The sequence below is a fragment of the Xiphophorus hellerii genome, chromosome 17, assembly GCF_003331165.1.
Source record: "Xiphophorus hellerii strain 12219 chromosome 17, Xiphophorus_hellerii-4.1, whole genome shotgun sequence".
Taxonomy (NCBI): Eukaryota; Metazoa; Chordata; class Actinopteri; order Cyprinodontiformes; family Poeciliidae; genus Xiphophorus; species Xiphophorus hellerii.
Genome location: NC_045688.1, coordinates 3,631,611 through 3,692,498, shown reverse-complemented (window position 1 = coordinate 3,692,498; position 60,888 = coordinate 3,631,611). Strand labels below are relative to the sequence as shown.

The window sequence follows — 60,888 nt, the reverse complement described above, 5'->3', positions numbered from 1 at the left end:
CTGAGCCAGACGTGCGGCTGCAGCCGCACTGCGAAAACGTTCAAGTTTCCAGTTCTCTCAACTCACAGCCTGATAAACAGACGACACCCAGGGTCAAAACGACCAGAACTATTATTCTTTTAAAGTAAAATGAACTTAAGCCTCTCTAACTATGTTATTTTTTTAAACATAGTTGTAGATTCACACTGAAGGCATCAAAACTATGAATAACACATGGAAATATGCACTAAACAAAAAAGTGTAAAACAACTGAAAATACCCCTTATATTCTAGTTTCTTCAAAGTAGCAACCTTTTGCTGTGATTACTGCTTTGCACACACTCTGCATTTTCTTGATGAGCTTCAAGAAATTGATTGAAAAAGAAAAAAATTGCTAAAAAAAAATATGAAAAGGGTTAAAATTTTAAAAGAAAGAAATTCTTTTAAAATTTTAGATGTGGCTCATCTATTCGGTCTATTTCACATTGATTTTCAGTCAACTCAAAGTTTTCTATTTTACCCCGCTGTATAAGAGATTTTGTTTAACAGCTAAAATATCAAATTTATGAGAATAGAATTTCCATATCTTCCTTTTTTCCTGAGGACCCAAACGCATCATTGTTCTTGGAGTTGTTAATAAAGTTGTTTCAAAGTCGTGACGTCATTTATTCCGCGTTGGCCTGGACGTGGCACCAAGGAGGAGCAGCGCCCACAGTTCTATCTGAATCCGGTTCTTCTACGCCTGTGTTTCGGTTCTGACAGCAGCCTCAGCGGGCTAAGCGCCTAAAAGCTCCCACCTTCGGCTTGTCATCTACCCAGGCTGCCTCTCTGGAAGACGTTGTTTATTAAAAAATGGGTCTGACCATCTCGTCTCTGTTCTCCAGGCTGTTCGGGAAGAAACAGATGAGGATACTGATGGGTAAGCGCTGCGGCTAGGCTAACTAGCTCCGAGCTGATCGGGCCAGTACCGGCGGCTGGCTGAAAGCGAGCTCTACAGCCGAACTGCTGCTTTTCAACGGTCACACTTTACGCTACCACCCGGTTTACGTTAGTGCTGATCTATGTTTTACTGCGACTTTTAAAGAAAACGGATCAAATCGAATCTAAGTTAGTTAGCAGACGCTAACGGTCAGAGCTAAACGGAAGGAGTGGTAGATCTGTTAAAACTGTCAGATTCAGTTAATCTTTTTCCATTAAGCTTCTGATCCAGTCAGAAATAATCAGAATCAAGCCTCTGTCAGTTTAGAGACAGTTCTCTTAGTTTCTGTGTAGTTTTTTGCTTTCAGAAATAGTAATCTACTTTATCTTTATGACTTCATATCAGTTTTTCTCTTCTATTGTTGCTATTAATCCAGTTTTGTCATTGATCCACTCCTTAGTCTGTTGATCCAGTTGTGTTGGACTGGATCCACTTCGGGTAGCTTGTGTCCATTTGTTTGAGACTGGTTCCAGTTTTGAATTGATCTCCAATAGTCAGGATCCCCTGATATTACGACATAATATCAGGGGATCCTGACTAAACGGAAGGATATTATGACTGATATGATGTCATAATGTCAGTGGATCCTAACTATTGGTCTGTAGTGTTTTCTTGATCCACTTGCATTACGATCTATATTTATTTTATTGCTAGTTATGTGAGTCGAAGATCTGGACAATATCTGTAAATATATATTGTTTAACCATAATAAAGTTGTGGATTGGTTTTGTTTTTATGTGGTGTATTTATTGTTTTTAGGAAACTGAGTCCAGTTTTCAGGCACAGCAAGGCAAGCTGTTGCGTTTCTAGTAAAAAGGTTTAGTTCTGGGTGAATTGTTGTTTCTGGATGCTTTTCTATTATTCTGGATTTGTGTCTCTGTTGTTCACAAACTGTTGGATTTAAAGAAAAGAAAAGTAAAGAATTAGTTGCAAATATTTGAAAAATATTGAGTTTTTAGGGTGAAAAGTTACATAAGATGAAATAGATCTGATCATCAATATGTTTGTGCATTTCCTGTGGTGTCCAACAGGAGTCAGTGTTTGGTCTAAATTATTCTGGTTACATAAATGGCCATTTTAAGTTGGCTAAAATAATATAGTTGTTTTTGTAGAAGGGTGTGGGTGATTACTTAACATATGTACCTTTTAAACACCAGTAAATATCAGCCAAATGATCAGTGTCAGTAATCAGAAATCTTCTGCCTTTGCTTGTTTCAGTGGGTCTGGATGCAGCTGGAAAAACAACAATCCTGTACAAACTGAAACTCGGAGAGATCGTCACCACCATCCCAACTATCGGTGAGCTCAGATCGTTCTGCCAGCAGCTAAATGCTCAAAGGTCAAAGGAGAAGGGGTGATGAGATGAAATATTGATTATTGGAAGAAATTGTTGTTACTGCATTGTACCTTCATGAACTTCAGGGTTTATTTTTGTCCGTTAGGATAGAATTGGATCAGGAGTATCAGCAACCAACCAATTCCTGACTTCAGTTACTCTATTGGTTCATACTCTGGAACATTAATTTCCAAATCAGCCCTGCTTTGTATTCACTTTTATCTTCCACTAAACTTTCCATTGATATGAGTGGATCCACCTCGTTTGCTTTTGCTCTTGCCGTTCCTCTTTAAATTTGCGTCTGACTGACTTCTCACTGCTCTGCGTTCATGAAGCCTCATTTTCAACTCCTCTGGGTTTTGGGTTGCCGATCGGGTATTGTTTGAGTTTTTCAGATGCTAATCAGCTACTCCCAATGGTAAAAAAACAATACCTTGTTGCCATGGTTACGCATCATAACTCCCCAAACCAGAGGGGCTAGTCGTCCAAACCAAGAGCAGGGCCTTGCAGAAAAGCCTTAAATGTAGAAATTTTAGCGAACCAAACAAAATGTTTCCAACTTATTGTGACCTTTTAGAAAAATGTGGATTCTTTTCTGGATTTAATATCTGGAGGAATAAATAGAACGTCATCTGCGTAAATGGAAACTCTTTTTCTCAAGCTGGTCTTTTAAAAACCATTTCACTGCATGCGCTCAGTGAGAGACTAGCTCTGTTTTTATTACAAATTTTATTGACCTGACCTGGCGCTCGCTAACGGCTGCTGCGTGTTTCAGGTTTTAACGTGGAGACGGTGGAGTACAAGAACATCTGCTTCACGGTGTGGGACGTCGGCGGCCAGGACAAGATCCGACCTCTGTGGAGGCACTACTTCCAGAACACGCAGGTACGCCCCCCGCAGGCGCAACCTCAAACTGCGGCTACCGACGTTCTGACCCGGTTCTTCTCCTGCAGGGTCTGATTTTCGTGGTGGACAGCAACGACAGAGAGAGAGTGGCCGAGTCGGCGGAGGAACTCTCTAAGATGGTGAGTGATCAGTGGATCTGGACATGATCTGTCATCAATGACATCATGGGTCACATGACTCCGTCTCCCTCAGATCCAGGAAGACGAGCTGAAGGACGCCGTCCTTCTGGTGTTTGCAAACAAACAGGATCTTCCCAACGCCATGGGTGTCAGCGAACTCACCGACAAACTGGGCCTGCACAGCCTGCGCAGCAGAACTGTAAGGATGGATTTACAATCACCACCTGCAGAACAGGAGCTGTGGGAAGCTTAGCATAGGATGGTATCGAGAATAATCGATTATTGCAATAATCGTCAACTATTTTACGATTAATCAGACTCAAAAAGTTCCATCTGCTGAAACAACACATTCAGAGCAGCCAAAACTAAAAAATTAAACATTTTTACTTAAAAGTTTCATTTTGTTTATAATCTGTAAACAAAAACTCAAATTAGCACATTTTGCTATCCAATTATTAATCAGGTAATCCATAAAATAATTCCTACACTGTATTGGCAGTAAGATGCAGATGCATCCTTTGCTACAAATGATCGATCGTTCACTAAAGGAATGCTCTGCTGCATTTTAGGCAATAAAATTTTGACTGGAATTATTTGTATCTTTTAATGCATTTCTAATATTGTGCAGAAAAAGTTTAAATTAAAAATCTGCAGAATCTGACAATTGTCAGTATAATCGAGATTGATCTATTAACTGAAATAACTCAGCTCAGCTCAGATGAATTAGATTTTTTTTCCTGTCGTCTGAAACAATTTTCTCACATTATTTCAAAGAAAATGTTATAAATAATCACTTTTTGTCTTATTGCCACAAACCCAGAGCTGGAATTAGGTCTAGACTTTTGATATAGTTAAAATATCTTCCAGTCCTGATGAAAATTAAAGTTCATTATTCATTTGGAGGGCGAGATTGAATTATTATGTCATTATTAATATATTACTTAAAAATGGTCTCAAAATAATAATATAATTTATTACAAGAATTTCTGGGACAGTTTATTGTCCAGTAAAATTTGTCATTGTGACATTTAAACATTATTTCATTTCTTCAGCTCTAGTTGCTGCCTCCTGGTGGCTGTGATGTGCATTACACACCTGGTAAAATGTGAAAAGGACACAAATCTCTCCAGTTCATGTCTCCTATGATTATTTGAAGCTTTGGCAGTTATTATTCCCTAATTCAGAGTGTTAGAAATTTGGTTGTTTTTCAATTAAACTGTTTTCCTTCCCTTTGACAGAAATGATGCAACCAACATTTCACATCTTTCCTTTCTCTTGCGTCAGGACTTTTTGAAACACTTCCTATTGAAGTGTTACAAAAAGTCACTTTTTTTCTAACACTTTTTATATGTTCTGCTGTAATAGTTTTGCAAGTTCTGTTAGCGCTTCAGTAGTGAGAATTGTCCTTATTTGTATTTCCTGTTAGAAATTTATAGTATGCTGTGTTTCTTAAAACTGCAGTATGTAACTTTAAGTTGTTTTTTTTTTTTTTTACATATTTGTTGAAACGGTTTGTTATGAGACAGATAATCTGTGAAAAAATGGAGTTCCTCAGCCTTCTCCCAGTGCTCCCAGTTCTAACTACAAACAACCAATCAGAGCCAGGAGGCGGGTCTTAATGCTGTCAATCACTCTTTGTGCACTGCTCTGCTACTAGAGGTGCAGGTCCTGGGAATTCTGAATTGATTCATAAACCATAATGGAGCAGCGTGTACATGATGCTGGTTGACAGCGCTAAGACCCACCCTCTGGCTCTGATTTTCTTAGGTAATAGTAGCTCAGGGAGGAAGTGAAGATGAATCATTTCACATTCCTTCCTCATTTTAAACCGTCACAATTTTAACAAATAAGTAAAAATCAGATTTTAATAAAAGGCGCAAACTGCAGCTTTAATGCTGAATGGATTCTGGTTCTGATGGGTTTGTTTCTGGTTCCAGTGGCACGTCCAGGCCACCTGCGCCACTCAGGGGACGGGTCTCTACGAGGGTCTGGACTGGCTGTCCAACGAGCTGTCGAAACGCTAGACGCCTACAGGAAGCAGCAGGATGATGTCACCGTGTACAAACCGAGGAGGGAGGATGAGGAGCATTTCACAGGACTGTTTCTGGGTTGTTTTTTTGTTTTTTTTAAATTATAAATGTATCTGTAGGAGGAAGTGATGTCATGGACTCTGAGCTCACCTGGTTTCCCATCATCCTCTTCTTCTATTGTTTGTTAGGTCGGTTTGTTTTCTTTTAATCTGTTTTAACTCCAGATCATGTGACAGGATGTTGTAGGGAAAGGGGGGCGGGGCTTACGACAGGTGACAGTTACCTGGTCATGTGACTCATTCCACAGAGCCGACCTGACGGCCTCCTCATTCCTTATCAGTGTGAAGAGGAAGAAACACAGACGCAACAACGATGCAATAAAGGTTTTTTTTTCTTCTCATGTCTCCTTAAGTGCGCACTTTTTCACTAAAAGTTCACCTTGACCTTTGACCTACTTTTGATTAAAAAACAGCACAAAAAAATTCCAAGAATGAAGCAATACACACTGGTCGTTTTAGCATCTGTGGACTAAAATTAGTCAAGAGTTTAATGCATTTAATGAACAGAAAAAATAGGATTTTTCAGTATTTAACCTGCTGATCAATAATCAGAACCAACTTTGATTTGCAAATGATCCCATATGTGGTTTTAACTAAAAGCAGCTCATTTAGGGAGAGTTTGAACAAATCCTACATAGGATCGGTTCATCAAAAGATTATGATGTAATCTAAGAACCAAGGAATCAGTTCACACTTTCAATATTAGGAATTAGTTGATCAAGAATCTGACCAATATCATTAATTCACTTGGAGTTATGTTTGTTCAGGTTATGGAGTGAGTTCAGGAGGAAGAATTGGGAGTAGAAAAACAGGAATTGGTTCAAAGGAAGCATCTGTTCAAAAATAAAGATAAGTTTAGAGGGAAGAAACATTCAGCTCAAAAGAATCTTCAAAAAGAGGAACTGGCTCAAAGGAAAATGTCCAAACCCAGGAATTGGTTCAAAGAATATTTTAAAAAATGGGAATCAGTCTTGAGGGAACAATATGTAAAAAAAAAAAAAAAAAAAAAAGGAATAAGTTCAAAGGAAGAGTCAGTTTTAAAAGAATCAGTTCAAAATGAAGAATCTTCAAAAACAGGAACTGGTTCAAGCAAGAATCTGTTCAAAAACAGGAATGAGTTCTGCTTTGATGTGTCTGTTCAGTTTATGCTAAGCTATAAGGACTTTATGAAAAGCAACCAAGATAAACTAAAATCCCTACAAAACTATTGAGAACTGATTAAGACATTTCTTAAAGATGGAACAGTCTGGCTCACCAGAGGGGAAATAAATATAAAAAATGAGCTATTTTTCCATCATTAGGCGACAGTCAGTCCCTGAGAGTCATTCTGTAACTTCATGAATTTCATCAGTAACTCGATTCAGGATCTCATTTAAATTTCCACAGAAAACTGGCAGTAAAATCAGAAGATCAAGTTTCAAACTGTTTATTTTACAGACAACGTAAACAAAAATAAAATAAATCACAAAATGACGCCATCGCCTTCGTCCCGTTCGCTCCGGCTGACGTTCTACACGTTGATTGGTTCATGCTGGATGTTCTGACGTTTGACCACAAACACTTTCTGACCTGAAATCGTCACTACGTACACAAAATCCTCCAGAATTACTGCAAACATGAAGCATGCAGGCTGGTTAGCTGCTGAGCCAATCAGATCTCTCTCTGGTGAAACGAGCGTCTTTGTTACCTGACATGCGTTTGAACGGCGCGTCGGTTGACCCGGATAACCGGAAGCGGCAGGCCGTCCGGACCATCTGCATCATCACACCTGCAGTGTGCTCATCGTTCTCCAGCTCACCTGCAGACTGAACAGGTGAGGAGTTCTGTCAGAACCAGTCCGTGTTGGTTTCAAACCAAGATGAATGGCAAAAGCAAATGAGGTGGATTAGCATTGCTTTCCAACAGCCGATGCTGTCAATGAAGTATGGGAGTGCGATATTGAAAAAAAAAAAATCTCACTATAGTAAATTGTTTTAAATAAAGATATGAGACACTTTTTAAAAAAAAAAAATATGTAACTTCAAACTATTCCTTTATAAAACAGTCACCAGAAAAGAAATGATATATACACAAAACACAAAATGAAAAGAAATCAAAGCTTGAAATATGTCTGTTTAATAAATAGATACGATTTAAGAACAAATATAATTATGAAAAGTTGTATTTGAATAAACTAATATTACAAAAAGGAAGTTACTTTATTTTCCTAATTTTATTTTTATTTTCTCAGGGTGACTGCAATACTCTATTAACTTTCTGAAATTAGCTAGATTTTTTCTTTTTTTACTTTTTGCATAATATTTTAATCATTTTTGAGCTGTGCTCATGTGGGAACATCTGTCCTGGATCTCCTCAACACATCAGTAAGTTTAAACATTAATGATGTGACTTAAACTTTGAAGTAATTGACGTTTCCCAAATTATGCAACACTGTAAAAAATGTGAACGTTTTGTAACAAACACCTAAAATTTTAATTCAATTTTAAGTCTAAGTCTACCTGATTGGGTTGCAAGTTTTCAGAATCATATTGCCACAAAACGTTGCTTGATTTTCAACCATGTTTCGATCAGCTTGCTGTAGAATACGTCGATAGACAAATGTGGCACTTTTAGTTTTCCATACACTGTGTTCTGTACTTTGAATACGTGGTTAAACGTGGAGAAACTCGTGTTTTTGCCCAAACTCACAGCCAGAACTCCGTCCTCACTGATGACCAGGTACCCGAGCTGGTCCGGAATCCGCTCCAGACCCGCAGTCAGAGCCGCCGTCGTCTGGAAAACAAACAAACAAACAAAAAACAGGCTTCTGTGAACGTCTCATCAGCTTCCGAAGAAACAAAACTCAGAAAATATTAAGTTTAAACCCTCACCATACTGAACGTTCTCTGTTACGGTTTGTTGTCCAAACTGCAGCTTCACTTCCGCCTGCTGCCGCTGCGTGACCGTCACGTGACCACTGACGCAGCGACTCACATGATCAAGCCTGCTGATCCGAACCGTCTCTCCGTGGTGCTACTGGACCAAAGCAGCTGGCTATGGCGGGTCGAGGCAAACTGATCGCCGTGATCGGGGACGAAGACACGGTGACGGGCTTTCTGCTCGGTGGAATCGGGGAGCTGAACAAGAACCGAAAGCCGAACTTCCTGGTGGTGGAGAAGGACACGAGCATCACGGAGATCGAGGAGACGTTCAAGTGAGGCCCGATACACTGTTATACTCACATCTACACACCAGAAACTTCTCATTTTAAATTTATACAAAATTAAAATAGACCTCGGGTGTAATCAACAATAATCAGACAACATTATTGATGAGAATATTAAATTTGTAAAATTCTGAATGGAATCTGGTGTGGCTTGTGGTTCGGGCCCACAAGCTCCTCCCCAACTCATGCACTTCATGTTTAATGATTTTAGTTTCTGTAATCTGTTTTTTGGTGTATTTTGGAAGAGAGTCTATAATTATATTAATCACGACACATAAATGAAAACTGTAAATTTAACCAAAATTTTAACATGTTTGTTATTTATACCAGACTCTCTTCAAAATGAAACAGTTTTTAAGATTAATTGATTGTTGATCGCATATAAAGCTTTATGTTCAATCAGAATGACCTCATTATATGTATTGATAGTATTGTAAATATTCGTCTGATATTGCATTGTTCTGATTATATATTTTTTCATTTGGTTGTCAAAGTAAAATGATTTCCTAAGGATTTTGGTGCTACATGGGTATGGAATACCCACAGAGCCAAAAATAACAGTGCAATGGAAGTATTTTATTATTTCAATGATTTATTTTAAACATTCAATGTACCTTATTATAGATTTTAAAAAATCTTGAATGTATTCCAACTTCCTGAGCAGATTCCTGTCTTTGATCCAATTCATGATTGTGAATCTGTTATTTTTGAGCAGATTACCTACTCTGAACTGATTCTTGAACAAATTCCTAATTCTGCATACAATCTTGAACAGATTCCTGACTCTGGTGTGAAATCTGATTCTGAATATTAGGAGGTTTTTTTATATTCTTGAACAAATGACTGATTCTTGAATGGATTCCTAATTCTGAACTTAGTCTTGAACAGATTCCCGACTTAAATCTGATTCTTGGCTCTGAACAGATTTCTACATTTGAACAGATTCATTGATCTGAACTAGTTCCTGTTAAGATTCCCCTGTTATTTTAACTGTTTGGACATTTGTTTCCTCCTGCAGGAGCTTCCTGGCGCGGAACGACATCGCCATCATTCTGATCAACCAGTTCATCGCCGAGATGATCCGGCACGCCATCGACGCTCACATGCAGTCGATCCCGGCGGTGCTGGAGATCCCGTCCAAAGAGCATCCGTATGACGCGTCCAAGGACTCCATCCTGCGCCGGGCCAAGGGCATGTTTTCCGCAGAGGATTTCCGATAAACAGCTGATAAACGAGCTGAGTGTGTTGATCCGCTGGTTATTTACACGGCATGTCGTCTGAGATTTCCAGGAACTGGATGCTCAGTTTTCATGTGACTGAGTGTCGTCTTGTTTTTTTGTGTGTATTTCTGCAGTTGTTCTCCTCCCATCAGTGTTTGTGCAGATGTGTTAACTTATAAAATTGTAACAGATGTTGGAATTAATAAAATATATTTGTGATTGTGGAGTTCATTGTTTATATTTAGTGAGAGAGAGAGGGTAACATCAACTGGGTTTAAAAATTCTTTTCTACACAAACTCATTTATTTTAATTAGTACATATAATGTTATTATTAACTCCTTTAAAGCTGCAGTATTTAACTTTTACAAAAATACATTTTTTTCCATATTTGTTAAAACTGTCACCATGTGAAGGCAGTATGTTACGGGACAGATAATCTGTGAAAGGATCGCTCTCGTCCACCTCCTCTGTTATTTCTGTCTGAAGTAATGAACCGTTCTCAACCAGCAACAACCAATCAGAGCCAGAAGGCGGGTCTTAGTGCTGTCAATCATTCTGATGTACTGGTGATAAAAATGTGCTAATTGTGGAGAAACAAGCCACTGTTACAGGAAAACCATTTATTCACTGCCTTTGGTAGCTATGCTAACTAACCTTAGCATTCACAGCAATCACTTAGAGTGATTAACAGCACTAAGACCTGCCTCCTGGCTCTGATTGGCTGTTTCTCCTTGGCACTGGGATTAGACAGAGGATATCTATTCACAGATAGTTTGTCTCATACTGTCATTACATTCTGTCACTTTTAACAAATATGTGAAAAACATGTTTTAAAAAAGTACATATTGAACTTTTGAGATCGGACTATGTAGTTGTATCCAAATCAAGATCTGGACTTTGACTGGGTCATTGGAACACTTTGATTCTTTTAGTTTTTTTTAGATCATTGTCTTATAACCCCTTTAATCTGAGGTCAATCCTGAATTGTTTTTTTTTTAAAGTCTAAAATACCTGTAATGTCCAAATCATAATTCCTCCACCACTGTGCTTAACAATTAAGGTTTTCTCCAAAAGGACTTGTGATTTATGTGGCTATAATCTTCAAAAAGTAATGCTGAAGTACTCTTTTTAGTGTGTAGACACTTTTTTTCACCACTCTTAACAAGGTTTGTTAAAAAAAATGTAATGGTCCTGTTTGTAGATACTCTTACCCTGGGGTGAATTTGCTGGGGAAATTACTTTTCCTTCATTAATTCTTTTGAAATAGTAAGGAATGAAGCAGGATCAGATCCAGACGAGATAAAAACAAGTAGTGAGAACACCAACTTCATCATTAAGCTTCTGTCCTTCTGCTGAAGTTCAGAAAAACATGAGCTGACCCTCAATGGAGGACAGAAAACACTGATGCTGAAGTGTTGTGCAACCCCAGGATCTGCAGGCCAGTAGAGACCAAACAGGAACTATTTCTTTTTAAAGTTTTATCACAATATCAGAAAGTGCAAACTGTTCTCAATCAGAGAAAATGCACTCAATTAATTTCTCTTTGGGAATCAATAAAATATCTTCTATTACAGTATGTGTAACGGGGTTTTATTTTAACAGTATTACAGATGTGAGGCTTGTCAAAATTTGTTAATTTATTCTTTGAATACATTTTTTTAGTCAACAAGTTGTTTCTTCAGACTTTCATCGGTGTTTTAAGTTCTGTTACGCTGCTCTTGACGGTTGGTGGTTACCATAGCAACCAATAACTGCAGTAATCCTCCCCTTTTTTCTGTTGCCGTTGGTAACTAACAGCTGTGTGCTTTCTTTAGAAATGTTATATTTTCACACATATTTTAGACAAATTTAATCAGATACAGTGTTAGTTACATTAGTAATTTTGCTGTGTTTTCTATATGTTTTTAACTGCTGTCATTATTAATGTCCATTTTAGCTATGTTTAATTTTACTGCTAACTGCTGCTGCTAACTGCTGCTGCTAACTGCTCATTGGGAGTTGTTCCTTCGTAGTTTGCTTTATCTTTGAATTTTACACGTGTGATTTTATTTCCTATACCAAAATATATTGTTAGTTATATTAAAGGCGAGATTAGTTATGTAGATTAATGATATACATTAAGTTTGATCACAATCAGCCCTTTTCTCTGTTGCTGTCTGTAATTGTGGGGCTGAAGCTGCTGGACTGATGTTAACCACCAATTTAATTTCCTCTTTTGTTAGGATGAATACAGTGAACCTTGTGAAGTCAACCTGCTGGACCTGAGCCGAACATTGAGGGGTTACAAATGAACAGCACAAAACTGACCTCAGATCAGATGGAGGGAGTATAAATCCCTTCAGTTGGCCGGAGCTGCATCAGAGCGCCGCTCTGCTTCCCACCATGATGCTGTTACTCATGATGATGATGATGATGATGATGGCTACTTCTACATCCGCTGGCCCTCTTCCTGCTCCACCTGAGCACTTGAGGTGAGATTCAACCTCAAACAACCTCAGTTTCTCTGGAGTTCTGCTGCTCTGACAGATGAGATCAGGCTTTTTTTGTTGTTTTCTGTCTGCAGTGAATCCAAACTCATGGAGGACGACAGGAACTCCACTGAGATTCCTCACCGATCCCAAAATGAAACAAGCTTCCCCAGGTGAGTCATGTCGACGTTATGGAGGTTTTCATGATTGTAATAAAAGCACTTAACTAAAGTTAAGTTTTAGCTAAAACAACAACAGTTGTATTTCATCTAGGTCTATATTTTGGAACGAGAACAGTGCCCTGAGGTACTCAACATTTGGTCTTTATTAGTTTAGATGTATGATTACTAAATAACATAATCTAGCTTATCACTCCTCACAGTCAGGGTAGATTTTTAAAAATAATTACCAGCATCGCCTAGATTGTGAATAAAAGTGGCACAAGAATGAAGCTTTGAGGAACTCCATATAGAATAGATCTTGAGTAAAATATGTACAAGATGCCTGAGTTATGCTCTAAAGACACGCACAGGTTTGAGATTTATGAAAACAAATAACATTTTCTATTGTTTATCCTTGATAAATAGTCAGTCATTTTTTCTGGTTATTGTTTTTTTCTGATTTATTCAATTAATTGCTTCTTAAATAATTATTTGATAATGAAATATTTCCATTTTAGTTTCATTAGTGTAATTTTAAAATGTAACATTACTCATGTCCAGCTCATGTGGTTTATTCCAGTGTACATTGAAAAATGTTATTACATTTAAATATAATTTATTTTTATTAGTTCTTTAGCCCCTTCTTTAATTTTGTAGTTAAAATAATATTTTTTATTTTATTGATGTTTACAATTTTATTACATTTTAGTTTTATTTAGATTTGATCTAATTTGTTTCATTTGGGGTTTTCTTATTTTCATATTCTTTATATGAATGTCTTTTTTTTTCAAATCTACAGTTTTTTGTTTTATTTTGCTTATTCTTTTATGCATTTTGTTTTTGCAATTATTCCTTTCAAACTATTTGTGTTGTTTTAATGTTAGTGGAGTATTATGATATTTTACTATATTTTAGTTAGGCTGAAACTTATTTAATTTGTTTTATTTGGGTTTTTATTTCTTCTGTTTATCTATTTTATTTTTGTTGCTAATTTTTCATTTTCTGATCGTATTTCTCTCTCGTTACGTTAATTGTTTTATTGATATTTTCTGATATGTGATATTTTTTATTTGATATTTTTATTTGATAATTTTGTCCTTATAATTTTGTATGTGTTTTATTTTAAAAAATATAGTTTCATTTAATTTCATGTTTTCTAACATTTTAACAGGTGCAGATACCATTATGATATGTACAATAGGTTGTTGTGATGTAAGCGTCTCCTCCTCGTTGGTTTCACTGTGTTTTTGTACGAACTTGTTGTGGTTCTGCTTTCGTCTTTCAGTTTTGACTCTCCTGTCAACATCAATGGGACAGAGAACAGGAAGTAAGTTCCTGGTCATCTAAATTTTATAAAAGAGATCTACAGGAGAAAATACTGTTGTTTAATTCAGTTTGCTAATTGATCTGTGTTCTTGTCATGAACAGGAAACCCTTCATGTGAGTAAACTCTGCTGTAAATCCTCAACTCCAGCTCCACGTCCATCCACTTTCACACTGCTCTGTGTTTGTCTTCCAGGTTGGTTCTCCCTCAGGACCAACTGTAAGAATCATATTCAACATTCAGAATCTGCTCAGATTCTTGCCTGTGTTGTTCTCAGACAGATGTGAAACCAGATGTTTGTCTATGTGTCTTTCAGGGAACTTGGCAAGGAGTACGTATTACTGATAATCTCATTGGCTGAAAGGGATCGTCACTGGGTGAAGGGAAAACTCATAAGTTTAACTTTCAAAACACCGTAACTGTTTCAGGGAGTTAATACCCCTATATACATATATATACAGTACAGACCAAAAGTTTGGACACACAGTTGTGTCCAAACTTTTGGTCTGTACTGTATATATATATAGATGATCAAAATGTGATCTACTGTTTACTATATTAGCCGGAGCTAACACCGTTAGCCAGAGCTAACACCGTTAGCAGTAATGGCTGTTTAAAAGGCCAATGAAGCATCTTTAAGTTTGTGTAATATATTTGAGAAAATGTTTTGATTCCGATGCTAACCATAAACAGCTTGATTTAGAAACTGCAGCTCTTTGCAATATTTAAATAAATAAAAAAAAAAGTAATTGGTGAACTACATTGCGAGTATTTTCTGCCTTTGTTCAGATTGTGATTGGTTTTCTGACGTGATTTATGTCATTTTCATATACATTTGAATAGATTTTGAAAATAGGAGAGGAATTATTGAGTTGATTAATCAGGATTATCTTAAATCACACAACTAGAAGATAACCTGACATAAGGAACTTGCTTCTGATTAAAGTTTCTTTGAATTTACATAGCATATACTTTTTAGTACAGAGAATAACACTGATTCTGGATGTGTTCTTCTTTCAGGATCTCTTTTCAGAAAATAAAATGTCCCATCAGCCTTTGCCATACAACGAGACTCGGTGAAGATCTTCAGTCTGGAGGAGATGAAACTGCTGGAGGGTCTGTCCATGATCCTTACGGACCTGGGAAGTGACATCACAAACTCGCCCACTTCTACCCGACCAGACACAGAAAGACGTTATAAAATCACCTTTGATCTTTTTTCTTTTCTCTTTAATCATTTTGGGTTTAAAACCATAAATATTTACTGGAAATCTTTACAATAAACCATTTGTCTGATCTTATGATCCCATTTTACCCTGAAAAACTGTTGCATCTGTCAAGGTTTTACATAATGCACAATAAAATAAGCAATAAATTCAAGTTGTACGTTGCATAATCACTATACCCAAGAAATAAACTGCAGCATCCATCAACTACTAAATATGATTATTTACTTTATATTTGTTCTGTTTACCAGCTTCATGAGATGTATTATAGAAAACCAAATCAACAAACCCATTACAGAAAAACAGAAATATGTGTCACTTGGGGGGTTTAATCAGTTATTCAAAGACAAAAATATATTTACTTAATTGAATGAGTCTGACACAAATAGCACAACAAGATTCTCTTTGCTTATAGATGCTGAGTTAAAGCGCTTTTAAAAGTTATTTTCTTCTGGAGCCTGATTTTAAATAAATTATGTCGCCGTCTGGTGGCGGAATAAAGAAGCTCACTCTCAGTGAGTCTTAAAATACAAAACACAGCCGCGGTGGATGGAGGAAAACTCAGCCTGTGTTTGGATGTACTCACCACTTGCGAGTTGGCTTTCAAAACGCGATCCGGAGAAGAATGGACCTCACCACAGGGGCCGCTTTTCATTGGCTGATGGCCATTCTGCGTGGTCACGTGCGTGGCCGTCTCACAAACACACTTAGCTTCCCGTTAGCTAAGTACAGCATAATGGCAGAACTGATACAACTTCTACACCTTGAAGCCTGTCTGCTACACAGTCTTACGTAGCTAAACAGATCAATATGCAATGTGTACTGAATCTGACATACACTAAAGATTTTATTTTAGCAGAAAAGGCTTTGGACTAAACTGTTACTCGTGTTAGCCACGTTAGCACCAAGTACAGCTAGTCAATCAACCATCGCTGTGTTCAGGGAAGCGCTGATTAATAATCGAGAAATAAATATCAAGCCTGGAAACTTGATATCGTAACAGACTGAATGTTATGTTTTTAACGTAATCTTTGCTCGTCTTGCGGGGCGCAGGCGGTTGCCACGGTAACAGGTGTGCTTAAACTACAAAGAGAGAGAGAGTAAAAAGGTAGGAGTGGTTTTGAGTTGATCACCTGCTAATCAACCGCTGCTGTGTTAGCCATTTATTGGTGACAATTTTTAGAGTCAGATATAAAGACTGTAATGGATGTTGGACTGAATGGGGGAAGCCGGAGTACCCGGAGGGAACCCATGCATACACGGGGAAACTCTGCCACTGTGCAGCCCTCGCTTTTTTATATATGTTGCCTCACATTATTACTGGTTCATGTTATGTTTATTTATGTGAAGCATCCCTGTCATGTTTGGTGGTGTAGTGGAGCCAACTGCAGCACTGAGAACAATTCATTCAGCAGGTCATGTTTTCATCATTAGCTGTAAGTGGAAAATCGTCAGAATTTCTCTGAAATGTCTTGTATTCAATTCCTCTAAAGGCCATCACGTTTTTCCATAGTATGTTGTATATATATATATATATATATATATATATATATATATATATATATAAAAACATATATATATACAGTATATACTGTATATATAATGAATGGGGGAAGCCGGAGTACCCGGAGGGAACCCATGCATACACGTGGAAACTGCCACCGTGCAGCCCTTGCTTTTTTATAAACAGAAGTATAAAGGACTAAAACTACCATAACTAAGAAAAACTATAATAAAACAAAGCAAGATTTAATTAATTAATAACTAATAAAAATGGGCAACTACACTCTAAAAATGAATTAAAACAAGTCACAAAACAATTTATTGCAATTTATTGATCGCAATAAATTGCAACCAATTACTGGTTGCATTTTTAGAGTCAGATATACAGACTGCAATGGATGAACGTGGATGTTGGACTGAATGGGGGAAGCCGGAGTACCCGGAGGGAACCCATGCATACACGGGGAAACTCTGCCACCGTGCAGCCCTCGCTTTTTTAAACAGACGAATACAGGAACTAAAACTTCCACCAAGCAATATTTAACTAAAAATAACTAATAGAAATGAGCAAATACTAGGGAGGCCCAGATTAGCTAACTCTCACCTCTCTTTTGAATATAAAACATCAGCGCTCCATGTTGGCTGGTTTGCTCTTATCTTTATACTGCCGCATAAATGATGGGGTGACAGCTTTTTTAAAACGCCTCCAAAATGAAACCTCTTTCACTGGGTTATTGTCTTCGTCAGAGGTGATGTCCTGATTTTGTCCGGGTTTTGGTTGATGCCTGATGTTCTGTGTCTCCATCTTGGTTTTTGTGGCTATCTTTGGATGGACTGCTTTTGATTGCCGCCTGAATTTCTTTGCTGAAACAAATTGGCGATGGACTGCTTTCAATTTTGAGGTCTCTGGAAATTCTGTCTGGGTTTTCACAGAGACCATTTTGTTCTTGTTCTCTCCTTGTGAGATAATCGCATTATGTCCCATTTCATGCTCATCAGATGTGGCTTCACTCTTTCTTTGAGGTTCTGGGGACTTGGGCAAATTTTCTACTTCCTCTGAGCTTTCAAGCAGTCGCATCTGTTCATATAGCTGGAGCTGTCTCAAACAACACTCATAACTATTTTCTAGGAAAGTTCTCCTTTCAACTCCCTCAGGTAGCGACGCAGTGGTTTTCCACAGTTCTTGAAGAAGTTGGTTTAAATACTGTTGAAGGTCAACAATCAATTTAAATAAAGGTTGTGGCTCTTTTGGACATGGGAGAAGCAAAGGGATAGGGATTTCAGTGTTGTCGTGTTTGTAGCCTTCATCTTCAGATGTTTGGTCGTCAGGGACCTCAGGGACGTTTAACTGGACATTTTCTACGGTTTGATCGTGAGAGACATCGGGAACTTTCTCTACCTGGATGTGTAATGGTTCAGACACAGTTAAAGACGGTGGTGTATTATTCATATCCTCACAGGTCAATGGCTCTTTCTCTCCTGGCTCATTGTCTGTCTCTGGTGCTTCATACATGGATTCATTTTCCATATCCAGTTGAGTATGGAAGACAGTTTCCCTGGTATGAGCCTCCTGTTCTAAGCAGTCTGTCAGATCGTCTTGTTTTTTCAGAACAGTACTATCATATTTTTCATCTGCATTTTCAGTGGATGAAATCTTACCAACCGATGGAGGGAAATCTTCTTGTGAGGTCTTAACATCCTGCATCGATTGTTCCTCCTGTGTTTGAGCCACTTCCTCTTGTGTTTCAGGGATAATTTCCTTTATGGTGATCTGTAAGGCGTCCTGCATTTCGGTGATTTTAATTGAAATATGTTGATCAATAGGAGCGCGTAGCTCCACCCAGACCTTCAGTGGTAGCGGCTCCTCCTTCTTCTTCCTCTCAGGTGGTCCGTTCTTTCCTTCGTCATCCACAGTCTCCTGTGTTGCATCGATGGGTTCAATGATGAGTGAATCGTAAAACTTTCCAGTAATGTCATCCAAACTATGTTCATGTTCTGCTAAACACATCTTGAAGGGCACCTTCTTTTTCTCGCTATGCATCGTCGTCTGTGGCTCAACTTCCCTCACAACAACATTGTTGGGTGTATCTATCTTAATGATAAGCTGGTTTGACAACATCCTTCTTTCAGTCAGAGATAAATCAGTTTTCTACTAGATTCTGTAAAGATTTCACACAAGCTCAGTGTCCGTTGAGTATCAAGCAAAGTTGAACTTCTTTTGAGTGTCGAAAGGAACTCCCAGGTGAATGTGTCGCGAACGGCTGCTATGCGGTTGTGACAAAGGTTGATCAATATGACAAGCCTAAATAAAGGTTTGATGTCACAAAATTCTGCCTATGACACGGTAGTGTGATGTCACACATTGTGACATTACACTACACTGCACTACGGTGATGTCACGTTGCCATGGTTTCCTTTGAATTCAAACACTGATACTGTAATATTTCAAATACTCAAGAAAACATCCGTTTATTCAATACCATTTATACATAAGTAACATATATTATATTGTAAACTGTTTATTTCTTTAGCAGAATGGCATGTTATGGTTTACAACAATCATCTTTGGTGTCAAGTGTGTTAGTTTCATAATTTTGGTGCTTTTTCACCTCTAATTTTCTCATTTTTAGCTTCCTAAAAACTAGACTTGAATTGAAACAAGGTGGACAAGAGAAGAAATATAAAGCCTAAAAAATACAGTATCATTCAAACAGCAGCTGCAAAATCAGATAATCAAGAAAATCCAGCAAAGACCTCAGAGATGCGTCTCCTATATGTAAAAACATATTTGCTGAGTTACAAATTTTGGGGTTTTTTGGTCACATAAATACATTTATATGTATGTTACATTTTAAAGAATATAGTTTATAAAAAATATCATAACAGATTATTTTAATCATTTAACTCTACGAATCACTTTGCAAGTCATAATAAACTATTTTATGTGGAAAATAAAATAGTTTTATTGGCATTGCCGTGGAAAATATTTGCTTAGTTACAATTTTCTTGTGCTTATTTAGTTACATAAATTATTCAGATGCTGAAACACCATATCATCACACTGTAATAATGAAACACACTGTAATAAATATATGTGTTTAAAACTGCATTTTAAACAATGTAGTTTATAAAAACTTTGTCAAATATTTGTTGTTAAATTTTATTTAGCATTTTTACATCCTTTCTGTGCTGAAATACAGATTAAATTACCAAGAAGAGCCAAAAGATTTGTGAGCCAAGTTCCTTTCAGCAGCAAAAATAATAATAATAATAATAATAAAAAATAAAAATAAAACCAGTTGTAGTTTTCTAGATTTGAGGGGCGATTAAGTATTTATTACAGTATTAGAATATCAAAATAAACACATTCCTCTAACTTGTCCTTTTACCTATCTAACATAAATATATATTTTTAATCCCATAAGATGTAATTATTGAATGTATTCAGATATTTCCCCCTCAAAAATGACAATTTTGACTTTATAAGTGGACCTTCCATTTTGAAATTCCAGACATTGATGAAACAGTGACATCTAGTGGTGAAATTGATTAGAGTAATATCTTTGAAGGGTTTTTTTTAATTTCGAAAATACCCATTTTACATGGATGAAACATTTTGAGGAACAGCTTTAAGAGTTTATTTCAGTTTATTTGATAACTCTTCTGCATATATGACCAACAACGTAACAAACAGGATTGTTGCAGTTAAAAACACGATGAAACATTAACAGGATGATGTGAAACACGTAAAACCACTGATACACACAGAGACGTTTGGCTTCTTCAGAGAAGTTTGGCAGCTTTGTTTTCAGGAGGGATGTTGTCAGTGAAGGTACCTGGAGGTCTGCAGTTTGCCGACTCCACTAGGAAGATGAAAAACGACTGAAGGCCGAACACAATGTCTTCAGGTGGACCTGAACGTTGAGGACGGATCCACATAGATCACAGCTTAGAGGAGCAGCAGGGGCCCATGCTGGTATGCAACAGCGTGGCTGGAATATCTACAACAAACTCAACTGTAATCTCTCGATGTGGAAAAATACTAACCCCGGGTTATCCATTAAATCTGCGATTCCTCGATGTATCAGCTATTACCACCAGCTTCCTGTTGCCACACAGGCCCAGTCGCCAGCAATTCAACTTTAAAAGATGCATAGCTTTTCTTTGTGGATTAGTACTTTTCCAAAGTTCTGGAAGCTTTAGAGGAATTTATTGACAACTGCTTCGATCGGATCTGCACCATTAAGAAAAACAAGAACACACCAAGCACTCCAACTCAAACCTCTAAAAGAACCCGCCCAGGAACACCAAGTAGCGCGGATAACTCACCCACATTGTCATCCAATCCCAGACTTTGAGAGATGAGTGTCATCTTATTGTCTATTGAACAAAAAATGTCTAAATTGTCAATGAAAACAGACTTTCATTGATCGAATTATTGCATAAAGAATTTCAAGACTTGCGTGGTAGTCTGGAATTCAGTCTACAGAAACTTTGGTAAAAGAAAACAAAGGCCTTCTCTCAAAACACTCATTTATATTGAACACAGTGGAGAAAATAGTAAACCAAACAATCCCGACAATAATTACAGTTTTGATTGGCTTTAAACATTATTGTGGAAACAATAAATCAAAATTCCTATCAGGAAATTTAACAAAATAAATTAAAAACGATGCAATAAAAGCCAAATGTTAGTGACAGAAAGTGGCGACTTTTTGAGGTGTGATCAGTTATTGATCATATTATTTGCACATAGCAACAGTTGTTACTAGGAAATTTAGAAAATGCATAAGAAATCAATTTTTTTGGCATACCCTCTAGTTCGGTGCCGCCATTTGTCACGTACAGAACCGGTTTTAACTGGTTTCAACAGGATGTTGGTGGCGTATTAACACTGAAAAACAACCTCTGATACATAGTATCAGAAAGTAGAAGCTGTTCTCAGAACAGTTTGTTCTAAAACTTTTCTGTATCTAGAAGTCGGGAGAAGAGGCAGTTGAAGAGACTGAACAGTAACAAGGTTAGAGGTCCAGATAGTGTCAGCCCAGAATCCTGAAGGCTCTGTGTGATTCTGCATCACCTCTTCAACATTAGTCTGACCTGAGAGAAGGTTCCACTGTTATGGAAGACATCCTGCCTGGTCCTCTACAAAAGAAAACATACCTACCAGCCATCAATGACCCTTTGACCTGATAGCCCACATCATGAAGGTCTTGGAGAGACTCCTGTTGGCCCGCCTGAATTAGCAGACAAGGATATATCAAGACCTCCTGCAGTTTGCTTATCACTGTGAAGTTGGAGTTGAAGATGTCATCATACACCTGCTTCAACAAACCCATTGCCATTTGGACAAGGCAGGCAGCACTGTTAGGATCATGTTATGTGATTTCTCCAGTGCATTTAATACAATTCAGCCTAATTTGCTCTGTGAGAAACTCCAGAAGACACAAGTGGAGGCCTCAACAATCGCCTGACTACCTCACAAACAGACCACAGTCTGTGATATTGAAGAAGGACTGTGTGTGTCTAACCAGGTGGTCAGCAACACAGGAACACCACAGGGGACTGTATTCTCACCATTCCTTTTCACTCTGTACACATCGGACTTACAGTCCAAATCATGTTCAGAAACACTCAGATGACTCTACAGTTGTTGGGTGTATCAGAGATGGACAAGAGGCTGAGTACAAAGAGCTGGTGGACCGCTTTGTGTCATGGTGTGGGAACAATCGTCTCATCTTAAATGTAAACTAAACAAAGGAGATGATTGTCAATTTCAGGAGGAACAGGATTAGATTAAATCAAATTTCCATCATGGGAGAAATCTAGGTGGTTAAGGAATATAAATACCTCAGTGTTCATTTGGACAACAGACTGGACTGGACATGCAACAATGAAGCCGTCTATAAGAAGGTACAGAGCAGACTGGACTTCTTGAGGAAGCTAAGATCCTTCAAGGTTTGCAGCAAGATGCTACAGATCTTCTATAAGTCGGTTGTTGAGAGAATCATCTGTTCTGCTGTCATCTGTTGGGGCAGCAGCATCAGAGCCAGGGACGTGAAAAGGCTCAACAGCCTGATAAAGAAGGCTGGTTCTATTCTGGGGACGACTGTGAAACCTCTGGAGATGATCATTTGCACATAGCAACAGTTATTACTAGTAAATTCAGAAAATGCATAAGAAATAAATTTTTTGGCGTACCCTCTAGTGCGGTGCCGCCATTTGTCACGTACAGAACCGGTTTTAACTGGTTTCAACAGGATGTTGGTGGCGTATTAACACTGAAAAACAACCTCTGATACATAGTATCAGAAAGTAGAAGCTGTTCTCAGTCAGAACAGTTTGTACTGTACAAAAAAGCCCAACAGCCTGATAAAGAAGGCTGGTTCTGTTCTCGGAACGACGGTGGAACCTCTGGCGATGATTATGCAAAGAAGGATTCTTCATAGGATCAAGAAAATTATGGACAACCCTGAACATCCTCTTCATGAGACTGTCTTGGGAAGGCGGAGCATCTTCAGTTAGAGGCTTCCTCAGATTTATTGTATTACAGACTGCTACAAGAGATCTTTCATACTAGCAGACAGTCCGATATATGCCTACAGCCATTACAATCTACAATAACTCTAATAACCCAAATCCTAACCTATATAACCCCTATATACACCGTGCTCATCAGGAGAGGGCTCGCTTTCTTCACTTCTTGTCAATCACAACAGTGGCTTGGATCCCTGAAGTCCTATCCTCCTTCCTATCCTCTAGGCCCGGGCCGGGGGCGTGTCGCCCTCCCAGGCCCCCCTGAAGCTCTGGCCCTGCCTATAAGAGTTACACATGAACAACACAAAACTGACCTCAGATCAGCCAGAGGGAGTATAAATCTCTTCAGTTGGTTGGAGCTGCATCAGAGTGCCGTTCTACTTCCCACCATGATGCTGTTAATCATAATGATGATGATGATGATGATGGCTACTTTTACATCCGCTGGTCCTATTTTTGGTCCACCTGGGGACGTAAGGTGAGATTCAACCTCAATCAGCCTCACTTTATCTCTGGAGTTCTGCTGCTCTGACAGATGAGATAAGGCTTTTGTTGTTGTTGATGATGTTTTCTGTCTGCAGTGAATCCAACCTCGTGGAGGACGACAGGAACTTCCCTGAGATTCCTCACCATTCTCCAAATATTGCAAACTCCCCCGGGTGAGTCATGTCAACGTTATGGAGGTTTTTATGACTGTAATCAAAACATTTGCTCCTAAAACTTAGTTTTAAGTTCATTTCTACACCAAGGTATTTTTTCTTTGAGTTTTGGTTATGAGGTTGGCAAAAAATTAACAGTTGTGTTTCATCTACATCTGTATTTTTGGAGTGATTCGAGAACAGTGCCTTGAGGTACTCAACATTTGATCTTTATTAGTTTAAATTTAGATTTATCAAAGAACAGAATCTAGCTCACCACTACTAAAGGCCAGTGAGGCATCTTTAAGTTTCTGTAACACACCAGCCTAATACATACAGAAAGGTTTAATGTCCTTATTTTCTTTCAGTTTAATTTTATTAAAAAAAATTTTTTTTAAGAAAAATGATTAACTTGTATGTTGTGCTGCAATGTTTAACTGTGTGGGTATCAATAAATCTTTACGAAAGGGAAAAAAAAAATACACCATCCTAATATATGTATATCTGAGAATGTTTTGATCCCGATTCTAACCATGACCTGCTTGAGTTAGAAACTGGAGCTCTTTGCAATATTCAAATGAATAAATCAAAACGTAATTGGTGAAGGGCATTGTGAGTACTTTCTCTCTTTGCTCAGATTGTGATTGGTTTTCTGATATGATTTATGTCATTTTCATATACATTTTAGTAGATTCTGTAAATTGGAGAGGAATTATTGAGTTGATTCATCAGGATTATCTTAAATTACACAACTAGAAGATAACCTGACATAAGGAAATTGCTTCTGATTAAAGTTTCTTTGAATTTACATAGCATATACTTTTTAGTACAGAGAATAACACTGATTCTGGATGTGTTCTTCTTCCAGGAGTGGCAATGTCAAGATAAAATGTCCCTTCAAATTTTGCCGTAAAGATTGGCTCGGTAAAAAACTTAAGTCTATTGGAGATGGACTCATTGCAGCGAAAGGACCTAAAGTGTCTGAGGAGTGACATCACAAACTCGCCCACTACTACCTGACCAGACAGACATCATGAAATCACCGTTGATTTTCTCTTTGCTCTTTAATCATTTTGGATTTAAACCCATAAATATTTTCTGTAAATCTTTACAATAATCATAGTTTGTCTGATCTTATTATCCCATTTTACCCTGAAAAACTGTTGCATCTGTCAAGGTTTTACATAATGCACAATAAAATAAGCAATTCAAGTTGTACGTTTCATAATCACTATACCCAAGAAATAAACTGCAGCGTCCATCAACTACTAAATATGATTATTTACTTTATATTTGTTCTATTTACCAGCTTCATGAGATGTATTATAGAAAACCAAATCAACAAACCCATTACAGAAAAACAGAAACGTGTCACTTGGTGGGTTTAATCAGTTACTCAAAGACAAAAAATATATTTGCTCAACTGAATGAGTCTGACACAAATAGCACAAGATTCTCTTTGTTTATAGATGCTGAGTTAAAGCGCTTTTAAAAGTTATTTTCTTCTGGAGCCTGATTTTAAATAAATCATATCGCCATCTGGTGGCGGAATAAAGAAGCTCACTCTCAGTGAGTCTTAAGAGTTTATTTCAGTTTATTTGATAACTCTTCTGCATATATGACCAACAACGTAACAAACAGGATTGTTGCAGTTAAAAACACGATGAAACATTAACAGGATGATGTGAAACACGTAAAACCACTGATACACACAGAGACGTTTGGCTTCTTCAGAGAAGTTTGGCAGCTTTGTTTTCAGGAGGGATGTTGTCAGTGAAGGTACCTGGAGGTCTGCAGTTTGCCGACTCCACTAGGAAGATGAAAAACGACTGAAGGCTGAACACAATGTCTTCAGGTGGACCTGAACGTTGAGGACGGATCCACATAAGTTCATGCAGAAGGAAATCTACACTGAGCAGGTGAGTCTACAAACTGAAAATATATCATTTGAAGCAGCCAAGTTAGCAGATTCTGCTGTTTGTACCTCTTAAGGTTTATTTTAGTATGACGACAGAAAAATGTGTGCAGTGAAGCAGATTTTTCCAACAGCTGTTGATGGACATCACCCAAACTAAAATATTTGGGTGATGAGCCAGGGATCAAACGATCAACAATGAAATAAAAGCATAGCCCACTAAGGAGATTTTGCACCAAAAGCAAATCACCAGTTTAACGTACAACTGGCTATTAGCTCTCGAATGTCTTCAGACACACAACCCCTCACAGAGCTTAATGTTTGTTGAATCAGTTATTCACAGGACAGGGTTATGACTTTTTGTCCTTTTAATAACTCATTTCATGGAGGGGGTGTCAGTAGGAGGATATATCTTTTGAAGGACCCATCTCCCAATGGGACTCGTACCAGCACCTTCTCTCAATACCACACTTTAGAAGGATCTTTGTGGGAAGATGGATCTTGAAAGCATTGGTAGAGTGCTTTCCTCTCTACAATGTTTGAACTCAGTTTTAGTATACTACAGACACTCAGGGCTTTGCGATTGGGGAGACTCTGAAGTCACCAAGTAGTGGAGTCTCACACACCTCAGCCACAACCCCAATTTTATTGCACCTTGGACATCCTTTCCACATCCTGCCCATGTGACAGGCCTATGCTGATTTGGTGTTGGGTGGGGATGTAGGGTGGCCTGAGATCTCTGACAGTACCATTGAGGCTGGGAGGACTTCCTTGTGTGGATCACAGCCATAGTGGTGGGCTCTTGCTGGGTGGGCTATGGCTCCAGAGAATGTGACAGGCCAGCCATGGTCACTGGTGGACATCCCTCCCTCTTGACCTCTTAGGGGCTAGCTCACCAGGGGGGACAGTAATGTACCCTTCCTGGCCTGATCGTTTGAGTTCAGATGGCACGTTCACATACACCATCTCAACACAAATTATTTGTACACATACACTGACCCACCCACTCACATACACGGACAGACACAAATATAATCCAGATGGTTGAAAGCCATATTACTAGATTACACAGGTTACTATCACATCGTTGTGATTGGTGGCCCTCCTTGATGCTTGATGCAGTCTGGATTTTCTTACGTTTAATCATGCAATTAAAATGCCATCTTAGGATATTCTATGTGTAGAGCAAATTTTCCCTGACAAAAGAGACAACTACCTTCTATATATGGTATCCCTGACTTGCCAAAGACAGGACATCTTAACAAAGAAAGACCCATCCTTCAGAAAACTTCCAAGCGTTTGGAAATATCTTTGGGTTGGGAACCTATCTGTTGGAGGATCTGTCATCTGAAGGATCGGGTCTTTGAAAGAATCCTTTTTCAGAGGATCTGGAATCATCTTTTGAGGAACTAGTCTTTTGAAGGTTAAATACCTGAACCAAGCCTTTTAAGGAATCAACTTTCAAAAAACCTATTTTTTTGAGTGTCTGTCTTCAGGGGACATTTTCTTCATAGTACTGTGGAACTGGATAGTCTGCTATTTTCTTGGCACAATGTTTGATGGACTCGTCTTTAGGAGGGCTCAGCTTTTGCAGGCATCATCTTTTGGGCAAGACCTTTGAAGAATTTGTCAAATGGAAAGCAGTTGTAGCAGTTTGTGAAAACCCCCTAATTTCCTAAAATACACAGGTCTCAGCATGAATTAGGCAGTGATATATAGTAACTTACAGTATGTTCTCTATGTCAAGGTAATACAGCTCAAAGATAAAGCCACGTGACAATGGACTGGCCCTTTAGGGGATCCAACCTTTAGAGGGCCGGGCTTATGGAGAAATCATCTTTAAAACGTAACATCTTTTTCTGGGCTTTGACTTTGAAAGCCTAGGTTCCTTTGCCAAACCTTGGACTTAAAACCCTGGATGCGGAGAACCTGTCACTAAATAGACCTGTTCGTTGAGAGGACTAATCGTTGAAAGGAATAATCTTTTCGATGGCAATTCCCTTGAAGGGTCAGTCTTTTGGAGGATGAAGTTCCTGAGTTGTGACTCAGTTAACTGTGTTTTTTTAACACCAGATACCTCATTATTATTGAGAAACAGTCCATGATTTTTCATCATTTTGATTGCCACTGTTTTGTGTTCTGTTTGTGAACGGTCTTTAGAAAGCTGGTATTAAACCAATGCCACAGTGACAGACAAGGTGGGAACTTAAAAACCACTGGTGCTAAGAAAGAACCGGTTTGGTGGAGCACCTCATACTTCAGTCACAGTCAGATTTAGGTGGTGATAGATTGAATATATTCTACATGAAATATGCACGCAGCTCATGTATATATCCACATGACGAAGGACTGGGCCTACAGAGGATCCAGCTTTTAGAGGACCAGGCTTCTGGTTTGTCCTGTTTCTGAATCTCTGTAATCAGAGTTATCTCTTTAGGACCTCCAAGGTCTCTCGAGTCCTTTGAGGTTTTTGCCTTTGCACATTAGCATCAGTCTCAATTGGTGGCTTTTAAACTATCTTTTCATATTCTTAAGAAAACAAGATAATAAAAACTCCTCAAAGTTGGATGTTGATGAAAGTTTGTTTATAGCACATAAAATGTTGAATGTTTTGAATATATTTGGCTTTTTTCTAACTTATGCCCTGACTGAGAATAATATTACATTGGCCCCTGAGTTAATGGATGTTCGTGCTTATAATCCATATAATTCTTAAGGTCCTACAGCAATTTACTAAATTACTGTACATTTTAATGCCCATGTACACTTGGTGCCAAAGGGATATCTTTGCTTGTAAACCGAAAATACTACGCAAAAAATAAATATACATCTCTGAATTTGCTTTACTGGAGCCATAAACTGAACCAGAATTACCATGGATCGATTGATTTGATTTCATGATCAAATCAAAGGATCCAGTAAAAACATAGCAGGAGCGCTAACAGAGGATGTTGTGCCAGGACTTAGGCTGAACATCAATCTACACAGGACATGGATAGCAGCATCAAGGAGACATGGAGCACAGTTTATAAGTGCAGAAAACAGAAGACAAGTAACAGAACAGGAGGAAATTCTCAAACAGAGCCCTTTTAATGAAAATTGCTTGGATTTTTAAAATAATGTTAGCTGCCAATTAAACCTCATTTTCTCCATTGTGTTGTAATAGATTAAAAAGCTTCCTTTCTTCCATTCTGTGGAAGACGTGTTACAGATTATCTGAATAAAGTTCGAGTATTGTTCCATTATGAGCAGAAACATGACCCACATAGCGGTGGGCTATTCGCACAGATGTTTTACATGCCCCGCCTTCACTGTCTTTGCATGTTAATCTGCATCTGATCAAAATGTAAACTGCTAGCATAACTATTGAAGCAGAAAATGAAAAAAAAAACACTCCAGTACAAGAACTTTTGTTCATACAACCATATGGCACTAAACTTAAAGCAATAATCATAAACATTAGTTCTGCTAATGTTGAAGCACTACCAATAGTATTTAGCAGAAGCTAATGCTAGCGCTAAATTCAACCATGTTAACATGTTGACATATGTTATCCCCCTCTGTTGGGACAAATTTGTTTTTGCACACTTACTTATCCGGTTTCACTTCTGAAAGTGATTCTTTGGGGCAGATATTTCACTCATGTTTTAAATTTTATAGTTGTTGCTAACTTGACTGTAGGACTTCGGTCAAAAAACATGCAGGACATCAGTAGATTTTAAAGTGTTTATGGTGCATTCTGGGTACAGAATAAACCTCAACTGCTGCACCGCATCACAGATGGAGAACATGAGGAGAGGAAATGGAACTGTTGTATAAACAGTCTTCACTCACTTCAAAATAAAAGCATGAATATAAACGTCTAACTACTTGGAGAATTCTTAACAGTCGATAACCAAAACATCAAGACATATGTCAATTCAGTTTATTCAACTGAAAGTTCACTTAAACAACCAAGTAAATTAGCTCTTTAGAATTTAGAGGAAACTAAATTTGCCAAACAATTTCAAATAAGCTAAATGCCCACCACTGCTTATTTCCTTGAATCTTAAATGGTGCTTTCTACAGATTTCAAGAATTTACTTATTACTTTCCTGACACTTTCAGGCTACTTTAATTGGGATTTTTAGGTTATTTATCATGGGAATGTTGATTACTTTACCGTATCTTAAAGGGAACAGCCAGGATTTCATGTTACGTTCTCTTAACTTTCTAGAACTTTAAGGGCATGTTCCAGCGACTCAGAATGTACTTAATGGGCTATTTATTTGTTTTTTACCTGCTGCTTACATGATATTTTCCCGTAACTTACATGTTACCTTAAAGAAAATGACATGTTACTGAAAAGTAACTTGCAAGTTCAGGGCAGAAACCCCCAAGTTTTAGAATAGTAGCTTTTGATGAAATGCAATTGAATATTACTAGAAAGCACAGTAGAAGAAAAGTATCTTCTAATTTAAAACACTTAAGTTATTAAAGAATCATAAGGTAACATGTTAATTACTGAAATGTAGGTCTAGGGTTTCAAGAAAGTAACCTTCAAGTTTTTGTAAAGTACCGTCTTCCAGGAAATTACTTTAAGGATTTATGAAAGCAACATGGAAGTTCCAGGAAAGTAATAACATGTGGAGGCAGAGGTTTCTACGGATGTTTTTAAATATTTTTGTTAGCTTCTGAGTTAGTTAAAAACCTAAAAGAAATATTAAAATAAATGCAGTGTAAACTCAGCTTCAAGCTTTTTGTCATTTACTTTAGACTCTGTTTGAGAACTCAGAGTGTTTTCCATCTTTTCTCGTTCCTTTTTCTGACTTCCCATTTCCTGATTGATATGTAGGTACAAAACGACAGCAAGAAGAACAGGCCACACAAAGGTAGAGAATACTAAACACTTCAGATTTAGGCGCCTGAATTTACAGAAGACATCACCTAAAAAGTAGCTCCAGTTGAGACGAGCTGATGTGTCCGTCCCAGACTGTGTGACCCTGAATGCATCATCTCTGATGGCTTTGGAAAGGGGAATATTAGAGGAAAAACCACATCCAAGCATCCGTTCTCCTTCAAAATGTTCTTTTTTTCCCCTTCATCTGTCTCACATTGTTTTAGAAAAATAGAAATCAGAAAAACATTATTACAAAAATAAACCAAAATGTTTGTCCTGATTCTACATCCACATGACAACTTCACAGAAATATGGACTTATATTGCACAGCGAGGGATTTCCTCCAATAGGAAGTAAATCACTGACACAATTTGTAGAAAAAAGAAACACATTAAAACGATCCAAAGATGAAAATCCTGGATGTGTTTGATTGTTTTTTTTTTTCTTCGTTTCCACAGACAGACAGCAGCTCGATTCCCAGGCCCTCCTTCATCCGTCAGGAAGAAAAATAAAATCATCCGAAAGCTGCTCCAAGGGAAAAGTAAAAACCCAAAAACACAGGATGAGTTTTGGTTGAAGGCACAGAGTTCCAAGAACAGGACTGTTGATGCTGACTGGAAGCGCAGCAGATGGTTCTGTTCCTGCGGTCCGATCGACTCCCCTGATGGTCGGAGGGCAGGGCTTCGACTCTCTGCGGAGACAAGAAACACGGAGGAACACAAGGATTTAGTTTCCCCTTCAGGTCTCACAAAACATGTTCATTACATTTTATTTACACAAAATCATTCTTAGATAATTTTAGTCTGCTCATTTCTGCCTATTTTGAGTTCCTTCCAGAATGAGCTGTTTTTGAAAAGCAGAAGTGGAGCCCCCTGCACAACCAACCAGAATGCAGAAAGTGGTTTCTGAATGGTAAGTCAACAATAAAGCACTTGTCATTTCCAGCAGCCATTGTACATCTCACCAAATGTGCTGGAGCTCAGCTTGGGTTGCTAGGTAACAAGCTGGACTCGGCTAGGGTTGCTAGGTAACGGTGCAGTTCCCATGGAATGTGACTTAACAATTCCCAATTATGTTATTTGTTAAAGTGCTGAATACGTAGTTTAGTGATGAGCAGGTAAATGAACATTTTGTTGGCCATCAAGTCCTTTTGATTTTATGATTTTGGCTGATTTGAGAAAAGGTCCTAATCAAAGTACATACATAAACCCAAATCAGAATTTGCTGCACAAGTTGAATATTGGTGACTCCTTCTTTCCAACCTGACTCAGTGTGAGCGGTTTTGGGAAGAAGAAAGGGCAATTTTGGTTTCATTGCACAAGATGACTGAATGCAAATGCACACCACACCTTTAAGATTTGTATGTGTAAAACATTTGAACTCTTTCCCTTTTCTTCAGAATCATTAACTAGTTTGTCTCTATCACAAATTTGAAGCAAAATACAAACAAATTCCAAGACGCTGGTAACAGGAAGGGCCCTTTATTGATGTAACCTGTGAGGTTTCACCAGGTCTTTATGCAGCTCCACCCCCACCTCAACGCCATCTTCCTCCAAGTTAATCCTCCCATCCGCGGCAGATGGTCCAGGGAGCATCCTCAGCCCTCAGCAGCTCCTGTAGTTATGAATGATTGCGCCGCTGTGGGCATTAAGTTGGATCAGTGTAATCCATCGCAGCATATGCAGCAGCCAAATCCACTGGAGAGGAGGACTTTCCTTCGTTGATTTCCCTCCGTAGAGACATTCCTAGAAGGTCAGGAGGTGCTAGGTTGGCTCGTCTTTTTTCCTCTGATGCTCACTTATCACCGTATCAAGGCATCAATAGTCCATTCTGCGTCTTCCTAGCTCAGGTAGGCATTAATTATGCTAGTTTATAATATAAACTAGTGGCAGCCATCACACTTCCTTTTTTAATCCAACTCCAGTTTGTTTGGGGAAGTGTGAATGTGTAATCAAACTCTGATTCCGACCAAAAAAGCAAATTCTGGTCCAACTTCAAACTTTGGTCTTGGTTCAGTTGAAGTGAACTCTGGTTTGGTTCAAATATATATGTGAACACCAGAGACCACTTCAAAAGCAGGAAGTCTACTACAGTGCAGGGCAGTCTGGGTAAATTCAACCAAAACAAACGTGCTAGCCTGACGCTAGCATGAGAAATGGCTTGTGGTCTTTTGCTAAAGACAAAAGAGAAACAACCGCTAAAATCTGATGCTACTCCATTTTTGATTACATTTGTGACGCAGGAAGATGAAGAGGCGTTTGTGTCATTTCCTTCTGTGGTTCTTGTTGCAGCGCCACCACAGGCGAGGAGGAAACACTTTTTTCAAAGTGTTTGGTTTGTTTGACAGTGCAATGTGAAAGGGAACCACACCAGCTGAAAATGTAACAAATGTTACAATTCTTGTTCTCAATGGGATGGGAAAACCCTAAAAACCCTAAATCAATTATCCAATTATTGGTCCCTCTATGACCAGGATGCCACATGTTAACGAGCTAAAACTCAAAACTTTTCACACAAAAGTTTGAAAGTTTCTTTCTTTTATTAAAATTGCAAAATAGTTTAATTGCAATGTCATTGGTTCAAAATTAACATAGAAGTTTGTTTTTTTAAAATCAATAATTCCTTAATATTGGTGAAAAAGAACTAGTTCCACTGGCAGATTATTGTACTTATAAGATATTTTATACAAGGTACCTAAAACAAGCTCCCATATCTTGTTGAAAACTTACTTGTAAGTTAATTTTGTCTTTTTTAAAGTGCACTCGCATAGACACTAGATAAAAATAGTAAGATTATGTATTTTTTGCAGTGTAGTTTTAATTGGCAGCTTGTTCTGTACCTAACTTTGACTAACTTTGAGTCCACTAGGAGGAGCTGCAGGATCTCTACTGTCCACTCCTGTTGACTCCAGTTGATATGTGGTTCCTGATAAACAGATCTCTGGGAGTCAGAAACCCTCAGATCAGAACCGATCCGCTTCCTTAAATATTTGGGCTGAAACTGAGCGCTTCTCTCACACACTCTCTCTGACCTTTTTCAGATGTTGGAGCTGTGACATTTTGGTGTTCATGCTCCAGTGGTCACATTAAACTGGCGTAAAGATGAAGCAGAGTGGTGTTTTCTGAAGACAGCATGCGTTTTTTTCCATGTTTGCATGTTGGGAGCAGGCTGCAGAGATGAAGTCGTGTTCTTCCTGTTACTGACGCTGATTAAAATCAGAACGAAGCAGTTGGATGTGATGATTCACTGCTGAGGCTGTGAAACATCGCGCTAACCTGGAGGGCTCTTCTTGCTTTGTTTTGTTTTGTTGTTTTTGGCTGTCAGCTCACAGAGGAGGACACGTTTTCTGATTCTGCTTCCACCTCGTCCCTTGTTGCCACGGCGACGGCTTCCCAACACCTGAAACAGCTGAGTTTGCACGCAGGCCTTCGCGACCTTGACCCCGCTCCCCCCCATCCTCTGACTCGGACGATAAGCGTTTTGCTGGAGGCTCGTTTGCAGCCGTCACTTCGGCTCTGCAGCAGCGTCGTGAAGTCATGCAGCGAGGCTAATGAGCTGAAAATAAAAAATAAAACATGACAGCGACGATACACTGAGTCCCAACAGTGACTGGATGCATTCAGTTCACTGGCAGGGAGGAATAACCATCCCATCATGGGAAAATGCTAATTCAAAGTATTTTTTTTGCTTTCTTAGAGATTTTTTTACATATTCGTTAAAACATAATCTGTGAAAAAATCGGCCTCCTCCAAGTCCTCCCTGACCTACTATTGTCATCTGAAGAAAAGCACCAAAAACAACCAATTAGCACCAGGAGGAGGGTCTCAGCGCTGTCAATCAACCTTGCGAAGGCTCTGCTAACTGTGCTAATGGTGGGAAAAGAACTTGCTGTTGCAAGAAAACCATAATTAGTGCTAACTAGCCTTAGCATTCAGAACAGGCTCAGCCGACAGGGAGAAGCTGCACTGCAGCAGAGCGTGCACACAGCCCTGATTGACAGCGCTAAGACCCGCCTCCTGGCTCTGATTAGTTGTGTCTAGTTAGCACTAGGAGTACTGGCAGAAGACAGAGGAGCTCGGTTTTATTCATGGATTATCTCATACTTTATCGTCACGACATACTGACAGTTTCAATAAATAATTTAATTAGCCTCAGGTTTGGACTTTGACCAGTCCACATGTGGCCAGATATCTGGGAAAACAAATACATTTTCATGTGTTTTGGGCTTTTATCCACATCAAAACTCAGATTTGTACCATTAAGACCTTTTAGCCTTATAAAGACTTAGTGTAGTCTTTATAAAAACAAATATCTTTGCCAAATCATTAGAAAAAATAACACCATACGTATGGGATCAGCTTGAGAAAATCTATGAAAAACAAAACAAACCCGCTGAAATGCACCACTGTGTTGTTTTAAACATGCCTCATCCTTCATTTGTCTCTTTCTGTCATTAGTTTCAACATTTAATTGTTTTAACTTTTTTTGTCCATAGTGGTTTTCCATACTTCAGTCTTTCCTTTAGTGCTCAGTTTTTTCAGTTCTTTCTTTTGTTTGACTCTTTGCTTGTTTGTTTAGATTTCTGTCATAGTGTTAGTCTTTCATTTTTTGGTTGTTATTTTCCCTTTGTGTTCATTTCTGGGTTTGTTACTGTCACTTTTCCCTCAGTTTCATAGTTAGAGGATGTGAGTCATACAAACTTTTCCACTTTTTGTCATTTTATAACACCAATTTCAAGGTATTTGTAACGCAAAGCACAAAGTAATTGCAAAGTTCTTTTGATTTACAAAAAAATCTGAAAAGTGTGGTGTGCATTTACATGTACAATTCTTTTTAAAACCATGTTTTACTGAGATTGCTTCAAATTCTTCTTAAGTAGTTCAACCTGAGTCAGATTGGATGGAGAGCAATTGTTTTTATTAGTTTTAAATTAAGTTTTGCTACCGTTTTTCCATTTGCACAACTTTTATTTTGATCTATCCCATCAAATTTCAGCATAATTAATGTAAGTTTCTGGTTGTAAAGTATTGGATTTATGAATACTTTTCTGAGTTATCCAGATTTAAAACGTCGGCATTCACTTTCTAAAATCTGTTCAGATCCTTTTACTTTGGTCATATCTGTGTAATGATTCCTGAAGCCAATTGGATCAGGCTAAATCCTGGTGGCTGTAGCCGCTCCCTGCTGGGATTTAGAACATCTGCTTTTAAGGATATAATGCTCAGCTTGGAACATGATCCATCAATGAGGCTCAGAGTTTCCAAACAAAACCAAATATTCCACTTTTTCTTATTGGGATTTTCAGGATTTATTACTAGCATCTAATTAATAAATGAAACTTTTGACAGTTACAATAAATTCAGCAAATATGAGGAATATTTTACAGCCATTTTGCTGCTATAAGTCCCCATATCGTATTAGTTTAAACATTAAAAAAAAATATAGACATTAAGTTATCTTATTGGTTGTGTTCAAACCTGTTTGCAAGGAATCTAGAAAAATTATTTTCCACAAACTTTTCCCCAGTGAGCAAAACTATCAAGGAAAATAAAGAGATGTTAAAATGAATATCTTACACGCAGTGGATAAACCCATTAAACAATTTCAGGGACTGGAAAAACTCAGTTTAAAGTATTGGCAGGTCAAAAAATTATTATTTTTAAAAAGTAAAGTTACCAATTTTAAATTTGGTCCAGTTTTGTACAAAAAGTGACAATAATCCATTTTAAAAATATATATATTTTCCCCAAAACACACAATTTGAATGGCTTTCTTTTAATAAAGCAAATGTGCAAAAACGTTTTTAATTTTTGGGGATACATTAATTTACACAACCACTCTGACAAAATGTCTAACTACTTTATTTTAATATCTGCATGCTTAAAATTTTATTTTAAATTGTTTTATTGTTCTTATTTTTCTGCCAAGTAATTCTGAGTTGTCAATTTTGGTCCATGTGACAAAAAGTTTGTATAAACAAAATGTTTTTCCAATATATAAGAATAATAATTGAACCTTACAGTTCAATCAAAGGACTCAGAAAGTTACTAAAAAAAAGGAAAGAATGATTCAATTTTCATAATAATAAACTACCAAAAATAAAACTATAGAAGTAAGAATAGAACCAATAACCAGCAATATAAAATAAACCAGGTTTTTAAAAGACATAAACTTTCAAACATTGTTGGTTTACTGCTGAAATGTCCAAGACAGAATGGGGTTAAATAAAAATAAAATGGTGGCTCTTCGTTGGACTAAAATGTGTTGGTTTCCACTGCGCTGGTTCTGCTGTCCCGTTTTGCGCCTCATGGCGGAAGGAAAACGTCTTGCATCATGTTGGCGTGCTCGTGCGTAACGTACAGTCAGTTGCAGGTGAGCGCGAGCTCACATTTGGTTTGTAAAATGTTCCTGTTGGCTGAGCAGAGATGTTCCCCTGTTGTGACAACTTTTCTGCTCCAGTTCATTCTGGTTATTTAACAGTCGGAGATGAATGAGAGAACATTCGGCGCTGCTCACAGCCCACGACTTCACACCCGCGTCCTCTCGGAGAGCGAAGTGTGATGGTGATGAGCTGTTGGGAAGACGGTCTGCTGCCTGCAGAGTCAAGGCCTCTGATTTATTCAAGCAGCAAAACCACCAGAATACACAGATCTACCTTTAAATTACATTAAATTGATCATTTTCCATCTTTATGCTGATTTCCTTCACTGGAAGATTTGATGATATGCTACTTCATATCGCTCAATATGTTGATTTAAATATTATTGCTATTACACTGTAAAACAAGCATGTCAAACTAATTTTCTTTTTGGGCCAAATCAAAAATCTGAATGTTCTTAAAGGGCCGGTAGAGATAGAATGTATCGCTAAAACCAACTGTTAAAATATCAATAACTAGCTGTTTGTTTCAGCATTCGATACGTGTTTCTTAAAATTAAATAATATTGAACATCTTTTCACACTGATCAGTTATCCAGGATTTTGTGTTTGGTTTTTTGTAATCAAAATCACAGATTTTGTGGTGCTAATTTAGAAATATCTGTAAGGAATTTTATGATATTTGTGCTAATGTATGATATTAAACATTACTTTTTATTAATTGCCATATCAATCATGGACTATAACAGTAATTTCATGACACTATACAATAAATTAAAAAAATAAAATTAATCATTTTATCTAATTAAAATAACCATTTCTTGTAATTTTAAGGCTTTTTCTGGTAAAACTGCATCTTTATTCTAATAATATTATGACTATATTCTCATATGTAGCCTGACGCTGATACTCTACAACCAGCAGAAGGCATGACTGAAATAAGACATTTTTAAAAAATGTTTTCTTTCATTTGTAATTTCTTTTTTTAAAAAAAAGAAAGCAAAAAAAAATTAATTAAAATTCGATTTGAAATTAAACAAATTGGAGATTTTATTTTTAAGCCATAACACAGCCCTACAACAACTGATGGTGTCATCCAGGACAAGTCCTAAAATTATCCATAAATTCAGCTGTTAGCATCTCATAAACTGTCATACAGCAACTATCTTCAGTCAGAGGCCTCTCCAGACTAGTTGGAAGACTGACTGCTATGGGAGATCATTGCTACCCACAACATTACCATCCACAACGACTCTTTGAATGACATTTAATTTCCCTTTTGGGATAAATAAAGTACTTTTGAATTGAATTGCAATAATGGAGGAGCAACAGAGATTCCCAGCTCAGGTGGGAGAATCTGATCAGCTGTCAGTCGTTTACTCTAAATCTGTTCTTTAAAAGTGGCGACAAAACTGCTGAGGAAAAGACAAAGTAAGTCCTGTTTGCAGTTTTTCATCAAGCTATCAAGGGGATAAAGCAAAAATGTGTGAGTGAGAAATTGTTCTGCTCTGAAAAGACTCCAAAAACACGGTGGTGGTAGCATTATGCTAATTATATGTCAAAATGGCCCAGTCAAAGTCCAGAAACTGTAGCAAAATGTGAAAATCAACTTTTACAGATCTTCTCCAGCCAGTCAAACTGAGATGAACTGAGAGATTTCTTCATGTTGGTCTTTCAATAAAAAATAAAATTCTTCACAATCAGCGGTTGTGAAACTCAGCGGAGCTCTCTGATTGGTCGCTGGGAGAAAGTGACCGCGGCGTGCGAACACCAACCTCAGCATCAGCAGCTCCAATCCACGCGCACTCCCACAGCATCTATTTATATCTGGGGTGAGACATGCTGAACGTTATTACTGAGTAATTAAATCTGTGTGTTCATGCATGACTCCTGTGGCACATGGAGTAAAACGTGCTGCTGCGACCCATCAGCTGGGAGAAAAAACCTAAAAATAAATGTAAATAAAAACAGAGTTATGTGACGCAGCTGTGGGGATAACAAATCAGGATTTTCCCTCTTTCGCCTCCTAAAATAGCTCACAAACTCAGGTGAGGGAATCCATTACTGACAAGCTTTTTTATCCCAGATTTATCTGTCAGGTTAAATCAACAGTAATGTTTCCTGATTTATTGTTTGATTCAATAAGTGATAAAGATTCTGGATAACAAGTCAGCTTTACAAACGTCGATCAGCTGCTTGTGCTTGTCAACAACTTCCTCGTTGCTATGGTTACACATCATCCCAGGCAGTAAAAATTGAAAAAGTACCACAGCATCCATAAACAAATTAAAAGAGGAGGAAAAATCCCCCCCAAAATATTTAAATTCCTTTTAATATATCAGAACTATTGGAACAAGCAGATCTAACGCCGTTTGGTTTTAAAAATATCACTCCTTCATCTGGTTTGGCTCGCTCACAGATTCCACCTTTCACAGCGTGTCAACATCTTAATCACATCAAAGTTACAACAGCTGCATGTTTGGGGTTATCATCAGGTGCTGTCCAGTATGTACTGTGGCCCGGAAGGGTCAATAAATGCAAAGCCACAACGTAAAAGCCACAAAGAACAACAGAAGTCACAACAAAAGCTACATGTCAAAAGTCACAATGCAATAACAAAAATCTAGAATTGCCTCAATATGTGGAAACATCTTGTTAAAAAAAACTCAAAAGTGTTTTGATATTTTAGCATTTGATTGCTGATTTTTTTGACAATAGGATCTTTCATGTCTCTTTCTCATGTTTTTCTGCCTTACTTTGACCTATTGTGTCTTGTTGTTTATTTTGCCTTTTAAGTTTTCATCTGATGTCTTCCAGTTAGTGTTACAATCCCTCCAACCTGCTCCAGTAACCCCTCCATGAACTGCACCGTTGTTGCAGCAGAGCATTGTTAGAAACATGGGTTTACCAGTGACTTTAATACTGAATGAAAGCTTTTTTATGAGAGCAGATGGTCCCTAAATGATGGTCCCTTGTGTTGTTCTTTTGTTTTTTGGCTCTGCTGTTGGTGATAAACAGCGACAGCCTTTTTTTTTTATCATGCTCATTACAGATTCTCACCCAAAATATTAATTTCGCTCTTATTTACAAACTTATTTTATGCAGCAACACCCTTCATGCGTTTCTACAGCAACACAACCCGATCAGCACAGAAAAATATGTCTCATAGGATGCTTAATGTCCTGTATTATTACACAAATCTGCCCTGCTTTACTCTCTGTTCTTCAGCAACATTCACTCCCACTAAATCAGAAAATGTCAGCTGATCTACTGCAGAAAATAGTTTTTTTTTTATGTCTGCAGTAATTTTCAACAATATTACTGAGCAATTTTTGTTAAAGGTATCATATATTTAAAAAAAAAGATTTACACGAGGAGTAGAGTAGATTTAGATGAAGCTGAGAGGCTCTGAACATGAGATTTGTTGACAACGAGAAAAATATCACATAATGTTTGTGTTAATCCTTTAATCTGCGTGTTTTAGTAGCCTGAAAACTAACATCAGGTCAAATTTCTGAGTTTTATAACTTGCCTTTTCACCTCAGCCATCTTCATGTGACCTTTATATGGGTTATTATGCAAGTATACATTTAATATTTTGTCATTTATGTTGCTGACGGGTACACATTTGCAATGTTATACACTTTAAAGTGCTGAAGGCATTGTAACACATGCAATAAATCCAAAACCAGAAAATGTAAAAAAAAATATCAGCTTTAAATTTTAGTTTGTGATAAAGTTGCCAGATCAGCAAAAAAATTGTGGAAAGGTTTAAAAGTTATCTTTCGGTTTAAAATGCACCATCTAATGTAATATCTGGGAAATAATGTGGATTAAGAAAGATACTACAAAATTTGGATCATGTATTTTCAATAGAAATTAATATCGTAATAATTTTAGATTTATGTAAACATTTATTTCGGGGCGGAACTTTCGTTGTGCATTTTATGTTCCGGGGAGCAGTAGAAGGATGCGTGCGTCGTCCGTTCCTTCCGACGCTAACATTTTGCCTCCTGTCCGAGTTGGTTTGCTTTCAGCTGCTTTTCAAAGGTCAGAAAACCGTGAACAAATCCCCAAATAATGCTTTACACGATTAACATAAAACAAAAGACATCTCCATGCTGACTTTACGTCAATATTTATGAAGTCATTTCCGACAAAAGTTTGTCTAATTAGCTACTTCCGGTGTAGTGGTCAGTTTGTGCTTTTCTGCGGTTTCACTGTTTAATGGGGATATCTTTGTTAAACGTTTGTTCTTAATAAATATTCAAGGAAGCTACAAGCTAATAATATTGTGTTAAAAGGTTATTTTAAAATATAAGTGACTTACGTTTTTTGTTATTCAGCTCTGTGAATAAAATAGCAGGTAAGACAAGCACCAGCTAACCGGACAGTCACTCTGCGAATGTGAAGCGTTTAAGTCAGTTAAGCACCACACAAATGGAAAATGTGATTGTTTTTGTGTAGAATTGTTAATTAATACAAATAATAGTAAAACATTTTTAAGAATATTTTGGCAGAAATCCAGAAAAGTCATGTTGGCTGCAGAAGACCTGAGGCTGTGGCTCACTGTAGTTCACCTATGACCTTAAACATACAACCAGAGCTAGGGGCATGATTTAGGTCAAGTCGTATTTTGTGTGTTACAACAGTCTAGTCAAAGTACAGACCTTAATCCAAGTTAAGTTTAGTATTACAAGCGCTGTTCTACTTTTGTCATATGATGACAAGAAAGGCTTTGAATTTATATATTTTTTACATCCAATTTGATTGAATCTGAGCTGTTATTCAAGAAAAACTCAGCCAATTTCTTTCTCTTTATATTGAAAGGTGGTGTCTCTGCAGGAGATAACAGAGTACAGTGACCTACATCTACCCAGAGAGACATAATCTTATACCAAATTGCACAAAATGACTCCAGAGTGAAGAAAACCCAGAATGTGAATTTATATAAATGATTTTTCAAAGAGAAATAATGATTTCAAAGACCCAATGAGGACCAGAATGTAGCATGTTACAGCCAATCACTTGTTCCAGCTGCATTAATCAGCTGGATCAGCAACAGTTTGGTCCTGATGTGGCTCCTGTTTGCATACGAGCACCATCACGGTCACTGTGGGCAGCGCCGTGCTGCACGCTTTGAAGCCGCTGATGCAGAAACGATGGCGGCGGCCGCTCATGTGGAAACGCTGCGTTCAGTCTGTCTGCTTAGATAACGCTCCACTCATGCCTCTTTGTTTGCTTGTTTTCTGCTTATTTGATTCCTCTTTTTCTCTTTCTCTTGGTTTTCAGGAGGAGCGCAGTCAAACTGCAGAAACGGAGCTGAAGTTCAAATGAAGCTGCACCAGAATAAAAACAGGTCAGAATATCCTCTTAAACGAGTAAATGCGCCATGTTGTTACACCGGAAACAGGACTGGCTGGTGCTATTTCCAGAATATTTTGGTTTTAAATGTAAAATATATATGCAACACATTCTAAATGCCCGTGGACGGATTTTAATGCAAGAAGTGCCTCTGTTACAAAAAAGGAAAAAGCTACATAACAGGAAGCTTATTCTGTTTCCCACAGCCATGTCGTCAAAAAAGTTATATTTTCTCCCTTTTTTAATTTATTATTATTATTGATAATATGTTATACTAATATTAGTATTAATTATTATACTTTTATGTAGTTATCAGGTTTTTATATAATTTTTGCTTATATTTGTTTATATTTAATGGGTGTTTTTCTTAATGCCCATTTATTTCTTCATTATTTTTCTGTATTTTGTCTTTTTGAGTGATTTGTTTTGTATTTTTTTTCTGTACCTATAATATCACTTTTATTTAAATTTTTAATTCTATTTTTCATTTTTTATACTAATAAATAATAAATATAAATGATTTATATTATTTAGATTTTATTTATTTTTTCTACATTTTTAAATTTGTTTCTTTTGTTTTACATTTTGCTTTTTTCTTATTATTTCTTGTAGTGGCTTATTATTAATATTGTATTTTTTTTAACTTTTTAAATATTTATTCTCTTTACTCCTTTTTCCATATTTGTTAAATTGAGCTTGTTTTTATTTGTTTTAAAATGGATTATCATTTATTTTGCTTAAAAGGTCAAACTTTCTTCTTTGTTTTTATTCTGGGGTTTTAAAATCAAAATTGCACCACACAGCGCCCCCTGCTGTTTATCTCAGTCACCCTCTTAACAGCAACAATCAACAAAATGATTTATCGGGAATCAGCGTTTGTGGCTGTCAAACATCCATCATCATTAATCAGGAGGAGCAGTTTTAAGATGGAGGTGATGTTTTATGAACGTGTGATGTTTAAGTCGATCCCTCCGGCGGCTCCGATGATCCCACTGAAGCAGAGCGAGTTGGGAACAGTGAGAGGGATTAATTAGCCCTCTCAGTGGAATTTACACAGATTTCACTAATTCAAGCCCTCGCGATGATTTCCATTTTAAAGTTAACAGCTCTTCTCCGAGGCCAAACAATCAGCCGTTACATAAGCTCATCCGAGTCCTTATGTTTCCACGTCACGGAGCCGGCAGCTGAAAACTGGAAATCATCAAACTCTGATGAGAAGATCGCTCTCTGTTTTACTGTCACGGCTCCAGTTAATAAGCCGGATTAAGACTCCATGGTGGGGGTTTGCATAAAACCCACCACTTATTACATAAAATAAATTAAAAAAAATCTTATTATACATCACTAATTAGATGCTACAGTTCAAACATGTATATTTTTTATCTTTTATGTTAGTAAAAAAATGATCACAGTTTGTCAAATGTGTGGAAATTTTCCCATATCCTGAGAAATCATTTTGTTGATAAAACGGTAACTGAGATGAACAGCAGGGGGCGCTATGTGGTACAATTTCGATTTTAAAACACCAGAAGAAAAGCAAGGAAATAAGTTTGAAATCTTAACCAACTAAAATAAATAAATGTTAAAAATAAGTAATAAAGAACCAAAATTTAAAAATAGAGAAAAAAGAGTAAATAAAAAATATTTTAAAATCTAAAATAAAAAATAAAGAAAAATGCAAAACAAAAAATGTTAGCTAACAATAGTACAAAAATTACTTTTTCATCTTTTTGAAGATGAGTTAAATATCTCTTTATCAAAAAAACGTTACCGTGTTTTTCTGAAAAAAATCATATCTCGCAGCAATGAAAAACTTTCCTTCAAATTCAGAAATATTTTATTGATCCCAAAGAGGAATTAAATGTTGTTGTAACTCATTAATTCAAAGTCTTCAAAGAATTACATAGTGACTGCTGTAGCAGTCTGTATTACAGCAAATCTGAAGAAGCCCCTGACTGAAGATACTCTGAATCCGCCCCAAAAAATAAAAAAATTGGAAGACTTTATTCGCTTGATTTTCGTGTTTTTTTTGGGCCGGCGAGTTCTGGCCCTAAAGGTTTGGCTCTACCTTCTCCTGGCTACCTTTGGTTACCTTGGGGAGACGAAGGTAAGTCTGATAATCCATCCAGATAAAAGTTGATTTGATTTGCAGATGGTTCCTTTCATTTTAATTATTCAGAAAAGAAATCATCAGTTTCCAGCTGGTTTTAACGGTATCATCTGGACATTTATAAACCCAAATTCTGGTTTATGTAACATAAAAATGCCTGTGAGCCAAACAGCACACGTGTTTGTGCATAACGGTGACTCAGAGTGTGAGGTGAGTTCACACCTGAGCTCCTCCATACAGAAGATTGGTTCTTATGAAACCTCTGATTACAGCAGAGGTGAACGACTGATGGACGGCATGTAGCTTAACGCAAAACGTTCCACCATTCAGTAAACATGAAGCTGAATGTAAATATGTAGAGTAAAAATCATCAGGCGCTGGTTGATGTTAATCTGTGTGTACAGGCTGCACTATTTATGCTTCACCGCCCATTTAGTCCATATATACTGTCTGAATTCACCTCCTTATCCAGGACTTTTCCCTGCGCTGTGAGGTCCTTTCCTCACGCCTCGTTGAGAAGTTAATTTATTTCAGTAAATCAATGCAGACAGCATACAGATGAACCCAGATATTTACAAGTTTTAATTTGAATTTGAGAGGATTTTGGCCCATCCAGAACCAACAAACCAACCAGACTATGCATAGAAATCTAATTTATTGTCACGATAACAAATTTTGCTGGGCGATAAATTATTGTGATAAATGATAATATTGTTGTTTTGAAACCATTTTCATGTATTATAATGTCATAATAATATGGGAAAACATTCTCAAATATAAATAAACTTTAAATTCTAATCAATATTTAACACTGGCATTTTAAATATCCAGAATAAATACACAAAACAACAAATAAAATTATGGAGTCTCTGTAAACAAAATTATCTTTAAAAAGAATCAGTTGAGACCAAAACAGCAGACTGAAGACTTTTACAACAAAAGTTGTTTGGTAAAACAATCAATCACGCAAATTTATCATGTGATTAGTTGATTAATTGACTTATTGCTTAATGCGATAAATGAAAGCCTACAAGATAAACCACAATTTTTATGGTCACTTTCATAATTACCAGAGCAGCAGTATAAAAAAAAATCCTTTAAATATAACCTGACAGCACGAAGTAGACGATAAATATCTCAAAAAGAAACAAATTATGCCTTTAACTGAAGAAAAGTGGACAACAAAGTTTAAAACAATTTTTTAAAGGCTTTTGGACTCATTATCCACTAATGTAGAAACCAATGAACAGCTGAGAACCTTCCAGGATCCGGGAGCGGCCAACCAACAAAATTACTCCAATAATGGGTCAAAATCTCAAAGAGGAATCATAAAGAACCCAGAAACGTTCTGAGGCTAAAACCAGTAACAGTCAACAAAATCTCCTCTTACTTTTTCCCAAAATGCTTTGAATTATTATTATATTTATTGAATTATTATTATATTTATTGAATTATTATTATATTTATCTACAGATATGGACACACTTTTGTTAATGCGCATATAGTGGAGATAGCTTCTCGTTTAGCGTTTTTGCTAACTTTGAAAACGTTTAGCGCACTTAGCTTCCTATAAGCTAAATTTTCCAGATAAATTTTAAAGCGTTAATTTACTTGGCTGTTTTGTAAACTTTCAGTTGAATAAAATTTGACATCAGTGCTGAAGTTTTGGTTATCAAATTGTTCAAGTAGTTTGATGTTTGTATTCATGCTTTTATTTTGAAGGGGGTGGAGACTGTTTACGCAGCAGTTCCACTTCCTCTACTCACATTCTCGCTCTTTTTTCCTGAATAATGTTATAAAAAAAGAACAAAAACACAATTGCTATTTCATTCTATTAAAATTGACTTTATTCTCGTATTATAAAACTTTTTTCTTGTATTATTACACTTTATTCTCAGAGTTTGACTTTGCAATATGATTTTCTTCTTGTATTTTGACTATTCTGGTGTTATTATGACTTTTTTCTCATATTATTGTGACTTTATTCTCATGAGTTTTGTTCTCTCAGTGTTATGACTCTTTTACTTATATTTTTTATTAGCCTAGTACTAGTAGTAGTACTCCTTTGTAATATTCAGAATTTGTGTGACATAAAAATAGGATACATTTTAAGGAGGAGACTAGTTTTTACAGGAATGTACCTCATTGTAAAACCTGCAGAAAATCAGTTGATTAAAAAAATAAATTAATTAATGATGGTGTGATAAGAAAACCTGCATCTGAAGACGTTTTAGCGGCTCCATAAACCGCCCTGACTGATTCGTCTGGACGAACATGATGGAAGCTGAAAGCAGCATTTCCTCCGGAGTCATGGCCGGTTCATACTGTCCCATCTTTGCTCTCTGGCTGCTCTGCCTCTTTTTTCAGGCTGCACTGAAGCCTGCAGCTGAGGACTGGCGCTCTCTCTGTGTGTGTGCTCATATATATTTATATTTTTCTATGAATGTGTGTATTATGTAACTTCCTCTTTGCTTTGTCTCATGCGCTCGCAGCACTTTGCTGCCCTGTGCGGAGTCAGAGGTCGCTGCAGACTGAAGCTCGCTTTAATCATCTCTGTGAATTCAAGCCTCTTCTCCATCTTTATATCCAGCCTCCGTCATGTCTCCAGCTGATCCTCACTGTCACGTTTTTATTTCTGACAGTTTTAATAGTTTTAATCAGTCTGTGTGTGTACAAGCATGTAATTACTAGCTGATATTACCTCTGTCACGCAGGGCAGAAGATACCCGTCGGATTAAATGCATTAATGTGGATAAAAATAACAAAATTATGGCCCACTGTGCGTAAATGTTGCAGGCATCGTGTGAGATGCAGCAGCCGCTCGGACCGCGTCTCATTTTAGTCATGGATGCTTTCCAACCGTCGCTCAGCTCTCAGTGAAATGAGACGTCGCTCATCCTGACAGCCGCAGATGTGGATTTCTGTGAGCATGCAGAAGTTTTATAATCTCTTTCACAAGTTTTGGAGGACGAGGCTTAAAGTTCAGACTCAGATCTCACTGTGGCACCAAGACGAGGCTTTCAGGGTCAGAAAAGTCAATCAGAAAACACAACTTTGGAAAAGTGTAAATAAGGGATAAACCTTTCAAAATGAGATCCACTTTTAATCAAACTGCTGCCACAACTGTGCATGCAGGATTTAGTATAAAAAAACAGTTAGTGAAAAATAGAAGATATTAATAACTTTGTGGGAAGATCAGAAAAGTCTTTCTTTTTATTTATCTCAAATACTTTATTGACATTTCTTATTTTTTCTTTTTTTTTTCTAATATTAAGATATTATCTATGAGATTGTTAAAATTTAATTTAAAAAGATGGGGCCTAAAATAATTCCCTGTGGAACTCCCGCTTCAATTATTTTCACTTAATACATAAAAATCTGTCTTAAATTATGTTAAAACTAATATTTTAACAGGAGATTCTGACTTTTTTAACCAGAAATGTTCATCACATCAAATGGTTGTTGTTTTAAAAATGTAAAGTTTGAGTATACTATATATCTATTAAATATATTAGAAAATATATATAAAAATATATAATGTATATATATATTAAACATTTGAAATCTGACACATTTAGTCCTGATAATTACTTACATAAATATAGAGAAAAGTGAGGATATTTTACCCTAAATGCTTCAGTTTAATGAGCATAAAGTGTGAAAGCACTGCATAATTTTATACAGTAAGTTTTTGTTTTGATAATAAAGTAAATAATTGGTTACTTTTCATTTAATTATTTCACTGCTTCAGTTTTATTCGTCGCTAAATAACTTTAACCTGAATGAAAAATAGGTGCAAATTGTTTAGAGTTTTCTCCTACATGAATTTAGTGCAATTTACTTTGTGAATCTGTTAAAAAATTAATCAAAGAGAGGGAACTTATCGCAGTGCTGAATTTGCTGCAGCATTTAGCATTTTGGTCAGATTTTTCCCCAAGATGGTTTTATGCAAGTAACTACGCTATTTGGTTTATAAGATAGTGAAAGGTATTTTCTTTCCCATATTGAATCGTCTGTTGAGCAGCAATTAAAAACCATTTCCAACATGCAAACATCTCAACGCTGCCACAAACTTTTGGCTCAATTGTCAAGCTAAAGTTGGAGCAAATTTACAGAAAACTCAGAAAAATGAACTAATGGGAGAGAATGTTTTAGACAAAAATCTAAAACAGTTTAAGTAAAAATGATCCAGAGGATTTTTTTATCTCTCAGATGATCAGAAATCTGAGATATGAATCAGATTTTCTGTGTTTTCTCTGTCACTGAGCCTCTCTGGGTTGATTTTTATTCAGCTGCCAGCAACAGACGGCTGCTACTAATTTGAATCAGCACCGGATTACACGGCAGCCGGATCTCTGCCAGAACTCCTGCTGACTGGTTGCTGTCCGGTCCTCCTGGAAAGTCCAGTTAGATCTGGCTAATTGATAGGTCCAGCAGAACACAGTCATTTCATTTTAGATCTCATTGCTTTATACGTGGGGAACTTTGTCTTACGTTTAAACCTGTTGGAGCCTGAAATAAACGACAAAGTTCCACATTATGGTGAAGTTTATGAAGAAATTCTGCTTCAACTAAAGCAGAAAAATTTATGACTAAAAACCCAAATAAATCAAATAAACATACATTTTAAAACTATGGTGATAATTTTAGAAAAAATATATTTGCAACATTTCTTAAACAATCAATTTTTTAGTCAGAAAAACTTCTTTTTTTAAAGTGTTATATAAAGATTTACCCCCTAAAACATTTAAAAAAGAAAACTCAGATAAATGTACTTTGGATTTTTAGGTAACAGTGATTTGTTTGAGTGAATAAGTTACAATCTACGCTGATGCATTAAAAATATCTGCATTTCATAATTAAATACTTGTTTTTTTGCCATAAGTGACTAAATTTAAACTGGAACCCCACAGGGAACCATTTTAGGCCCTCTGCCATTTTGTTTTTTTGTATTTTAATGAATCTACAAATGTCCATCTTGATGTTTTACAAACATTTACCAAAAAAAAGTTAACATTTAATGAGAAATTGTTCACATATTTTGTGTAAAATATTTTTATTGTCGTTATTTAGTAGAAATCAATCAATTTGCTTGAGTGGATCATTTAAAGAATTGAATATTTACAAACTACAGTCATGCATTGAAAATATCCGCATCTCTGACTAAAATACCTTTTTTGTTGTTGCGACAAAATTTAAACTGGAACTCCACTGGGAACCATTTAGGCCCCTTATCCTTTTCTAGCTTGTATTTTAATGAGGAATTAGAGTTCAGTTTGACATTAAAGGGATTCTTCTGTTGTCAAAAGAGTCAGTTTTTGTTGATTATGATGGATTTGTAGAAGCAATGAAACGTCTAAAACAGCCTATTTTTATGGGCATTGTAGGTTTGCATACATAACCAGGCAAAACTTTGTCTACTGTTGGGCTTAAATTGACCGTAAGGGATGTTTAATGGTCCTAGGAGTGTGTGAAGCAGCTTACATTTGGGATGATAACGAGACAAAATTTAAATATTTACTTCCAAACAGCTAAAAATGGATGAACAGCAATAAGTTATAAGGTTTGGAGGCTAACTCTGTGATTTTCACTTGAAAGATGGCGCCTAATATTGAAGCTTCATGGATCTGCAGGACAGGTTTTCATCCTGCAGCTTCCTGTTCAGCCATGAAGCTCAAAGGCTGTTTTCTTTATGCAAAAAGCAGCTCATACAGCTGGAAGTGGATGACTTGATGAGTAAATGGGAACGTTATATAATCCAACCGGATACAGGCAGCGAGGGGACCTGGATCGCTCCCAGAAACTAACAGAAGTGTCCCTGAAAGGTTCAGATGGAGGTGGAGGCAGCTGATGGATGATGACAGAAAGACGAAAGCTGCCGAGACGATTAAAGACAAATTAAACTGCAGGTTGACATTTTTAGACAGATGAACAGCCTGACAGGGAGATTTTACTCATTTCGTCAAATGAATATTCATCATATACAGTCATATTCAATAACATATATAATATATGTTCCTATGAGGTCGGTTTGTCGGAATAAACATACTTTTTGAAAATAATCTTTGAGCATGTATTAAGTCCACATTTCAGGATTTAAATGTTTTCAGCAGAAAATCATCATAATTAACAGAAATAAAGGCTTGAAAATATCAGTTTGTGATGTTTCACTTTGTGAATATTCTGATTTATTGAATATGACCAAACTTCAGTTCAATGCCTTGATTGTAACCTATAATTTGGTTCTGATGCTTATTAAACCTTCGGTGAACCTTTATAAAACCTTCAGGTTTTCCTTTTACGTTCCAGGAAAGCAACATGCTAGTTTTCTGGGAGTAACCTGTAAATCCAGGCAAAGTAATCTATTATTTTTGTTAAAGTATTCTGTATGTTTCATAAATTCCCCTGAAGGATTCAGCAGAGTATTCAGTACATTCTGGGGAGGTAAAGTATAGATTCTGGAAAGCACTTCCTTAAGGCAACCTGAAACTTATGAGAAAGCAGTCTTACCATTCTGCAGGAGAACCTGAAAGTTCTGGGAAAGCAATTAGTAAATTCTGGGAAAGAAACCTGTCTGTTCCTCAAGGCAACTTGTAAGTTTTGGGAAAGCAACCTTAAAGTTCCCAGAGAGCAACCTATCCTTTCCACAAGTTCTGGACTCAGAACCAAAGATCTGAGTCCATCTCCACAAATTTTCAGAAAACTACCTGTTTGTTTCACAAAGCAACCTGGAAGTTCCTTAACCTTAACCCTAGGTTTGGAAAAGAAACCTGTCTGTTCCTCTTGGCAACGTGAAAGTTTTGGGAAAGTAACCTGTTTCTCAAGGCAACCAGAAAATTCCCTGAAAGCAACTTGTTCATTTCTCAAGGCAACCTGCAAGGTTTGGAAAGCAACCTGTTTCTCAAGGCAACTGGAAAATTCCCTGAAAGCAACCTGTTCATTTCTCAAGGCAACCTGTAATTCTGGGAAAGTAACCGACTCATGTTTTGGTTCAGATTCACGATCAATGAAAGTTGAATGTTGCTGCAGACGTTCCACTTATCTTTACAGCACGGTTGATTCTGTCACTTTGGCCTTGTGAATGTAGTGATGAACAGTAATCGATCTCGCCTGGATTGAATTTCATTTAAACAATCGAAGCTGGATTGGAACCAAAGATCTGAGTCCATCTCCACTTTTTCCTTCAAGAACAATTTGAAGAAAATCTCCTGTGTGAACGACTAAAATGTCTCTAAATGAGAGAACTTCATTTCTGACAGCAGCTTGCTTCGCTAAATGCTCTATAAATATCCAAAGTGTTTTCAGGTTTTAAGACGCTTCTGCCTCAGCCTGAAGCACTTCGGGGACTCTGGGGACAAAAGTGCAGGAAGCTCCCATCTGCTGCAGGGAAAACGCTGTGACAGCTGACGGCTTGACGCGCCTGCAGACTCCATCTGTCCTCTGCAGCTTCTGACCAAAGAAACGGAAAAACAAATCCACTTCCCACCGGCCGAAGTTTGTCTTGTTCCTACAGTTACCAACTTATAGATTTGGTTTTAATTCCAAGATGTAGCAGTGATACTTTTCTGGTGCTTTGGTGAGATTTATTCAGGTTTTCATCCAGTCTGAGTTTGTCTCTTTGACTTTGTGGCCGCCATCTTGCTCAGGGGTTCATAGTGAGTCAAATAATACAACTTACACTTAAAAGGAGAACAAACTCACCATGAGATTATCTGAAAAATTTTGGAGGAATCTTGACCCACCCTGCTTTGTAGCAAATCTGTGTTTGGGCTTTGACTAGACTACTCCAACAAATAAATTTTATTAGACTTTTTCAGAGGTGGACTTTCTGCTAGAGAGCTGAATACATTATTTGGGGATTTATTGCAAGTTGTTGAGGTCCTGAAGCAGCAAAGCAGCCCCAGACCATCATACTGCCACCACCATGTTTGACTGCTGGTACAGTTGGCCCCCGCTTGTTTGCTGTTTTGTGTTTGCAGATTTTTCTGTGGACTGTAACTCCAAATTATTTGCAAAAAAGCTGAAATTAATAAGTGCAATGCTATTTGACCTGATATTGGTTGGGTTTGCCAAAGCAGGCAATCCAGGATTGCCATTTATTTTCCTTGGAGCTGATTGGCTGTAAACTCAAGAGCAGAGATGAGGCAGACCAGAGATGTTAGCTTAAAATTTAGCAATATTTCACCATCTTTCCGTTTATTTTGACTTTCTTTGGATTTTTTGTGAACTGAAATTTAATTACAAACAGTGTTGGATATATTTTTCCTCTATGAAATGAAATCATCATTTTAAAACTAATATATATGGTGTAATTTTTTTCATATTATGCATTAAGTAGTGGAAGAAAAAGGATAAATGTTTAAAAAACAGTTTACAGCCATAAATGCATGAAATTAACTCCGTACAGAATTTAAAACATGCGAAATTTATGCAATGTTCTTCCAAAGAAGCAAGAAAATTGATTTAAATGAGCAAACCTGTCAGTATGGAACAAATATTAACATATAGATTTTACCTATGCTCAATTTATAAGTTTGTATTCATTTATAAATTAAACTACAGCCTATTTAAAGTGTTCAATTCAGATACAGGAGTGTCTGAAGTAAACAAAATAAAAGGCAGTTTTTTCATATTTAGATGGAGAATTAAGAGTTTTTGTTTGTTTGATCTGAAACTGTTAAACCATTTCATGGGATTTGTCCCTCGGGTTATAAGATTTCTAAGTATGAATTAAACTATTCATATCATGACCTGCAGATTTGCTGAAATCTGTTGTTTTTATTTGTTCATAATGAAATGTGGTTTCAATCAGACTTCTCTCTCTGAACGGTTTACAACGACAAAGTGAGTCGCAGAAGAAGAACGCAGACGTCACACAGCAACACACTGTTTATGAATAATGGTCGCCGCCATTTTAAAGTGATTCAGCAATGGGAGCCGACAGTATTGTGACAAGATCATTAGACGAAATAAACTTTGTTTACATTTGGGTTTACCTCGTTGGCTTCTTCTGGTGCAGAATTATGACGCATGTCGGATGAAATGCGACGTGACGGTCCAGACAGCAGATGCTTTTGAAAACTAGTTTAGTCCCATATGTGGAGGTGGGACAAATCAGATTTGTTTTTAAATGAAAGGGTTTGAATTGAGTCGTTAAGACTGCCATAAAAAAGTCGGATACATAGGCAAAAAAATCACACTTTTTCTGTGTGAACAGAATCACAAAAAAAAAAAAATGCTTCAACCACTGATACATAAAGATTTATCTATTTAAAATACTGTTTTTTAAATCTCATTTAACACATCATGAGTATCACTTAACACTATAATTTGTATTTATTGTCATTTCTTTTGAGGATCTCATGACCCCACATTTGTTATTTAACGTCCCAAAGTGAGGTCTCGACCCCCACTTTGGGAACCACTGAGCTAAACGAGGTGAACTTTTACTCCAGTTTTCTTCCTGTACTTATCCATTAATTAACTCTAACCAGCTTTCCTGTCACTGATCATCCCCACATCATGATGCTGCCAACACCATGCTGCACCACAGTAAGGATGGAGCATCTAACTGGAGTTCTTTCTTCACATTTACTGTTTGCTAAATGAAGATTTATATTTAGTAAACAACTAAAACATCTGTTAATAATCCATTGTGTTTTAAAAAAAGTTTAAAAACTTTTAACTACTTAGATTGAAGTTGTTTAATTTTAATTTGAAGTATTTGAGTAAATGGAACCACTGTTTAAGAAAAATCTGGTAATTTTAACTTAAATTGTAAGAATTAAATGTTCTTGTGATTGTAGTGATGAACAGTAAAAGATCTCGCCCGGATCGAATTTCATTTAAACAATCGAAGCTGGATTGGAACCAAAGATTTGAATTTGTTATGTATTTAGTTTCAGTAAATCAAAAGAAAATAGGTTTTTCCATAAATACAGTGCAAATGTCCTTATGTTTTTTGTTTAGAGCGCCAACAATGTTCATTTTGAGCGTGAATAAGAAGATTTCTGTTTAGCACTAACCTGGTTTCAGAGTCGATTTCTCCACATCCTTTCTGCTCTGTCGTCTCTTCTTGGCTCCTGTTCTTTGTTTTCTGTCCATTATTTTCCCCCTCGCAAATAAAAAGTTCTTTAATTTAAACGAATCGGACACAAACGACAAGGCTGAGGTCCACTCTCAGTTACAAAAAAAAAATATTTCAGCTCTTCCATAAAACCTGAGTGTCTGCATCTCAAAAATAGACTTTTATCCTTCCAAAAAAGAGAAGAAATTAACACCAAATCCAAAAATCTCCAGCTTGATGTGGGGAATATGTACACATCTGCTTGATGTAAACATCATGACTAAGTGTAGGAAGTAATAAAGTATTTTCCCCCTCTCTCTTCCTACATTATGTACACAGAGTGTGGTTAATCCTCCGCCATGTCCAGTAATTATCCAGAGTCCTGATTGTCCCTGATTATCCTCTGCTGAGGCCTGATGTCCCATTTCCCACTAATTCATCTTGCAGCCCGCAGAGTTCATGTTTTCCTGCAGGTTTAAAGGGCCGCTCTGCTGCATGCATGCACTGATGGATGTGGGAGGAAAGTTTTAGTCAGAACCGAGTTCATGGGTCAGAAGGAGCCCGACCCGGCGGGGCTACAGATCCGTCTCCCGCGTGTCAAGACAAAACGCGTAAAGGGATTTCTTGAAGTCCATGCTGCTGTTGGCTTTAATGTTCGCCTTCTCCACCGAAGCGCCGTCGGACTCGTTCTTCTCCACATCCTGAGACTTCACCGACGTCCTGCTGCCTTTGCGCTTCACCTCTGGGCTCTCCGGCCCCCCGCTGGGCTCGTCCTTCAGGCTGGACTGGTCCTGGTCCGTCTCCCGGTGGTAGAAGTAGTTGAAGTTGGAGACGATGACCGGAACCGGCAGCGCGATTGTCAGGACGCCGGCGATGGCGCACAGGGAGCCCACGATCTTCCCCCCGACAGTCACCGGCCGCATGTCGCCGTAGCCCACCGTCGTCATGGTGACCACGGCCCACCAGAAGGCGTCCGGGATGCTGGAGAAATGGGACTCCGGTTCGTCGGCCTCCGCAAAGTACACGGCGCTGGAGAAGAGGATGACCCCGATGAAGAGGAAGAAGATGAGCAGACCCAGCTCCCGCATGCTGGCCTTGAGGGTTTGACCCAGGATCTGCAGCCCCTTGGAGTGCCGCGAGAGCTTGAAGATCCGGAAGACCCGGACCAGGCGGATGACCCTCAGGATGGCCAGCGACATGGCCTGCTGGCCGTTCTGGTGCTCCTGGCCCTGCTGCTCCGCCAGCTCCGTGCCCACCGTGATAAAGTAAGGCATGATGGACATGATGTCGATGATGTTCATGATGGTCTTGGAGAACTCGGACTTGCTCGGGCAGGCGAAGAAGCGCACGATCAGCTCGAAGGTGAACCAGATGACGCAGGTGGTCTCGATTATGAAGAAGGGGTCGGTGAAGGTGAGGGACGGCCGGGGCGCGGTGCTGTTGTCCAGCCGACTGCTGACCGCCAGCTCCCGCTCATCCCGGAACTCCGGCAGCGTCTCCAGGCAGAAGGTGATGATGGAGATGGTGATAACGATCACGGACACGATGGCGATGCCCCGCGCCGGGCTGGAGCTCTCCGGGTACTCGAAGATGAGCCAGACCTGCTTCTGGAACTCGTTCTGCGGCAGCGGCTTCTCCTCCTCCTTGATGAACCCTTCATCCTCTCGGAACCGCTCCATGGCCTCTTCTCCCAGCTGGTAGAACCGGATCTCATCCGCGAACACATCGATCGAAACGTTCACGGGTCTGCGGATCTTCCCCCCGGACTGGTAGAAGTAGAGGATCCCGTCGAAGCTGGGTCTGTTGCGGTCGAAGAAGTACTCGTTCCGGAGCGGGTCGAAGTACTTGATCCTCTTGGCCGGGTCTCCCAGCAAAGTGTCCGGGAACTGGTTGAGGGTACCCAGCTGGGTTTCATACCGAAGCCCGGCGATGTTGATGAGGACCCTCTCGTTGCTCTCGGTGTCCATGTCCATGTCCAGCATGTCCTCGTCGAACAGGTGGGGACTGTGGTCCGCGCGTAAAAGCGCATCCATGGCGTTCTCGCTGCAGCTCAGAGTGTTGTTCATGTCGTTGATCTTCCAGGGGCTGCGCTGCTGCTGCTGTTGGTGCTGCTGCTGCTGCTGGGGACTCCCCCGGGTGTTCAGCTCCTTACCGAACTCCTCTCCCAGTCCACTTTGAACAAACCCCGGCTGAGGGACCTCCAGTGCGTTCCGGCAGCTCTCTTCGGCATTGCCGCCGCCGCCTCCTCCGCCGCCGCTCCCCTTAGCGCCGCCGTTCTCAAAACTCACCAAGGCTATCTCCATTCCGCCGCCATCAACGGTTAACGGGGGAAAAACAGCGGGGACTTGTTGAGCGGCGCGGCGGACATCCTCCCGGTGAGCCGGTGATGTAGACGGAGCTGCGCTCTGAATCACAGCCGCGGCTCCGCTGCACAGGCAGGCATGTGTTGCTGCTGCCGCTCCAAGAAGCGCAGAAGAAAGTCAACTCTAAACCCAGAGGAGGAGGAGGAAGACCCGGATGAGACAGTTGGCTGGATAAATGTTCCTGGGCGGTTTAAGCGCTCAGCCGCCGCTGAAAATCTCTCTCTCTCTGTTTCTCTCTATTTTCCTCCCTCTCTCTCGCTCTTTCTCTCTCTCTTTGTTGCGCGCACTGACAGTTTTCATGATCCAAGAGTAGCTTTCTGCTTTCTTGCAGGATTCATCGCACATCTTCTTATTTCTTGGAAATTAACCAATTTTGAAGTCAAACTGACTGATGATCAGATTAATAAAGAACATTTACTGAACAGCACATCGGAAGATTTTTATAGTTCTTTAAATTTGTTCACATTTAGGGGCTTTACAAACACAAGTCATTGATTTTTTTTGAAGTATGTATATACAGAAGAGGATAAGGGCCACCAATAATAATAATAATAATAAAATTCTTATTTTAATCTCAGAATTTTGACAAAATTTTGACTTTAATCTCATATTATGACCATTCTGCTGATGTCATGATTTATGGTGTTATTACGACGTTTTGCTACCATTTTACGACTTTGTTCTCGTAATGTTTAAACTTTATTGTAATGTTTTGACATTTGTTGTATGACCTTATTGTCTGACTTTATTCTGATATTTCGACTTTTTTTTCTCACATTATAACAACTTTATCCTCATAATAGCAAGACTTTTTGTCATATTTATTCTAAGATTATTATGACTTTACTGGTATTATTCCAACTTTTTTTCATAATATTTCGACTTACCTAATCCAAACCCTTTCCTGTTTTTAAAATGCACCTTTCTCCAGTCTGACCTCAGATAACCTCATCCCATGTGACGCGTCTGTAGACTCTTTCATTCCAGCCTCCTTGTTGCCTTTGTGTCCTCCTCTCTTCTCTGGCGGAAAGTTCGGGGCCCGGGGCCACACTCTGCTCCCTGTCCCAATGTTTCTTGTCCTTCTTGCTTTGAAGACCCTCCTCTTTTCTTTACAATTACAAACTGCTTTCATTCTCCAGTTTGAAAGCAGTACTCAGCACTCTGGAGCTCAGTTAATCAGGACATACTGCGTTAGCTGTACCTCTCCAGTTGCAGCAACTCAATGCATTGAGGCATTTAGATGTTTTGCTAAAGTTCAAGCAATGCATGCTTTAAAAGAAAATCAGAAACTACACATCTGAATGATAAAAGCAAAAGATATGTTAATGGAAACACAGCTAATAGTTCAGAAATCGGTTCATTAACCTCTGAATTATTCTTCATTTGCTTCGCTCAGGACTTTCCGACTACAAACTAGCAAAGGTGTAATTTTTCCTCATTTGCTTCATATTTTTTAAAATAAAAACAGAACCCGGGTTACCCTTTAGCTGAGGCCCGCTCTAAATGTACCGCTGGATGTCTGAAATGTATTCTTCCCCTTGTAAAGGACACAAACACGCAGACACTCGCTGGCAGCTCGTTCAGTTGTCTCTAAAAGCAGAGAAGGTGACCTATTTAAAAGGTTACTTTCTTCGCCCCCTGGCTGGATTAGAAAACAAAGCGCGAGCACTAAATTTATCCTGTTCCTTATCTGATGCTGCAGCCTAATCATGATAAGAAATATGTGCATCTTCCCGCCCCTGGATTAAATGCACTCTCCTCAGACTGCCGCAGCCATGAATAATGAGTCGTCATCACCCATCCATCTCACTGTGTGACTGGCCACTGGCAACGCAGCGATTTCACGCACTGGATACGGCCATTAGGGCGCTTTTACAATAAACTTCATGAAGTTTGTCATGCGGATAACGACAGAGTGGAGCATGTGAAACTGGAGCTTCATGGTTTTGGGTACAAAAAAGATGAAAGGAGACGTTGGTAGAGGAGAAAAAGCCAAATGTTCAACACAGAAACTCATGTTTCCAGTTTCACATATGGTGTTTTAATCTTGCATTTGTAACCCTTCTATGTTCGTCTCAGGTCCAGTAGGTTGACTTCACGACAGACACATTCAGGTTCACTTAATTTTTTAATAAAACTGAAAGTCAAGTTAGTGGTTAACATCAGCCAGCAGCTTCTGCCCCATACATTAAATAAAATGCAATAAATAACCCTAAATAACGAGCATTTAATAGCAGTTAGCAGCAGTTGACATTTGTAAAATGAAACATGGACAACATTAATAAAAATAACAGTTGAAAACATATACAAAATATAGCAAAATTACAAATAAAACACTGTATATGATTAAATTTGTTTAAATATGTGTTAAAATATAATACTTGTAAAGGGAACAGGGAGCTGATCCTAATAAGTTCTACAGTTACCGATGGCAACAGAAAAGGGGAGGAGCTGGCAGTTACTGGTTACTATGGTAACCACCAACTGAACTTAAACTCAAATCAACAAAACTCTGAAGAAACAACTTCTTGACTAAACAAAATAACATCCACATTCAAAGAATAAAACAAATTTTGACAAATCACATCGTTCTATTCATAAAAATGGATTAAACTGTGGTCTTTTTTTCAGCTATCAAGTTAGCAAAACTATTTTTAATAAGGCAAATCAGCAGAGCCCTTTTTAAGGTTTGGATCTAGAATAATTTACAAGTCCTTTTCCAGCAACAAATGTGATTATGTTGTTTAATTTAAATATTGCATGTTTAGTTTATTATTGAGTGGGTAAAAAAAAAACTTTTTGGCCCTCAAGTCTTTTTCACTCGATGATTTTAGCCGACGTGACAAAAAGTTTGGACACCCCTGTTTTAACTAGAAATCCAGCACTAAAGAATCAATCAAGTTTATTTGTGTAGCACATTTCACAGGGCAGTCTGAAGTGCTCCATATCAGAAAAACACAAAAATAACAAGTCAGAAAAACACCAACTGAGAAATCAGTCGATTGACATCAACAAAATCATCAATAAACATCCAATATTTTGTTCAGTGTTCTAATTATTATGGTTCTAAAGCAAATCTAAACATGTGGGTATTTAGTTTTGATTTAAAGGAACTCAGTGTTTCAGCTGTTTTACAGTTTTCTAGAAGTTTGTTCCAGATTTTGGTGCATCTCCAGTAAACTAACTTTTAGGAACATATGTCAGTCTATTTAATGAATGTATTTTGTTTACAAGTTATTATTAATTAAATTTCTGAAACAAAGTTAAGATTTTAATGTTGCAAATTTTTTTAGATGCAGAAAAAGATTCAACTAAATATGTTTCATTTAGCGGTAAAGATTTATCCGTTGTTTGACATGTAGTCAACACTTTAAGCTTCTTCGTTGTTCCTGGGTTCTTTTAGTGAGACGTTTTTTGGAATAAAAGATGTAAAATTTGCTTCTAACAGAAAACTAACAACATAAACTCCACTCTTTGGGGGAAAAAAGAACATGAACCTAAACTTTGTTTTTCAGTGAGTTTTATGTAATGAAATGAAATGTTTATTCAGTTTAAAATGAGAAACTAAAAAGGGAAAATATAAAAAAAAAAACCTGCTGGAGGTGAAACGCCAACATCCCAAACGTCAGGAGTGAATGTGTGCATGTGTGGGAGACTGAGAGGAATCCCATCATCTGTGGTGCTTCAGGTCCTGTTGGTGGTTTCAGAGGGAGACGGTAACCATAACAACAGGTAACCATTAACGACCAGCATCCACCACGACTGCAGCTCACAAATTAGCTCTCTAATTACAGAGATGCAGCTCAGAGCTGCTGCTGCAGCTGATAATAGCCGACCCTCCTCAAGTGTTTTCCATCCTGGAACAAACAACAGCAGCACATCCAGATCAGGGACTTTAATGCAAATGTGATTTCATTCAAGGAAACTTGCAATTTAAATAAATGTAACTATTTATTATTATTATTATTATTATTTTAGGATGATCAGAGTGTCTAAATTTTTATTAAACAATCCCTGATTTGAGTTTGAAGCCAAATATTTAGCTTCAAACTCAATATTTGTTTTGTATGCTAAATATTTAGTTTGATGCTAATATTTAGCTTGCTAACTAAGTCTCTAGCT

General features: G+C 37.8%; 4 protein-coding genes across 4 annotated transcripts; 2 read left to right on the top strand and 2 right to left on the bottom strand.

Annotated features, from left to right (window-relative positions):
- The first annotated feature begins 643 nt into the window (after positions 1-643).
- Positions 644-5,749, top strand: LOC116737176 (ADP-ribosylation factor 4). Its single transcript, XM_032590203.1, has 6 exons — positions 644-898; positions 2,177-2,257; positions 3,070-3,179; positions 3,248-3,319; positions 3,393-3,518; positions 5,257-5,749. Exons 1-6 carry the CDS (start codon positions 832-834, stop codon positions 5,341-5,343), a joined length of 543 nt encoding a protein of 180 aa, XP_032446094.1. The 5' UTR covers positions 644-831; the 3' UTR covers positions 5,344-5,749.
- Positions 5,750-6,818: 1,069 nt separating this feature from the next.
- Positions 6,819-8,393, bottom strand: lamtor4 (late endosomal/lysosomal adaptor, MAPK and MTOR activator 4). The gene is made up of 4 exons (XM_032590206.1): positions 8,279-8,393; positions 8,097-8,180; positions 7,096-7,213; positions 6,819-7,016 (listed from the first exon to the last, which is right to left on the bottom strand). Exons 1-4 carry the CDS (start codon positions 8,279-8,281, stop codon positions 6,919-6,921), a joined length of 303 nt encoding a protein of 100 aa, XP_032446097.1. The 5' UTR covers positions 8,282-8,393; the 3' UTR covers positions 6,819-6,918.
- atp6v1f (ATPase H+ transporting V1 subunit F) lies at positions 8,372-10,059 on the top strand. Its single transcript, XM_032590205.1, has 2 exons — positions 8,372-8,601; positions 9,632-10,059. Exons 1-2 carry the CDS (start codon positions 8,444-8,446, stop codon positions 9,831-9,833), a joined length of 360 nt encoding a protein of 119 aa, XP_032446096.1. The 5' UTR covers positions 8,372-8,443; the 3' UTR covers positions 9,834-10,059.
- Positions 10,060-25,261: 15,202 nt separating this feature from the next.
- On the bottom strand, positions 25,262-60,299 carry LOC116737165 (potassium voltage-gated channel subfamily A member 1). Its single transcript, XM_032590181.1, has 2 exons — positions 54,363-60,299; positions 25,262-31,176 (listed from the first exon to the last, which is right to left on the bottom strand). Exon 1 carries the CDS (start codon positions 56,704-56,706, stop codon positions 54,979-54,981), a length of 1,728 nt encoding a protein of 575 aa, XP_032446072.1. The 5' UTR covers positions 56,707-60,299; the 3' UTR covers positions 25,262-31,176; positions 54,363-54,978.
- Positions 60,300-60,888: the final 589 nt, after the last annotated feature.

What these genes read in the sequence shown, in the direction of transcription:
- LOC116737176 (XM_032590203.1), top strand. Translation starts at nt 832, where the DNA reads ATGGGTCTGACCATCTCGTCTCTGTTCTCCAGGCTGTTCGGGAAGAAA. An exon ending in ACAGATGAGGATACTGATGG is followed by an intron (nt 899 to 2,176) that starts GTAAGCGCTGCG and finishes TGCTTGTTTCAG; the next exon opens with TGGGTCTGGATGCAGCTGGA. An exon ending in ACAGCCTGCGCAGCAGAACT is followed by an intron (nt 3,519 to 5,256) that starts GTAAGGATGGAT and finishes TTCTGGTTCCAG; the next exon opens with TGGCACGTCCAGGCCACCTG.
- lamtor4 (XM_032590206.1), bottom strand. An exon ending in GTGAGGACGGAGTTCTGGCT is followed by an intron (nt 7,214 to 8,096) that starts GTGAGTTTGGGC and finishes TCACCTGTTCAG; the next exon opens with TCTGCAGGTGAGCTGGAGAA. An exon ending in GCCGTTCAAACGCATGTCAG is followed by an intron (nt 7,017 to 7,095) that starts GTAACAAAGACG and finishes TCATGTTTGCAG; the next exon opens with TAATTCTGGAGGATTTTGTG.
- atp6v1f (XM_032590205.1), top strand. Translation starts at nt 8,444, where the DNA reads ATGGCGGGTCGAGGCAAACTGATCGCCGTGATCGGGGACGAAGACACG. An exon ending in GAGATCGAGGAGACGTTCAA is followed by an intron (nt 8,602 to 9,631) that starts GTGAGGCCCGAT and finishes TTCCTCCTGCAG; the next exon opens with GAGCTTCCTGGCGCGGAACG.
- LOC116737165 (XM_032590181.1), bottom strand. Translation starts at nt 56,706, where the DNA reads ATGGAGATAGCCTTGGTGAGTTTTGAGAACGGCGGCGCTAAGGGGAGC.